We start from the raw sequence: 71,318 nt of genomic DNA on the forward strand, positions 1-71,318 counted from the left end.
CCATATACGGGAAAAATCTGGGAAATTCAGGGAAGTATATGGGGAAAAACCTGAAAATCTCAGGGAAATTTGTTTTCCAAAGTTTTATGAACCCTGCCTATTATGTCGGTTTTGTCTTTAGCCGGAACGGAAATAAGATAACTTTGAGACACTTATAGGGGTCACTGCCTGACTGGACCAATGTCCTATAAATTGATTGGGTGTGCAAAAATGTTCTGGTTGCTGAACCAGCTTGTTTTGTTTGAAAGTTATTCCGTAAAGGCCATCCCTGAGCATTGTTCCACCTTTAGAAAGTTCTTTTCGTGCATCGATCTTAAAATTGGATTTCTTAATATGACTTAAATTATTTTTTCTTTTTCTACTAACCTTTAATTAGTGAAATGAAGTCATAAAAGCTCCAACTCTCGCATGAACTAATTTCCTCATAAATAATTTAAAAAATGGTTTTCGATTTTCTAGTTCAAAGAAACGGCAATCTTCTATTTCCATTTGGTTGACTGCTTTAGTAAACTCTTCATTTAGAACAACTGCATTTTTCATATGAGAACAAATGAACTGAAACCCAGGAATAAATTTCAGTTTAAATTTCAGAACTAAATTAAATCTACACTGCCTACCTTAATGGCATTTGACCCGTAGGTTGTCATAGTTTCTTTGGATGAAACTTTGCTTAGTTCGCTTTCAAATTTCAAGAGGAAATTGTTCAGCTGTTTTCTTGGGAAATACATGCCACATTTATCTCTATCCTTTAATGCTTCTTCAAGTGTTTTCTTTTCTTCGCAATCCATAGTTTTTGATTTTATGAAATCAATAATTTCATTTTTAGCATCGCCATTTTTTTCTCATTATTCAATATTTGACCTAAACATCCTCCAGCTACTAAAATTAGCCTTAACTTTTGATCATCATCACTGAATCTGACAAATTCATGATAACTTGACATTAGCAAACAAATTAATAGCAAAGGTAGAGCCTATGAACTCTCTAAATCTTTATTATTGCTGGTCAGAGTGACGCAACTGGTGGATGTGGAGTCTCAAGGTTATTGACAGCTTTTTACATAATAGCACAAAACGTCGCATAGGCAATAGCCTGAAATACTGAAACCCAGTCTTGTTGTGAGGTCCCAAGAAGATTTTTAGAACTGTTGTCCAATATTTTTAAAAGAGCAGTTTCATTTTCATTTATGGGATCTCGCAAACAGTCACACTATTCCAACTGATGTAAACCAGCGCTTTTCCAATTTCATTTCTTTTTCACACCTTTAACATTTTGGTCATCTCCCACTACTTTGCAAAGATTGACATATAAGTTTTCAACTAGCTGACATTGCGGTTACCATTTGAGATTAGATTATTTTCCTTTTCAATGCATAATTCTTTAACGATTATTATCCTTCAATATCTGTCAGCAACTTATTATGTACAGTAGCATTCAGTTCCTGAACATCTAATTTCATTATTTTTTCTATTATTTCTACCAAATTTCTGGCTTCAGGGTTTTTTTAGAAGTTCTTTTATGGGATTGAGAATTAGAGATCGAGAGATCGGCCGAGGCTTAGGGCTTAGCTTACGTTTAGGCATTTCTGGAAACTTACTTCTTCAACCACCACTTCTAAAACTTAAAAATAATTGGTTTTATTTATTAATATGTAGCAAATATTTTTACAATACTTTAAAATAATCATATATTCGTGAAAGAACTCACCCACTTAAGCCAAAAAGACATATAGCCAACGTTTCCTATCCCAAAAAAGGTCCTCTGCTTTTGCCTAACATATGTTTTCTATTTCCGGCATGTGACTGATGTTCCTTTCGCTAAGCCCCGCCCAAACCTTAGCGAGAAGCTAGACAGCTTAACGCAGCTGTATATTTATAGTTATATAGATTCATGATAGCCTGTAAGTGAAACTTTATATATTTGTTTTTTTAAATGAGTAAAACTTTTTGGGCCGACTGAAAAGTGGGAATGGGTACCATCCGATTTTGGGACCCGATAGATGTAATCATTACTCTATGATTAAGATTTTAATCCATGTTTTAATCAGTCTATTTTCATTATCAAATCTATTGGAGTTTCAGACCATATGACGTAGCACCAATTTTAACTGTATATAAGCGAGCTCTTTATCGTAATACGAGACTTCTGATCGGGCAATGTAACAAACCACTTCTCTGGATTTTAACCGACGTACTACACGAGTAGGATGATAAATACCCTTATGTTAACTAGCTCTGAGTGATTATTAGTAACGAACATAATAGGTACCAACCGATTTTGGGAATGGGTACCAACCGATTTTGAGGTTAGCAACTACAAAACTTTATTATTTTTCCCGCCTGACTCCGAAACTTGCTGTTGGCCAATATGTGATTTTATAGTAGGTGTTAAAATCGTTCTGAGTAACAAGTTGGCATAACAGAGGTTTTACAGTTAATCCTCAAACCAACAACAAAAACCGTAGTTGGCCAGTTACTGGTTTCATAGAAAAAATGACTCTGATCCATCATTGAAATCAGCAGTTGGCCAAGTAAGACATTTCGACTAATCTTTGGGTGGTATGCCTACTGGGTTGACCGGAAGCAAAACCGCGGGAGTTGGGCCAGTGGAAATGTGCTACTAGGGGTGGGATCCCTTGGTTCCGGAAAATTCGTAATTGCTTGAACCTTTTCCTCGTCCGGGCTGATTCATTTTTGTCGATAACATGACCAACAAACTTGATACGATTTACGGAGAATTGGCATTTCTTGAAATTCAACGTGACGCCTGAGTTTTGCAGTCGTGCTAATAAAGCACGAAGGTTTGTGTCATGGTCTTCATGTCCTTTTTTCAAAAGGTAGAATGTCGTCCAAGAGATTTACATTCCCGTTTACTCCCTCAAGGGCGGTGGATATGAGGCGCTGGAAATGTTCCGACGCTGACGTTAAACTAAACGCCAGACGATTAAAATAGAAGCGTCCAAACTAGGTGATGAACGTTATGAATAATGCTGATTCTTTATGCAAATGGGCTTGCCAATATCAACAATTGAAGTCTAGTTTCGAGAAGATTGTTGCACCGGCCAATTGGCCAAGCAAATGTTTACGGCAGGCAGTTGAAACCTCTCACGTCGAATGAACTGATTTAATTTGGTAAAGTCGACGCATATTCGTTGATAGCGTTTTCTCTTTAACGTTGTCTCGTTGTTTTCATTACCTTGGTATTCGATCTTCTTTCTGATAATTACCATCGGGGCACACCAGTCGGTAGGCTCCTCTAATATTGAAATTACGCCTTTCTCGATCATGTACTCCTGTTCCGCCTTAGTGTCATCCAGTAGCGCAATTGGCACTCTTCTTGAGGAATTTAATGCAAATGGAACAGGACGTCACCAGGCGCGAGGGTGAAAACCCCGAACTCTATCCTAGAGTGCCACGCCGTGTCATAAAAGCTCGACCCTGGCTTCAGCAAAACAAGACTCGATATCCTGACCTTCCAGAGGAAGCCCTGCCCCACCAGATCACCAGCTGACGTTCCAGCCACTAGAGACTCTACCCCTTGGAGCTCCAAAGAAACCAGGACGCCCTAACCGGCCATTATGTACTAAGTGCGGGAGCGGTATTTTATGTTTAAACTTTAATAAATTGTCGTCGGTCATTTTCGACGCTCGTGCTCACGAGTCGCGCCTTCCGTTGTTCCTGCGGACGTGTTATGGACAATTAAAAACTCTTCATTCGTGTTCGTCAATTTCGGTGTACCCCACCTTGAACAATGGCCAAAACCGTAACGTTACCAAATTGAATGCATTTATATATTTATAACCAATTCGTATAGTGTATCTCGCTTAACGAGAAACAAGAGAATGGGTCATGACAATTTTTTTATAAATATGTTATTTTATAGTGCATGAATATTTTTGCCACATCATATGATGTACATCTACGATGTGGGTATTAGTTTGCCCCCCCCCCCGTTGGCGGCATTGGAGGCGGCGTTGTAGTGTACCACAGTAAATGCCTTTGGCAGTAGAAAAATTTTCGTTCGTCATTTGAAGGGATAGTGAATGGAAGAGAACTGTTACTGTGGTGAGGAGATATTTTTCGTTCGTCATTGAAGTGAGACTGAATAGGATATGATTAAGCATTGCATTTAATTGTACTAGTAAGGTTAAGCATTGTGAATTGTGTTTTACGTTTGCTTGATATATTTAAAGCGAGAGATTGCATTATTTATTACCTTAAATTAAAAGGGAGGTTTCCTATACTCCCTTTTAATTCTCTGTCACCCGTCAACAATTAGGATTTTACGCTTTCAATCACGCTGCCCATCCCCAATTTGAACATTCAAAGAAATCAAGGGAAATTTTAAAAGCAAAAGCAACTATGATGCTATTTTTAGAATGGTCATAAGGCACCGGGATATAACAATTATTGGTTGTTTTACCGAATTTTTTCTTTTTCAAACGCTTCTCGCCATAAGTTTATGTTAGAATTTTATAAGATGCAAAAAGTATGCGTCGGCATAAGTCTTTGTTGTAAACTGAAACTTTCTGTACGTGTATTAATCGAGCGTTAAGTACGTCATCAGTTTAGCACTGTTAAAGGTAACTCGATCATCGAGGGGGTAATCACTAATTTTTCTGTTCTGATATTAAGGGTTACTTGTGTGTAATCTTTTTAGCATTGTTGTTTTTAGAATTATCTTACGGGTAATCATTTTAGCAATGTTAAGGGTAGCGCATCGAGGGCTACTCACTCAAAATTTCTCTTTGTGTCGCGTTATTACAATTATAACATAAATAAAATTATGGAAGTAAAGATTACTTAGCACAATGAAAAGTATCGCATCGACGGGCTATTCACATGAATTTTATGTACGCCTGATAAGTACGGTACGATGTGGCTACTATTACGAGCCCTTGGGTCGTCTTGTTTCTTTTAAGGGGCAAGACCACTGAAGACGAAACAAAATGGCTAGTTTTAGTTCGAGTCCAGTGTTCAAATTACGGATAAACTTTTAGCCACTTATAGTTCAAGCCATCTCATAGCAATTAAAATATTTTTAATTATTTTTAAAGGTTACGTCGGCGCCGTTTATTACCGATCTGGAACGCTAGATGGCGCCAGGAGAAGACAGTGTTGTATAGGATTTCCAAAAAAGTCCATACCCCACGATTGGCTGAATTATATGACGTCATACAAAGACCCTATTCTGGACTGTCCAATACAATATCAATCATGGCTTGCTAGAACCCGCGCGTAGGGCGTCCGTTTAGGGTATATTGTCGCGTCTTTTTCTTTCAGGATTCGGTTTCATCCGGTTTTCGCAACGGTTTTCTAAGTTTGAAATTCATTCTAACTTTGCTGTCGTAGAGAGCTGTACTAGACTAGTTTGTTACGATTTGAATATAAAGTTGACACGAATTTGTTGCTGTTTTTATAATTTTTTGTTACATTTATTATAATTTTCATAACATAATTTAAGAATTAATAGTACTAGTAACTGAAATATTAGAAAATATTTTGTAGTTTAGGAAAATATCACAGTGAGTGAAACGTTTGTTTTGACCAAGGCTTAGGAAACTTTCAAATTTTGGCTTTGGAAATTCATTTATAAGTAAAAATACTATGGCGACTAAAGGTAAAAAATTTAACTAAACCAATTACTGTCTGACAAATTAGAAATCCATTATGTTTTGCAGAACCTATCCATAGAATTAAGCTTAGTAAAGCAGTTTTTGAAAGATGGACAACGGAGAAGAATCGGTGGGGTATGGGAATAGGATCACAAAATGATAAATTTGTGACATTCCTGCTTGACAAACTGCAGTAAGTTTTTGAGGCCCCCAACCCTCTTTTTCACAGTAATTATTATGCTGTTGGCTAATATATATTTATATGTTTATTGAAAACAAGCCAGGGGGAAATGTGTCATAAATGGACCCAAAGTGTGTTTGATACCACTGAGAAAATTACTCAAACTGACCCCATTACCACATTTGAGATGATGACATCTCCAGGGTTTCCTCCTCAAAGACATTATCGGCGTGTGACACCAAAAGGTAGATATTCAATGCTTTATTCACCTAACTAAGCCCGGGAGTTTATTTTTTCTTTTATTTGCAGATAAACCAGAGACTCCTACCTATAAGAGCCTAGGTTTGGCTATGGAGTCACCATTGGCTAATACGCCTGTTAAAAGAACTCCAACAAAACGGGCTAAACGTACCTTATTTGAAGTGGAAATGGAAGAGGAGGAAGAGCTTGAAAAGTAAACATGCCCTTTTCATTTGTGTTAAACTTAAAACAATCCTACAGTCTTGGTTCTTTCTAATTTGGGCAACCTTAATTCAGGGAGGAAGATGTAGATGAAATGGAAAGAGACGCTGATGAAGTAGAGCAGGAGGCATTGGGAGACGAACTTGAAAATCTAGAGTAATAATTTTTGGAATATTGTTTAATTAATTTGTTAGAAATTTCCCTAAATCTCCACAAACACTTATAGTAATGAAGGAGAATGTGATGATCTCAATTTTGAAAATGATTTTACGGAAGATGACGATAAAGATGCTGATTATGAAGAATTAATAATTGAGTACAATGAAGTAAGTTCTCCCACTTTAATTCTTCAATCTTCTTATAATTTCAAATTAATACTTATATGTTACTCTTTTTAGCCTGTGCCGCAAAAACCTAAACATCTAACGGCTGAAGAAATAATAAGGGAACCTATGTGTTTTGTGTTTACTGCTTTTCTGACATCTCTTGTTCAAAAAGCTTTTGGAACAAAGTGCCAATATTGCAAATCAGCCATCACCTACAAAGTTCATAGGCGAGCTACCGCCTTCATTTATACGTGGAATTGTTGCGAAGGATCAGGTGGAAAACATGCAAAGGTAATTAGTAGATTTCCATTGTTTTCTTTCAATCACAAATGCCTAAGGTATATCTCAACTCTTATAGGGCAAATGGGAAAGCCAACCGAATTTTCACGGCCTCTATGCTGGAAATTTATCACTTGCAAGTTCTATAGTTCTCTCTGGTAACCAGTACGGAAAAGTGGCGTTATTGATGCAACATTCCAATGTACATTTTTTTGGAAAAGACACCTTTTTCAGGTAATTCAGTCTTTTTCTTTATGGTGCTGGGACCCCATTCTGTAACGTCCATTCAGAGAAGCTACTCTGTTAGAACCCTATCCTATTATAAGGAGAGAAATACTCCATAGAGTACTTTCATTTTGCCTATATACAGAATTTTCAAATTAATATTTTTCATCATGCCTACAAACATATCCCTAGTAAAGATTCTGGCCAAAAACAATTCTTCCCTTTTTTTATTATGATCTACATCCTGTCACAGCCCTCCTCCTCTTTTGCTGTTTATAGTTTTGAAGAGAATTGCAAAATAAGCGTCCTTCCAAATAGAAATTTCAATTTTCTTTTATAGTTTTTCGTAAATTTTTAAAAACAATGGCTTACGCCCACGTTTCCGTTTTTCTAGTGGGTATCAATGTACCGCAGGGTTTGTACACGACCTGGAAAAGTGTGGGAAATTGAAAATAGGCCTAAAAAGTCAGGGGAAAATATTTTTGTATTAAAAGTCAGGTAATAGTCAGGGAAAAATATTTTTGAAGTAAAAGTCAGGTAATAGTGAGGGGAAATTGGAAGTAGTAATGGATAGGCGGGTACACTAGCCATACAGTAACCTCAAAATCGCTGTAGGCTGCAGGCAATTTCACACGTATTTGAAACTAAGGTCTAGAGTAGGCCTGTGCGGGTAGTGATTTTTGGGTTTCAGGTCGGGTACGGGTAGTTGAAAAAACTTCCAATCGGGTATCGGGTCAATTAGGCCTAGCTAAACTACCATTAGTCGGGTGCTTTTCGGGTAGCAAAAAATCATATCGGGTACTTATCGGGATGAAATACTTTTTTTTGTGAAAAAAATAAGTGTCATGAAAGACTTGGATACCATTATGGCGAAAAGTACAAAAATAAGACGCTAAAGGTGGAATTCATAAACGTCGGACGCAGCGCAATTTAGTACAGGCAAAAGCAGGGCGTCGTGCGCAAAAGGCGGAAGTTTGCGCACGACGCCCTGCCTTTGCCTGTACTAAATTGCGCTGCGTCCGACGTTTATGAATTCCACCTTTAAGCTATTAGCGAGGATTGAAATAATGAATAATACTGAGCATTGTGGAAAAGTTTACTCAAACTTAAGTTCTTCTAAGTTCAAGAAACTTTGCCAAACCAATACCCGATTGTCCTAAGCCTTGTCACGGGTAATGAGCGGGAAAATTTAAATATTCGAATAATTTCGGGTATTAAGAAATTAAGTTTTCGGGTATCGGGTCGGGTACCCGACCCGATACCCGACCGGGTAATTTTCGGGTACCGGGTACTCGCACAGGCCTAGTCTAGAGTTCCTGCACTGGAGCTAAAAAAACTGGGGGATATTTTCCTGAAGATCCTGAAGTTTTTAGTCTCTTGACAGCACGTACCAAGCTGCTACGTCACATAGAGACGTGGGTTTGCGCTTGCTGAGAACCCATGTTGTAACAGAGTATATACAAAATAAGCTGTCGTCCGAGATAGGGAGTTGCCTATCCTGTAGAGTGAAAAGAATTTCCTCACGCGCATTCTTTATCCATGGTAATAGTTTCAAAAAGAGGGCTAAAAAAATTGGGAATTGAATTTTTGTCAAAAGGAGCCTTTTTATATGAACTCCTTCGGTGGAAGGGTAAGAACACCCTTCGTCTCTACTCCCCCCCCCTGCAAAATATTCTTTTCGCGGGAGGGATGAACAACCTTCGGCCCTGCTTTCCTCCCCCAGCAACATAGGGATTTTATGTAAAGGCCAATTTCAAAAAAGGACAGGCAGACTAAGCCCCCCCCCCTCATCATTTTTTGACAGCCACGCTTTTGATGGAATCTGATGGGGTACAACTTCAATATTTTTGGTCTCAGGCTCTAAACCCAGTGACACACTGAGACATTTCGTGAATTTCAAGGTCGTCCGCCAAACACCAATGTATCTCTTGTGTGTAAAATTTATATGCTATTGGCTTGAAAGGCCAAATTTTCAGTCTGCAAGTGGCTTTACTAATTTATAGCGTATATTTATTTAGACTGTATTAACTTATATGATTAAAAAGGCCTAATTTAAATGAAATAGTATAATTTTAATTGCAACTAGCCTTTTTTAATCATATACATATTATAAAAAAACCGTTTCTACAATTGGAAAAAACCTGATATATACTACATCGTTGATTTTGGGTCGCCACTCACTGTTCTTGTCACGGCTTCTAAGGGACAGATATTATTTATTCTAACCGTTTCATATAACACCACCATTTATTAAAGCGGTAATATTACGTCATGACAATTAATTTCACATGTCACAGCTAAAAACTGTCGATTCTTATCAGGGGCGTCAACTTCATTATCTTAACACATTTTCTTTACTTTTTATTTCGGCTGACATTTTTACCATAACTTCGTTGTTATGGCAAAAATTATTTATTTTTAGCTTCAAAAAATGTCAGCCGAAATAAAAAAGTAAAGAAAATGTGTTAAGATAATGAAGTTGACGCCCCTGATAAGAATCGACAGTTTTTAGCTGTGACATGTGAAATTAATTGTCATGACGTAATATTACCGCTTTAATAAATGGTGGTGTTATATGAAACGGTTAGAATAAATAATATCTGTCCCTTAGAAGCCGTGACAAGAACAGTGAGTGGCGACCCAAAATCAACGATGTAGTATATATCAGGTTTTTTCCAATTGTAGAAACGGTTTTTTTATAATATGTATATGATTACAAGATGGCCCCGGCCAGATTACACTTTTTACCGCCCTCTAGTGACTAGAATTAGTATTACTATATTCATCATAAAATGACCCCGGCTAATTTATAATTTTCGGTTATCTTTTCACTGTTTATAAAATAGCATTCCTATTAGAATGAAACAAACTGTGCAAAATCTCGCAAATACAACACCTGTATCATTATTTTGCACATTAAACTTATTTATTTATTTAAAATCAATCTAGTAAGAATTTGCTTTACAGTTTAATTAAATAAGTAACTAACAAATTTCTGTCCTATGAGTGAAGTGGAACCTAATATTTGTAGGATAATATATATGACTGGGAGCCAAAATTATTCAATGATTGCACGCTTATTCCAATATACAACCATAGCGTAGAATTAGCCCCCAGTCATGTTGTCTTGAAATAGGGTACCATCCTAATAGAAAAACCTGTCTAATGATTAAGAAGTATGCATCAGCAGATTTCTTTAACAAAATTGTTAGATTAACTGCTTACTAATTCAAATTAAACTGGAATATCAGTAGTTTTCTTGTTTCGAAATGCTTCCCTCGTTGGGGGGCCTTGACTCCTCTATTTGTGCATGAACGCTTTAGAAATCCAGCGTTCATGATTTGTGAAAAAATCATTTGCAGTGTTGGCTATCTTACAACCTACTGTTGATCAGGTTGTTTAAACTTACTGTTTATGTTGTAGTTTAATCCGGAACGTTGTTATCTAGTAGTTCGATCAAGCGTTGATGTAGAAGCATATTAGCAGATCTCTTTTTCTAGGACCTGATGAAGCTTAAATGGTAGTCTTTCTCAAGGTTCCCAAGCCTTATATATGGGTGTCTTTCTCAAGGATCCCAAGCCTTATTTGGGTGTCTTTCTCAAGGATCCCAAGCCTTATTTGGGTGTCTTTCTCAAGGATCCCAAGCCTTATTTGGGTGTCTTTCTCAAAAATCCCAAGCCTTATATGGGTGTTTTTCTCAAGGATCCCAAGCCTTATATGGGTGTCTTTCTCAAGGATCCCAAGCCTTATATGGGTGTCTTTCTCAAGGATCCCAAGCCTTATATTGGTGTCTTTCTCAAAGATCCCAAGCCATATATATGGGTGTCTTTCTCAAGGATCCGAAGCCATATATATGGGTGTCTTTCTCAAGGATCCGAAGCCATATAAATGGGTGTCTTTCTCAAGGATCCGAAACCATATATATGGGCGTCTTTCTCAAAGATCTTAAGCCACATATATATGGGCGTCTTTCTCATAGATCCCAAGCCATATATATGGGTGTCTTTCTCAAGGATCCCAAGTTAACCATTTAACTTGTCGTTGCAGTTTCATCTGCATACGGCAGATCAAGTTGTTCAAACTTAACTACGGTTGATTTATTAGCATGTATGTGGACTTCTTTTAAAGAATCCCAAATCTATTATGGGTGTCTTTCTCAAGGATCCCAAGCCTTATATGGGTGTCTTTCTCAAGGATCCCAAGCCTTATATGGGTGTCTTTCTCAAGGATCCCAAGCCTTATATTGGTGTCTTTCTCAAAGATCCCAAGCCATATATATGGGGGTTTTTCTCAAAGATCCCAAGCCATATATATGGGTGTCTTTCTCAAGGATCCGAAGCCATATATATGGGCGTCTTTCTCAAAGATTTTAAGCCACATATATATGGGCGTCTTTCTCATAGATCTTAAGCCACATATATATGGGCGTCTTTCTCATAGATCCCAAGCCATATATATGGGTGTCTTTCTCAAGGATCCCAAGTTAACCATTTAACTTGTCGTTGCAGTTTCATCTGCATACGGCAGATCAAGTTGTTCAAACTTAACTACGGTTGATTTATTAGCATGTATGTGGACTTCTTTTAAAGAATCCCAAATCTATTATGGGTGTCTTTCTCAAGGATCCCAAGCCCACCATTGACTTTGTAGTTGTGAATTCATTTGGATAGCATAGATCTTGAAGTTTCTTCTAAAAAATGTGTTGGACTGTTAATCTTGTAGTTTGACCCATATCACTGATGATCATGTAGTTTCATCAAGATGACTATTGACCTTGTAGTTTCATCAAGATCACTGTTGACCTTATAGTTTCAACAAGATCAGTGTTGACTTTGTAGTTTCATCAAGATTACTGTTGAACTTGTAGTTTCATCAAGATTACTGTTGACCTTGTAGTTTCATCAGATCATATTCTTTCATGTCATAGCTTCTGGGTTATTTCAAATGTAAACATATTCCTTTATGATAAGAATAGTAACATTCTCGATAACTAGCGCTGAAAAGGGTGGAAAATTTTTCATCAGCAAATGCCAAATCAAGTTGAGTACCACCATCAGTTGATTGCTTCAAGCTGAGACCTTGTAAAAGTTGAAACCCATTATCAGAGAAGAAATCAACTAGTTTCTGAGATTCAAGAGACGATGTCTCAAGAAGGTTAATGTTGAAGTCGCCAACAATGACGCTGGGAATATCTTCATCATAATAGTCCGCCACACATTTTCCAATACCATATATTATGTCTCGAATGTTGCAATGTGGTGAACAGTAAAGTGCTAGGACAGAAAGGCATAAATCGCCTAACATTCCAGAAAACCACAAGCATTCAATATGACAGGTTCTTGACGGTTCGGCAGTGTACCGACGGATCCTGGTGTGAGTTACATTTTCTTTGATGTAAGCTGATACTCCATATGGTTTTCGTCGAGACTCAAGAGGAAGTCGAATACCATTTAGCTCAGAAAATCCAGGGATTTTAAAATTGTCAGCCTCTTTGGCCCAGGTTTCCACTAGAAATACCATATCTGATTCCATTATTTTGAGATCTGAGATGACATCCGGTAAATGGCAATTTAAAGACTGTACGTTATGTACATAAATAGATATTCTTTTATCCAAAATAGATAGAATCAATGGACAATCTTTTCGAAGTCGCTCCATCTCTAAGGCAACAGCGTCTTTACTTTTAACCACTGGTTTAGGCGCTGTGAACTTTCCCACGATGAACAAACCGTTTGAAGTTTTGGCTCTACTACAGGCAACGTATAATTGAGACCTTTTAATACTTCTCTTTTGACCGAGATGAACAACTACTTCGGAGTATGTGTCTCCTTGACTCTTGTGTACCGTAATAGCTTCGGCAATTACTAGAGGATACTGCTTTCTTGATACGTAGATGTTTTTCTGTCCTGATCGTCTGGTGAAACTTCTAACGATCTTCTCAATAGGCGTCCATAATTCGTTAATGTTATTGGCTGCCATTAATCCTTGAAACTGCGCTCTAGTCTCTTTTCCAGTCTTTTCATCATTAAATTCTATCCAAACTCGAACAGGGACCTGTTCACCTTTTCGATTTTGACTATACTGTATTTTTCGTAATCTTCCAGTTGCACCATTTACTAGGCCATCGGCAGTGTTCAAATTGTTGGTGATCATGTACCTGATACCAACCATTAGACTTAATTCTCTTGGTAAACCGCTGGTTTCTTGGGTTTTCAAGGTTTTTACTGCTTCAAGAATTCTTGTTTTGATTTCATTGCTAGCGTCACCCGTAGCCGAGTCAAATGCAACTGAGCATACCTTTTCAGCATTCTGTGAACATAGCTTTAATTCATTAAACGCATTTACTTCATCATTTGTTGCAAACAAATGAAGGGATTCCAGAGGCAGAGGTCTTGAAATAGATGTTTCCAGGCTTCGAAACAAATCGATGTCGGCGGGTGTCATCTCTCCCATGGACATTCGATTTAAAGCCATAGCGAATATTTTGTCATCTTTTTGTCTCATAATTTCGTCAAGCTCATACAGCTTAAATTCTTCCCACAGTGGACTTCCAATTAGCGCCGCATAGGGGTTATTCTTCTCCTTTAAGGGCATGAATGTGTAATTATCCCCAACAGGTGGTAATTGGTTGTAGTCTCCCACGAGAATAACTGAAATACCACCAAAATGCTTTGAAGATCCGAAGATTTGTTGGGCTCTTACATTAATATAATTGAAGATTTTGGCTCCACACATAGATATTTCATCTATTATCAGAAGTTTCAGGCCTAAAAGAGAACACCTTTTTCTGTTCAAAGTGTCATTGTCCAAAGGGTTCATCTTGCCGGAAAATTGATTAGTTGGCAAGTTAAAGGCAGAGTGAAGAGTGACACCATCAATATTAAAAGCCGCTTTACCGGTGAACGCTGTTCTTAAAACGGATAATCGTGATGGATCAGCACCAGGCCTGTTCTTTTCATGTCTGGATACGGCCTCAAAAATGGCTTGAATCAAGAGACTTTTTCCAACACCAGCACCCCCTGTAATGAGAATCCTCAAAGGTTCTTCTTGAGATGTTTTGAAATGATTAAGCACGTAGTAAAAAATCTCTCGCTGCTTCAAGTTAAGTTTTCGAAGCATGCTGTAATATTCTTCATGGTTCACCAGAGTAATTGTTGGAGTGAAATCGGCAGTGCTTGTCTGTTGAATATCAGAAGTTATGTCACAAACAGCTTCTTGAAGAGAGTTGACATAATATTGTGGATCATCCAAAGTGAAACTTCTGTCACGTTCGTTTTGATGTTCAATCATAGGTTGAATATTTTGAACTTCATTTGTATGTTGGTTTTCTCTTACTTCTTGAATCATTTGGTCCAGATCCAAATCATCAATTTCACTTATAAATTCCCTTCTAGCTTGAGATATTTCCAGCTTATGGGCTTCATAGATTTCTTCAACGTTAGCTTCTAGTAATTCGGTTTCCTCACAACGCCAAGGTAAAAATAACATCAGTTCCACTCGACAGTAATTTTTGAGATCTTTTACCATACTGTACTTTTTGAATCTGATTACTTTGGCCTGCATCCTTTTCCTGACGTATCCTGAAGAATCTTTCAGCTCAAGAGACGTTTCCACAGAAGTCGTTTCAATTTCTTGGTCTTCATCTTCGTTCAAATTTTGGGTTCTTCTATTGCGTTTGGTTCGGGAAAACTCATACCATGAGGCGAAAGCGGCTAGACTGAGATTTTCCAGTTCATCCGGTCTCGCAACGTAGTGCTCGATGATGCCATCAGAAAAAACGTCAGTACTATCATCGGGCAATAATTCCAATTCAGATGGCCTTTTCAGAATGTGCACCCTCTCTTCTGGTGGTGAAGTGTTTATGAAAACGTGAGCACGACTGCTCCGACAAATTGGTATGGAAAGAAGTATGTAGCAGCATTCTTGGGCGCTAATTTCTTCACAATGAATGAATTTATTAGCAATAACCTTTAATCTCTCTTTTATACCACTGCCTTTATTTTTTGCGTCTTTGATAGCTTCTCTGAGAAGCATTGACATACCCTTTTGGGCTTTACCAATGTAGGAAACGATATACATGAGACAGGCGTACGGGTCTAAGACGTATTGGAGATCCATATTAGCGTTCCATAACTCCAAAATCTTCTTGTTGTATGGATTGATTCTAATTTCTTTTGGTGATCTTTTAAGAAGTACAGTGCACCTTCTAATTGGATAAGTTACAGCTGCAATATATTCCTCTTCCGTCACGCTCAGAGTTTCCAAAAATTCTTCAAATGTTTCCGGTGCAGTTTCAACACACAATTTCTCGATAGCATTTCGCACCAATTTGCTTAAGGCTTCAACCTCTTCAACGTTTTCGATTTCATCACGTTTAGAAGGGTCGTAAATAATGGTTCTTCCCATTGGAGGAAAAGGTATTCCAAAACGACACGATGACTGTCCACTATCATTCTTCTTACGACAGGTTTTGGAATGCTTGTGGGTTTGCAGCTTGACCAAGTTGTTCCATTTTTCACTTCCATCCCCCTTCGAGCAAGTAATGTTGGAATCAATGAATATGATAACCTCTTCCAGATTGGAGTTATCGGTTCTCAATTGTGGAGCGTTTTTATTCCAGAGGAGAATATGAGCGTGTGGTGATCCCCTCATTTGGAACTCAATTCTAATATAGTAATCATCAATGGTACCAATCGGTGACTCCTTGCTTCGTAGAAACTTGAAAAATTCTCTCAGACGATAATCAAAATATCTGCTGCAGGTGACAGGGTCCTCGTTGATAAGCTTAGCTCTCTCCATAAATCCCAAGGTTTTGACATATTCTTTCGCAGTGTCTCGCGGGTGTCCGGCAATGACGCACAAGGACTCCAAAAGCTCTTCCCATTTCGACTCAGCCGCACTCAAAGTGAGGAACCACGTAGGATTACCAAGTTGACGAACCATAGCCAAAAGATCTTTCTCACGTTGTTGTAAATAGCCAGGGGAAGATCTGACGCTTTCTAAAACTTTGTAACCATCATCGTGTTTCACCAAGGAATCCAAACTTCCAGGTGCTGTTAATGCTCCCGCTGTGTATGGTTGGCCGGCTTTGGACTTTGTTTTTCTCATGCAAATATTAGTAGCGCTTCGTAGTTTTGACGATACTAATTTAACATAGGAATAACATATTTTCGGAATATTCGAAGCACAACGCCTGTCGCTGCATCTGAACTCCCATTTTATTTGTTGTGTGTATGTTGCCTTCGGTGGTAGCATCAAGGTTTGGCCAGCGTAAATTTGCGGGAAAGAAAGGTATTCAGAGTCTTCATCATAAAGAATAGATTGTGGTCTCTGCCCTTCTCCAGGCGCATAAGCAATACTTTCAATCTGAGGTGTAATTAGATCTTCAGAAGAAAGCAAAAGGGTATCTCTGTTGCCATTATTTAATGGAGTTTCTTCATCAATTTCGTCCCATTCCTCGTCGCTGTCAAGTACTTGTTGAGGTTCTGCTACAGCATTCTCTCGTAGATCTCTACCAATAGAGGGTGTGTTGCTTGCTACAATTGGCATGTCTTCTTCATTTGATACGAAATCTATGCTATTTGATTGGCTGAATTCCAAAGCCACGTCATCTGGAACTGTAACTTCATGTTTTAAATATAGCGGAGTTGTTATTAGGAACTTTAAGGCATCCATAATTTTTCTGGGACGAACGGTTTCAAACATATAGTGGTGTTGATATTCCTTCTTCCTCATGAGTTTAATTTGAACAACTTGAGTGTCACTGGGACTTCTGGGTAGAATTGAAACTGAAGAGTCGATTGAAACGGGCACATTTACGACATTACCGCGAATGCCTCTTTGCTGATCAACTCCTAGTTTTCTTATCTGCATAAATGGTAATCGAGGAGATATCATTCTATACTCCAGTTCCGTTAGATTTTTCAACTCTGAAGGTAATTCGGGAAAAATGTAGCCATTTTCTTTAGAGAGTGGTGGTACTTTCTTTCGAGAAATACAGCCGTGGCAAGAACTACACAACAAAATATGCGACGGTAGCACGTTTTGACGTATTCCTTCAACTGCTAAGTATTTAGCTGAGTCTATTCTTTTAACAGAAGTAAGGAAAAATAGTCCAGAACAGCATTCGCATACATGATCTGGACCATCCAATATATTTTGGAGATAGGTATTTTCATAATATTGTGGATCTTGTTTTCCAAAGGTTCTTCTTTCATGATCTCTTATAAGCTCCCTCTGGACAGAACCTTCACGTCTAATTTGCCTTCTAGAGTTGTCTCTCTGTAATTCAGATTCAGCGTAGAACGGATCTTGACGCCTAATTTGTCTTGTACGATTGTCTCTCTGGATTTCACTTTGTATATAATTGGAATCTAGACGTCTATTCTGTCTCGACAAATTATCTCTTTGATTTTCAGCTTGAGCATAGGCTTCATTTCCCCTTCTTAATTTTTTAGACCTTCTATCTCTCTCCAACTTAGACGGAATAGTACTATTTGTGGGGCCATGGCTAGTTGAAGGGCCATAAAAAATTGGGGGACCTTGGCTAGTTGAAGGGCCATAAAAAATTGGGGGCCCTTGGTTTGTTGAAGGGCCATGAAAAATTGGGGGCCCTTGGTTTGTTGAAGCGCCATGAAAAATTGGGGGCCCTTGGCTTGTTGAAGGGCCATAAAAAATTGGGGGCCCTTGACTTGTTGAAGGGCCATAAAAAATTGGGGGCCCTTGACTTGTTGAAGGGCCATAAAAAATTGGGGGCCCTTGACTTGTTGAAGGGCCATAAAAAATTGGGGGCCCTTGACTTGTTGAAGGGCCATAAAAAATTGGGGGCCCTTGACTTGTTGAAGGGCCATAAAAAATTGGGGGCCCTTGACTTGTTGAAGGGCCATCAAATATTGGGGGACCTTGGCTTGTTGAAGGGCCATCAAATATTGGGGGACCTTGGCTTGTTGCAGAGCCATCAAAAATTGGCGGACCTTGGCTTGTTGCAGAGCCATCAAAAATTGGCGGACCTTGGCTTGTTGCAGAGCCATCAAAAATTGGCGGACCTTGGCTTGTTGCAGAGCCATCAATTATTGGGGGACCTTGGCTAGTTGAAGAGCCATCAATTATTGGGGGACCTTGGCTAGTTGAAGAGCCATCAATTATTGGGGGACCTTGGCTAGTTGAAGAGCCATCAAATATTGGGGGACCTTGGAATGTTGAGCAGTCCTGGTGCTTTGAAAGGTTTGTTAAAGGACTATCGAATGTAGAGTTGTTATTTTTTTTCTTTTTTTCAGCATACATTTGTCGGCGACGTGCATTTTCTTTTTCTTTATATTCTGAATTCTGGCGTAATCTCCTCATTCTTTCTTTCGGTGATTCTTTGTCATTTGAAGCCATTTTATAACTCTGTTTAGTTCAACTTATCAAAATACACTATAATGTTTGAGGAATAACTTATTTCGTTAGTGTTATTATTATAAATGTACAGAAATAGATAGGATAGTTTAAAATAAAAATTTAGAAGATAGTGATCTTGCTTGGATCAAAAAATTATTTAAAGTGAATAGGCTTAACAATGTTGAATTGCGATAGTTTATAATAATTTACAACCTAGTAAAATAAAGTAAAGGGAAACTTAAAATTTAGAGAATGAAAAATTAAAAACGTTATAGTTTAGCAAGTGCTGCAAGCAGTTAGCAACTTTAACGCTGTACAGTACAAGGCTTAATAATATGAGAAGTTTGAGAACAACTGGGAACTGGCCCCGAGTTGTTTTACACTACAAGAGAATAATTAGATTAAAGATATAGCTAAAAAAACTACAATAAATGTGATCTTGCTTAGATCACCAAATAATACTTAGCTGCAATAATTATTATTTAAGTCTTCAAAGTAAATCATTCGGCAATATATGTTATGAAGTCAAGAAAGACTCAAGAGTCGATAACGTCACGTGACGTTCGCAGGTAAAAACCGCAGGCTGGGCAGAGAGAATTTAAAAGGGGAGTAGAAGGGGTGGTTTGGAATGTAGCGCAACGTCGTCTGCTAAACGTTATCTAGGCAGGTCGATTTCCGGTATGATGCGTTTGTAATAGATAGATTTTAGAACACGTGACCGGAAACTCGCCTACCCCAAAAAGCTCAACGCGACATCTTGTTTGGGCGTCATCACGTTTAATAGAGTCAAAGGGGGGGCCTTCCACTCCCCTTCTAAATTCTCTCTGGGCTGGGCCGGAAATAAGCACATTTTATTGGACCATGTCCAATGTCCTACTGGACATTGTCCAATAAAATTTTAAAATGCCCCATAATTTTATTAAAAACTTCCCGAAGTTTTGATAGCTTAACTATGAAAATGTGACACTATTTTTGCTCAATCCAGTGGACATAAAATTTATGTCATAAATTTTGAAGTCAAAGGGGACGTCACTGGATACATGTACCATAAATTTTTTTTCTTATTTCCGGCCCTGACCGCAGGTGCAGTGCACGAGTTTGAATTTCGGAAAAGCTAGACACTTATCTCACGAATCTTAGATCCTCCCCCAACAGAAAGCTCCCTATTTTGTAGATGGATACTGGTTCCAATTTCAAATATTTATTATTTTATTTTAAAATCAAAACATTTGTGGAAGGTTTCTTGATGTCGGATGTGTGGCGCACTCCTGTAAGCCAAGCTACTGGGCGACAAAGTTTGGGGGAATAAGGGACTTGTCGGCGATGCTCTCCTAAAGGTGACGACTACCCCGTGTCCGCAGGCGGTGACTTACCCCATTTCCATCATCCGTCACCACCTGTACAAACCATAACTCCTTCCCTGTTTAATCACATACGACCGCTTCACTCACGGCCCTTCAGAGTGGGCCGCGTTGGGTCTCCCGCTCTAAAATGCTCTAGTAGGCAGTGTGAAAAAAAGAAAAAAATATTTCTTGATGACGTAGTTTTAGTTCAAATGTTTTGAAAATTGATAACGAAAACGCATGGTCTTTGCCAAGTAGAGCAAACTCCAATTGATGCTAATAAAGATTTAAATCTCAATATTGAACAAATGATCATATAGGCGCATGTCAGTCAATTTACAACCATGTCCAGCTTTTATTTAAAAACAAAAATCATTCAGCTTGAATTGAGTCAACATGTACCAAATCTTAAAGTCATTTACATTTTAATAAAAACATGAATTAAGCATATTGAAAAATTGGGGGGATTTCATAACTATACAGAAAAATTGGGGGGGGGGATTTCATAACTATACAGAAAAATTAGGGGGATTTTCATAACTATATTGAAATATTGGGGGGTTTTCATAACTATATTGAAATATTGGGGGGTTTTCATAACTATATTGAAAAATTGGGAGATTTCTATTTTCATAACTATATGGAAAAATTGGGGATTTTCATAACTATATGGAAAAATTGGGGGAATTTTCATAACATTGGAAAATTGGGGGGATTTTCATAACATTGGAAAATTGGGGGGAATTTCATAACTATATTGAAAAATTGGGGGGATTTTCATAACTATATTGAAAAATTGGGGGGATTTTCATAACTATATTGAAATATTGAAAAATTGGGGGGATTTTCATAACTATATTGAAAAATTGGGGGGATTTTCATAACTATATTGAAAAATTGGGGGGATTTTCATAACTATATGGAAAAATTGGGGGGATTTTCATAACTATATGGAAAAATTGGGGGGATTTTCATAACTATATGGAAAAATTGGGGGGATTTTCATAACTATATGGAAAAATTGGGGGGATTTTCATAACTATATTAAAAATTGGGGGGATTTTCATAATTATACAGAAAAATTGGGGGATTTCTATTTTCATAACTATATGGAAAAATTGGGGGGATTTTCATAACTATATGGAAAAATTGGGGGGATTTTCATAACTATATTGAAAAATTGGGGGGATTTTCATAATTATACAGAAAAATTGGGGGATTTTCATAACTAAACAGAAAAATTGGGGGGTTTTCATAACATTGAAATATATGGGGGGTTTTCATAACTATATTGAAATATTGGGGGGGTTTTCATAACTATATTGAAAAATTGGGAGATTTTCATAACTATTTTGGAAAATGGGGAAAAATATCACTATTGGTAAATTTCCTAGAGATGGAAGAAATATTTGTTTAGATAAAATATTTTTCATTAAAATTGTGGGACGTCGCATTTCAGACTTAAAGTTCAGATAAAGTACGTCTATATCACTTAAAAAGACTAGGTATTTTCGGCGCATTTCAGATATAAAGTTCAAATAAAGTACCTCTATATCACTTAAAAAGATGAAGTATTTTTGGCGCATTTCAGATTTACAGTTCACATAAAAGAACCTCTATATCACTTAAAAAGACTAGGTATTTTCAAAACAAGGCTTAAAGTAAACCACTCTAATCACCTGGCAAAAAATTGATACACGTTTCACTAATTCTTTGTTCTCAATAGTCTCTTATCACAACGTCTGTAGATATTTTTAGTTCACAGCTTAAAATAGTTGATGTTAACTAATTTAAGGAAGTCTTAAACTGTCAAAATTTGTTTAAAAGTTCTTAAGCATTGAGCGTTGGATTATTGTTTAAGCCTATGAATTCTTTTTTATCTGTGGCATTAGGAATTTCAACCTCATTTCATTTGTTTACTCTAGATTCACACACTCAGATTTTGAAGGTGATACATTAATGGTTTCAGGTGTCATTTTCGTAGTTTTCTCGACTTCCACAGACTTTAATTCTAGAGCTGATTTTTTTGATTGAGCATCAAAAACTATATCACACGTTTCACTACTATTCTTTAAATTCGCTCCACAACTTTCAGGAACAATTTCCAGGCTTGAAGTAGTTGGAGAAACCAGTGGTTTAGGTACTTCAGAAATGGACTTTTCAGGAACAATTTCCAGGCTCGAATTAGTTGGAGAAACCAGTGATTTAGGTACTTCAGAAATGAACTTTTCAGGAACAATTTCCAGACTCGAAGTAGTTGGAGAAAGTGATGTTTCAGGTACTTGAGAAATGATTAAATCAATTTCATCTTCAGAGTAGCAAGGAAGAATTTTGGAGCACACTCGTTTCGGTGTTGTTGAAGATGTCATAGATTGACACTCTGAATGCTGACGTTTTACTGGTGAAGCACAAACAGGACTTTGATTGCTTGGCTGGCGCCACAATGAATTATTTGGAGATCTTGTTGGTGACAAATATATTGGTCTAGGCGCAGGTCCATACCCTTTACGACTAAAAATTATTATATAAAATAAACTGTTCTGCCATATAATATGTCAGATTGTTGACTTACTCTTCTAAGTTTAAATTAAGGTAACAGCCCCTTTTGATATTGTAAGCAGTATAAATCCGTCTGAGGTCCTTGCTCATGTTCCAAGAAAAATATATCGCGTGAATGGCAGACTTGTAATCAGCATATGCTGTGTTACCTCCAGTAGCGGCAATTACTCTCTCCAATACATACGGGTTCAACGAATTAATATACGCGAAAGCGCATATTTTCAAAATTTGGTCAGGAGACTCTGAATGTTTTGACCTAATCCATCTCCTTATGTCTTCTGGCCACAAACTCTTTTTCCCTATAACAGCCTCCATTTCTAATAGTGGGTTTTTAAATATTTTTGGGCTAGTTGAAGTTGAGTCAGATGACGCCATTGATACCAATAACTGATATAAAACCAAATATAATTCTCACGTTAACTATAATCATTCATTTGAAGTTGAATTTAACGTACCTTTTGGAAGACCAAGAATCAAACAATATGACTATCTGAGGTTAAATGACATCAAATTCCCTTCCAACAAACTCAATTTCAACATGGATAATTAATATACCCATGGATTAAATAACTCGACATTCAATAGTTTACAATTACGTTTCGGCTTAGATTCAATTTCTCGAGTTACCATTAATTCAGTTCTTTTTAAAATTAATTTCAATATCAAAATTAGTTAAATCCTCACGTTAGTCCTTATTACCGTTAATTTTTAGTTCTATTTAACATTAGTTTGACTATAAATATTAATTCTAACATACCGAGGCAACATTCATGATTAATCACAATTAAGTATCTCAAACCAATAACCACTTTGTCAACGTGACCAACCAAGGCTTAACTACGCCAATTTTTTTCAACAAGCTTGATAACCGAGGCTTAGGTACACTTGTATTTTAAGTAAACAGCACACTCACTAAACATTGCAGATCATTCGTAACTAATAATTACGTGGCCCCTTACATACCCTTCCAATTTCAGAAATTTATGTTTAACCCACTTTTTAAAAGAAACGAAACCTTGGGCACTGCCATTCCAAGTAACTGCCAACTAACACTTTTTGCGACTCTAGTTCCAGCAACAATGAAAAGGTTATTTTTTTCACAACAATTTCTTTCCACCCCCACCCCCATAAAAAAGGGTGAAGCGCCACCTAATAGAGATATGTTACTGATCTTTAAAAATTCACATATCATTAAACATATTTTCCAAAAATAATAACAATTAACATTATTTGTTAATTAGTTTCCGTTCTGAAAAAAATAACCAGCAGTTCAAAGGTTTGAAACTTGTTAATATTACTTATATTTTAAAATGAAATGTGAAAATTTTCAAATATAAGAATCTTCTGACACCTAGAACGTTCATGCTTCAAGTTGATATATAATTAGTATACTTTCGAACTTTTAAACTTTATCATTAGTTTTGGCTAAAATATACCCGTGTCTTTGACTTTGTGCTCCGCTTTTAGAAATATTCTTAGTAGTCTTTGTATCACAAGGTTGCTTTTAGAAATATTCTTATCATAAGGTTTTTAAATATTTTTAGGTTAATAGTTTCAAATATTTATAACTACACTAGTCTTAAATGGGTAAATTTTGTTTAAAAGTTCTTTCTTTAAGGGAGACTAAATTTGTCAGCCATTTTTTATCGATTTATATTGATAAAATAACCTCAAATCATTAACTTAACAAACGTTTGCGTTAATTATATATATATAGATGTTCAAAGTTTCAAAAGTTGAAATGCTGAGTTTAACTCTCATTTTTGGAAATAACTTTCTTCTACATTCTAGCTGCCTAAAATATTATTTCAACTTATGACCCATGGAGGGCAATGTTTCACTTGTTGCTATTCATGTAAAATTCAGCATTTGGGTAACTTATTCTAAAAACATTTTACCGTGAAAAACTGAGACATTTTAATAAAGGTTAGATAGACTTACCCCTGAGATATAGACGTCATTTTGATTTTTATTGAAGATTATTAAATAAATGTTGATCAACATTTCTTTTGAATCTTCATAAACACTCTTGGTAACAGAAATTTTTCCATACGGTAGTATATATCACAGTGTATTTAATTTGAGGGTTAATTAACACCGCACACTTTGTGTGATTAATGTAAAATTCAGCATTTAGGTAACTTAAAAGACTGATAACTGATAATTACGTGGCGCAATTATGGGTTCGACAACGTGACCAACCAACACGAATTTTCTCAACAACGACATAACCGAGACGAGTGTATTTAATTTGAGGGTTAATTAACACCGCACACTTTGTGTGATTGATGTAAAATTCAGCATTTAGGTAACTTAAAAGACTGATAACTGATAATTACGTGGCGCAATTATGGGTTCGACAACGTGACCAACCAACACGAATTTTCTCAACAACGACATAACCGAGACGATTTAGGTAACTTAAAAGACTGATAACTGATAATTACGTGGCGCAATTATGGGTTCGACAACGTGACCAACCAACACGAATTTTCTCAACAACGACATAACCGAGACGACTATTAAATAAATGTTCATTAATTCTCACGTTATCAATTCAACAATTAGTGTTAACAACTCCGACAATTTGAGGGTTAATTAACACCGCACACTTTGTGTGATTGATGTAAAATTCAGCATTTAGGTAACTTAAAAGACTGATAACTGATATTTACGTGGCGCAATTATGGGTTCGACAGTGTTAACAACTCCGACAACGTGACCAACCAAAGGCTTAAATACACCTATTTTTAAACAGCAGTTCAAACCGACCCTGTCCGTCAATCCGGTAACTGATAATGACGTGTCGCAATTAAACTATACTAACTTCCTCAATCGGTTAATTTTAATTTTAAACTTAGACTATATAATCATTTATAAAATTATCACTAATCTAGCTAAACTTGGGGTCTTGGACTGCTCGCTTAACTATCAGACGAGTTTGACTTTGACTCTTTATAAACACGTACCAGGGATGCCAGATTGAAAACCTTGAACCCGCCAAAATGAAATTGGAAACAAGCCCCAAAAAACCGCCAATCGGTATTTCGAAAAGAAGCCCAAAAAAACGGACTAAAATAGTATAATATTAATTAAATTAAAGTATAATATTAATTAAATTTAAAGTATAATATTAATTAAATTTAAAGTATAATATTAATTAAATTTAAAGTATAATATTAATTAAATTTAAAGTATAATATTAATTAAATTTAAAGTATAATATTAATTAAATTTAAAGTATAATATTAATTAAATTTAAAGTATAATATTAATTAAATTTAAAGTATAATATTAATTAAATTTAAAGTATAATATTAATTAAATTTAAAGTATAATATTAATTAAATTTAAAGTATAATATTAATTAAATTTAAAGTATAATATTAATTAAATTTAAAGTATAATATTAATTAAATTTAAAGTATAATATTAATTAAATTTAAAGTATAATATTAATTAAATTTAAAGTATAATATTAATTAAATTTAAAGTATAATATTAATTAAATTTAAAGTATAATATTAATTAAATTTAAAGTATAATATTAATTAAATTTAAAGTATAATATTAATTAAATTTAAAGTATAATATTAATTAAATTTAAAGTATAATATTAATTAAATTTAAAGTATAATATTAATTAAATTTAAAGTATAATATTAATTAAATTTAAAGTATAATATTAATTAAATTTAAAGTATAATATTAATTAAATTTAAAGTATAATATTAATTAAATTTAAAGTATAATATTAATTAAATTTAAAGTATAATATTGATAATATTAATTAAATTTAAAGTATAATATTGATAATATTAATTAAATTAAAGTATAATATTAATTAAATTAAAGTATAATATTAATTAAATTAAAGTATAATATTAATTAAATTAAAGTATAATATTAATTAAATTAAAGTATAATATTAATTAAATTAAAGTATAATATTAATTAAATTAAAGTATAATATTAATTAAATTAAAGTATAATATTAATTAAATTAAAGTATAATATTAATTAAATTAAAGTATAATATTAATTAAAGCATAATATTCTATTGTCAATTAATTACCTAAACTAGCATATAAATATGTGTATAAATATATAAAAAAATTTTGGAGCTGTAAGGCTGTTTTAGCCCTAGCTCGTCGCTGAAAAGGAACAAAAAAAAAAAAAAAAAAAAAACAAAAAAAAAAAAAATGGTAAACTTTGCCTGCTTATTCGTTTCTCTCTACATTCAAGACTGATAAGGTATTAGGAAAAGAACTCTAAGCTTCAGACGTGACTTTGAGGCCGACTTAACGTCATATTAACGTGGTAGTGGGCGATTATTTAATTTCTCTCCCTTAGCGCGAAACACGCCTAGACTCGAGATGGATTTCTATCCCAGCTCATATCTTATAAAAGCACTTGTACCTTACAAGAAACGGTGGCGCAGTTCTAGCGTGCCGGGTTTCCGAACCGTAGCGTTGACGTTGGAGCGTTCGAGTCCCGTTGGGGATTTGGAAATTTACGAAATAAAATAATACAGGGCTGATACTGAGTCACTTTTTTCACTAAAAGTTACTATTTTTGAAATTGGTTACTTAAAGTTACTTTTTTTGAATTTTGGTTACTAAAAGTTGATTAATTTAAAATTTGATAGGCCATCTCTTAAAAAAATATGTTTTCCTTATAATTTCCGAGTGAATGAAGGGTGAAAAAACTAAAAAGCAATTTTTTTAAACGATCAGACATTTATTCCCATCGAGGTAGCCGTATTATTTCCAGCCCCTTTAAAAATCTGCCTGTGTGATCGAATGGGCTATGCTGCAGCTGAAGGACCAGCGCGCCCGCCAGTGCGTTACCGTAGCCAGGGGGCCGCGGCCGTTTAGTACGTTTTTCGGCTTTCGCGCAGTCTGCTATTTTTTCAAGAGCGGTTCTAGTTACAGAATGGTTACAAGTCAGGGTACAATTTCGGTATGAGTGAATAAGATCAAAAATCATTTTAGAGCAAAATCAAGCACACCATTCGATAGAGCGTAAAATTTAGATCTAAAATGGCCGCCGCTTTTTTCAAATTTCCAAAAAAAAAAAAAAAAGTCATCCCTCATAAGAATTGCCACCTTTTCCAAAATATTGATGTTTAATGTTAGGCCGACTAGAGTAGTGGCACTCCATGTTAACTACCCATAGAGCTTAATACAGTCAAAGGCAAGTAGGTGCCATTACTCTATAGGTTAGGTTAGGTTAGGTTAGGCTACCCTAAAGTATTAAACACCTGTGTGTACAATTTTAAACTGAGTTTTTCTTCAATTGTGCATGTTAAATATTTAAATTAAGTTACTATTAAGTTACTATTTAGTTACTTTTTTCAAAGTAGTTGGTTACTATTTCAACTAAAATTCAGGCGAGCTCTGAGTATCAGCCCTGATAATATGAAGCTTAGCTACCCTAGGTCCATCTGTTAGCGTTTTAGAGCATTATTTATGAATTATGAATAAATTTGAATAAATTAACGCGAAAATGGGCAGGGTTAAGACGCCCAACCAGCCGTAACATAGGTAATAATGGGGGAAAAAAGGGGGTAATATAGGGGGGAAAGGCACTAAAAAAAGGGGTAAATGGGGGTAAAAGAGGGGGAAAGGGGGAAAAAGTGGGGGTAGTAAATCATCGGTATAAATGCATTACTTTTTAACGCCATCTATGGCGGTAAAAAGTAAAAAAAGGCTAGTTGCAATTAAAATTATACTATTTCATTTAAATTAGGCCTTTTTAATCATATAAGTTAATACAGTCTAAATAAATATACGCTATAAATTAGTAAAGCCACTTGCAGACTGAAAATTTGGCCTTTCAAGCCAATAGCATATAAATTTTACACACAAGAGATACATTGGTGTTTGGCGGACGACCTTGAAATTCACGAAATGTCTCAGTGTGTCACTGGGTTTAGAGCCTGAGACCAAAAATATTGAAGTTGTACCCCATCAGATTCCATCAAAAGCGTGGCTGTCAAAAAATGATGAGGGGGGGGGCTTAGTCTGCCTGTCCTTTTTTGAAATTGGCCTTTACATAAAATCCCTATGTTGCTGGGGGAGGAAAGCAGGGCCGAAGGTTGTTCATCCCTCCCGCGAAAAGAATATTTTGCAGGGGGGGGGGAGTAGAGACGAAGGGTGTTCTTACCCTTCCACCGAAGGAGTTCATATAAAAAGGCTCCTTTTGACAAAAATTCAATTCCCAATTTTTTTAGCCCTCTTTTTGAAACTATTACCATGGATAAAGAATGCGCGTGAGGAAATTCTTTTCACTCTACAGGATAGGCAACTCCCTATCTCGGACGACCGCTTATTCTGTATATACTCTGTTACAACATGGGTTCTCAGCACGCGCAAACCCACGTCTCTATGTGACGTAGCAGCTTGGTACGTGCTGTCAAGAGACTTCAGGATCTTCAGGAAAATATCCCCCAGTTTTTTTAGCTCCAGTGCAGGACCTCTAGGTAGACCTTATTTTCAAATACGTGTGAAATTGCCTACAGCCTATTACACGTATTTGAAACTAAGGCCTAGAGGCCCGTGCACCCGAGCTAAAAAAACTGGCGGATATTTTAAATCCTGAAGAACCTCAAGTTTTTTGTCTATTGTCAGCACGCATAAACCTAGGTTGCATAGAGACCTAGGTTTGCGCGTGCTGACAACCGATGCTGTAACAGAGTATATACAGAATAAGCTGCCGTCCGAGATAAGGTGTTGCCTATCCTATAGCGTGAAAACAAATTTCCTCAAGCGCATGCTATTACTACCGTGAATTGATAGAAGGCCGGAGACCAAGGAGACTGTATAATAGGCGATTTAAAAAATGATGTTTCACATGGGGCGCGCGCAGAAACGCGGGAGGGAAAAATGCCATCCATCTCCGCTTTCCTCCCCCATTACATCGTTTGTACAGGGAACTTTTTAAAAAGGCCTATTATATATCCTCCTTGCTGAAAGCTCTCTCTCCCAATAAACGTGTTTTTCCCCTACCAACCTCCCTCCCTCCCTACCCCTCTCCCCCCCTCCCCAAAGACCCTTCGCTCGGGAGAGAGGAAAGGGGAAGTAGTTTCTATCAATTCACTATGCCTCTGCATTCAAAAAGCCCGCGAAATTTAAACTACATTTCTTTCCTCTCTCTCTCCTCTCCGGGCGAGACGCCCGTCTCCCTCCTCCCCCTCTCACTATATACCAGGCACGGCAGGCAGGCAGTTCTCTCTCTACGTCGCGCTTTCAATTCGTTTCTCGGAGAGACCCCCTTTTCAAAAACGTTACCAGTGCCAGTGGCTCTCTAAGAGCGTGGCGCACATGCGCAATCGGCGCAACCGAGAGAGAAAAAAGTCAGAGAAGTTTGTTTACATTATTACGCGGCCGAGGCTTGAGTTTTACGGTGTCGGTATCTCGGCGATACTCCGATACTCGAGCCGCTTCGCGAATCGTGCGTGCCTACAGCAGGGAGCACAAATCCAAAGGAGAGTCAAAGTTAGAAGGGGGAAGGTACTTTATAACGGCCGGGCACCATGGTTCTCACGCGCACCTACCTCGCGCACACGTGATCCTTTGAGAGGGAAATTCAAAAAGGGTATACCCGAAAATACGTTTAGAGAGAAAGAGAGAGGGGGAATTAGCACGCACGCGGCGTATCGCCGAAAAACTTAAGCCTCGGCCGTAATAATGTAAACAAACTTCTCTGATTTTTTTCTCTCTCGCTTGCGCTGATTGCGCATGAGCGCCACGCTACTAGAGAGCCAGTGGCTCTGGTAACGTTTTTGAAAGGGGGGCTGACGGAGAATTTGGTCTCTCCGGCTCTCCTCTATTTTTGTGCTCACTGCCTACAGTGCTTCGGCGACGGGTTTCTCTCCGAGCTTCTCTCTCTCCGTATCGTGTACGCGTCTGGTAAAATAAAAAAAATCAGGGGTTGGGGGGGGGGGTCTTGTGGCGTGGGCGTCGGGTTTTAAAAAATTCCGAAAAATTATAAAAGAAAATGAAATTTGTATTTGGAAGGACGCTTATATTGTAATTCTCTTCAAAACTATAAAAACGGTACAACTTTATGAATTCCGAACTACCCAGCAGCGGTTCCCACGGATGGGCCATGCCATTACAAAAGATGGGGGAGGGCTGCGACAGGATATAGGTAAAAAAAGGGGGGGCAGCTTTCGTGCACCTAAAAATTTGAATCTTTGCCCGGGATTTGTTAGTAAGCATGGTGAATGATGTTAATTTAAAAATTTCGTAATGGCAGTTCTAAGTATGCAAACGTCACACCGTTCTATCTCTTAGCTCAGTGTAATCCCACCTTGAAGGAGAGAGTAATGGAGTGGAAACCCCCATACCTTAAGCGTTGCCTTTGTACCCCCACCTACGGCACCATAGTCCTCCCATCATCCCCAGCGGTTAGGTAGGGTCGTGCCGGACGAAATTGCAAAGGACGCTCCCTCTATCTCAAAAATAGAAGCTAGTTCTCATTCAAATAAAATGGCGGTACGCGGCAGCACTTAGCAATCGCCTACGGAAGGGTAGGGGCGTGCGCGAGGTACACTGGGAGAGATATGGTGCCGCAGGTCGCCCATCATCATTTCCAATCCATCTGACTCCCTTATCCCTGATCCCACTACCAGGCGCGTAAGTATCCACTCTCATAAATGCGCGCCCAGAGGAAGGGATACATAGTTTACACCCCCTCTCTACCGCCACTAGTCTATAGGCAAAAATGTTATTTATATAAGTGAATTGCAACAAATTTACAAAACCTGTATGAATTTAAATAAAGGTTTACTAAGAAATCATTGAAATTATAAACATATTTACAAAACATAAAAACTTCAAACATATTTACAAAACATAAAAACTTCAAACATATTTACAAAACATAAAAAGTATAAACATATTTACAAAACATAAAGAGTATAAACATATTTACAAAACATAAAAATTATAAACATATTTACAAAACATAAAAATTATAAACATATTTACAAAACAGAAAAATTATAAACATATTTACAAAACATAAAAACTTCAAACATATTTACAAAACATAAAAACTTTAAACATATTTACAAAACATAAAAAGTATAAACATATTTACAAAACATAAAGAGTATAAACATATTTACAAAACATAAAAATTATAAACATATTTACAAAACATAAAAATTATAAACATATTTACAAAACATAAAAATTATAAACATATTTACATAAATCTCCCTCTTTAACCTCCCCCCCCCCTCAGGCAACTCTTTCAATTACCCCGGAAATCTTCCCGGTTGGAACCCTCGGTATTCCCCATCGGGGCTTGGAAATGATTCACGAATACGCCTTACACAACAGGCTGGCAAAACCATCCTGTTGCCAAGGCCGAGGAACCCAAAGAGGGATAGACATAGATTCGCGTAAGCTTGAAATCTCAAGTTTGCGTTATCTATGTCTAAATTCCTCTCAAGGATTAACTCGCCCCTGAGGCGCATCGTCAATATGAGTACCATTGGTTCCAAACAAAATAATTGAAATTGTGGCCTGAGGGTTTCGCATTGAATGGTGCCCTGGATGGTACGACAGCACACATTCTCAAGCGCTGTTGGCATAGGCATACAGATTCCGCATAGGCAGAACTGTTGCCCCTGCGCGGGGGGTGAGGAAGGAGGGGGACATTCCCTCAATCTATCGCTAGTTTGTGTTTGTGGTGCGTCTCCGAGGCCAGGGTCGTCGTTTTCACGTAAAACTATTTCATTAAAACATTGAATATTATCAACCATTCATATTTTAGGCTTTGCAACTAAAATTGCATGAAAGAAACATGGAAGTTTGAAACTGATTTTAGTAGAAGTGTGTGCGTGTTAGTTAGGGTTGGTCAAAGAGCGTTTACCCTAGGTTCGGGAACCTTATTCAAACCAAGGAGGGTATAATGAAGAGGTGTAGAAGGCTGAGGTTGAGAGTTCTCGCTTTGTGCATTTTGCAGCATGCTGGCGTATCTTTCACTGCCCTCACATTGGTTGAAATACAGTAATCGGGGAATTTTAAACTTCCCCCTCTAACTTCTGTTCATTCAGCGCGCCATCGCTTTCGCCTCTCTCTTTCTCTCCAAATCGGCCACTGTCTTCCCCTCTTAAATTTACCTTTAGCTTCTCTCTCTCCAAATCGTGCGCGCGTCCAGGAAAGGCCAGACGCTTGAACCCTCTCTTAAATTTTACCGTAATTATAATTCCATAATTCCGTGTAAAATTAAAAACGAAAAGCGAGAACTCTAAAAATGCCTTGTCAAAGCCGTTAGCTTCTATTTCTCTTCTTTCTATCCTCTTCGTTTAAAGTATAGGGTCCTCGCCTGTGACGTCATTTCATTCCCCCTTTCCTGTCCCCTTGCTGTTTCCAGGAGTATGTCCTTTCAACGCCATATTCACTTACCCGTAAACCGGCTTTAGACCCCTACTTCTTATCCCATTTTTTTCACGCAAAGACCGTATACATAGTCGTGTTCAGTCAGAATGTTATATAGCATAGAAAGTAGGACTACTGAAGTCCAACTGAACACAGCTATAAATGTCTATGGAAAGAGACTTGGAAAGTCTCTGTTATTAGACAGTTAGAAAATGTCTTACTTTCTCCTAAAATGGCTTCCGTTTCCGGAATCAACCTGGCCAATCTTCGGAGAAGTCTATCTTTAGTGGTGATATCTAGACCGTCGATAACATCCTACAAAAAATGTCGTTTACCTTTGAATGTAATTAAATATATATATATATATATATATATATATATATATATATATATATATATATATATATATATATATATATATATATATACGTACATCAACGGCTCTAGATATATTTTCACTAATAGACGGCCCTGCCTCGGCAGGCACTACCAAAACCGAAAATGCCCCCCTCATCGCCGGGTCTTGCGCTTGTCGCACCCTTTTTAGAGCCGGTTGCCGTCTTGCCTGGGCACCGCGACTCCTACGTTTTTTAGGAGCAGGGGTGGGCTATAAAATTTATATTTTGTCCTTTACATCATATGAAAACTAAAAAAATGGGGCTGTCATTCAAATCATGCGTGCATGCAATATTTATCCTCGGATGCTTTATAAACTTATGTTAAAATGGTCTTTAAAGAAATCTGGCCAATGAACAAAGAATGACTTAGGCTAATTTCACGCTATGCCACGCTTGATGCGGCGGTCGCAACACTAAATGTCCCGGACCGTCAAACTGGCCTTATTTTATATTAATTTTAAAAAGTCAAAACCTAACCTCCAGCTCGGGAAGTATCTTCCTTGGGATCCTCATCTTGAGAATTCGAATCCTCGCTTCCTCTTTCCAATTCTTCGATGAGGTCCCGAGTTGGCTCCCCTGCTCTTCCCACAATTATTTGAGGGTCTGGGGCGCGGGAGGTGCTAGGTCTTTGCTGGTTTGTGCAAACTAGCACCTTTTTGCCCACAAACCCGCAGCTACATCGATCGGTGCACTCTACACCATTTGCCCTACATGGGCACCCTAGGCGCCCATGGGCTCGAGCACACACGGACCGACACGAACAACAATTAGAAAAGGGGTCGGCTGAACCCGATTTCATTGCAATTGGGAAGTCTTCCATATTTTTGAACCTTTGTAACGTTGCCCGGATATGTACGTTACAGGTCTCTCTACGAGCGCGATTTTAAGTAGCGAATGTAGGAGATGTTAAAAAGTGACTCTTCGTTTTGAGGGTAGAAATAGAACTGATATTTTATTATTCGGAACAACAGTCAACCTGTCATAAAACCATTCGGAGAGACTTTCTTAACATCTCTCCGCCAAGTCATCAAGCCATAAATTTAGGTAGATTATCGGAAACTCCAATTAGTGCCTAATGGCATCCTAGTCCGGGAGTCAGGGTCACGAGGACCACCCCAGCTAAGATGACAATAGGACACCCTAAAGGCATAGAGGGTTGGAGAGTATGGAGACGCGCGGCTTTTAGCGACTATACGGCGAGTGAAGTAGCCGGCCGTTACACCTTCTACTCTCAAGAACACAAGTTTTAAAATGAAATGAAATGGTAGAGTGTTGGTTATGCCTGATTTGGCTGTGGGAAAAAGTGAAGCGAGCAATTTTAGCATGTTGGCGTTAAAATCAAAGGGGGTGATCACTTTTGGTTTCGTGCCTAATAACCAATGGATAAGGAAAAAGTAATCGTTGTAGACGCTGTACCTTTTACTACAATATAAGGATTATGCTTAACCTTTAAAGGGAGGGTGAAGTAGAAAATGAAGTGATTTTTTATCGATTCTTCTACCAATTAAAAAACCAGTCTGTATGGTGTAACATTCGGAAAATATTCCCGAGTGATTTTAAAATTAAAATTAGGTTCAGATTTTAATAATAATTTTAATTAAGGACGTCCGACCAATCGCGTAACGCCCTGCCTTTTTGTTAACCAAATTCTCGTGTCACGCGCCATGTCTCGCGCCACGATTGTCACGTCGCGCGCAAATTTTATCAAATCTCGTGATAAATTTCATTCAACACGGAACGTGTCACGAGAATTTTGTTAACAGAAAGGCACGGCGTTACGCGATTGGTCGGACGTCCTTATTTAAAATTATCCTTAAAACCTGAGCCTAATTTTAATTTTAAAATTTTTCTGATGTATTTCCTAAATGTTTCACTATGAAGACTGGACTTATAATTTGGACAAGAATCAATAAAAAAATCACTTCATTTTCTACTTCACCCTCCCTTTTTAAGTGGCGTGCGCTTGATAGCGCTAACATGCTTACATATAATACCTTTGAACACGAAATCTGATAGTGATTATCCCCTCGATATAATTATAGTCAGGCTTATCAGCTCCTCTTGTTGGTTGCCCCCAACGGGTGCTCGCTCGCCTGAGATAAATTTTCGATTTCTAGAGTCTGTTCCAACCCCCCCTTACGTGACGTCAGCCTTAGACCTCAAGCGCGCGCGGTTTTGATTCTGTACGGTAGACTATATGAGAATTGCCATGAAATTTATTTTTAAAACGCTAATTATAGGGCATAATTTTTATATATTTTTTAAATTAAATAATTAGAAAGGGTTTGGCATAGATAATTGTGCACATTTTAATAAATAGTAAGGCAGAAACCGAAACTTTATGCTTCTATCAAACTTCATAGTTCAGTACCTATTATGATTTTCTTTAAATTCAAGAGGAAAATGATTACAATTACTTAATAACGGTGATAAGTAATCAATGCATTAGACCAAAAAAATTTAAACCAAGTATAATTCCAATGAAATGAATTTTATTTCTATTGATGAGTTTTGAGATCTTAATTTGAAAACTCCAGCCAATTATAACAATTATAGGAACTTTAGTTTACAATTTTCTTAAATTTTTTACCTAATTTTCTCCCACAATCTGTCTTGCTGGGCTTGATTGAATTGTGATATTTCATTCTAATGAAAATTCTTAATTTGACAAATGAATGGATTAAATCCAAAGGATAAGTTTCATGTTCTTGGTGAATTGAATTGGATATGTTTTTAACAATATTTATTTCGTTGGAGAGGACTTTGTTTGGAAGGAAATTACGAAAAATGGTTTCAAATGAATTCATTGCTTTTAAGAAAGTAGAGCTAGGAACAATTAAACCGCCATAAGATAATATTGTAGCCCAAGATGGTAATTGATAACAATGATCACTCTGACTTGAGTCTCTTAAATCCAGATTGGCATATTTTTTATAGAATTTTTTGGCTATAAAACCAGACATGTATTCTAGCCCATTTTCTTCAAGCTTTGAGAATTAGTTGCTTCATTCGTGAGATTATCAATTGCAGAAGGACTAGATTTCTTTATTAAATTGTTAACGATGACTCGCTCCTCTCTTCGTTGCACTCTGGATTTTCTCTCTGTAGATTTACAGTTTTGACTTCCTTTCAGTCCCAAATTTTCAGTTGGAATAGCGTCTTCCAATAATTCCTTTTTATTAGGAATCCCCAGCAACTCAGACCTAAGATCCCTTTTGTAGGCATGTTCGTTAAAGTGCTGCGAGCAAACATGACTAGTCATGGGATTGAATTTATCCTCTCTGCGGCATTTAAATGCCCAAACCTTTCTCCTATGAATGTCATTTGGAAATTTGTGATACACAATATGTTTTGTACTATCATTCTTTTTGGTTAAAACTAGGCTATTATTGCACGTCGCGACCGCGCACCTTGTTCCAGGCATGGCTCATAAATTTTTATTATGTATGAATCTAAAAATATACAATTTATTCACATTAGTATTTTGGTTTTGCACCCAAATAAGTTATAACAACCCGAACCGAGTCCCTAGTCTTATCCCTTAAGTCTTAATACAAATAAACTAAAGAAGTAAGTTCCAAATATCTCTAAAAGCTTCCTAATTTAGCATTAATATTTCATACAAAAAAGTTATCAGAATAAAGTAATTAATTTACCTTTGAGGATGCCAATACAGCACAAGCTGCACAACTCGCGCATCGAAAGACTATACATAAGCAGACGATGCTTCACTAAGGTCTACGGGAGACGTCATATTCGGCAGCCAATAAAAGTCGCGAATTTTCGAAGGTAAAAGATGGGCGCGTGAGCAAACCTATATTAGCGAAGCGGCAACTCTATAGACCTTGGGTTGCCCCAAGTTTTTATTGTTGTGCTAAAAGCATTCACTTGGTTATTTTGTATACGAGAAGCTATGGGAAACCTTTTACTTTTAGAAGGACAGGATGGTTGCAATTTAGGGGGGGGGGGTACAGAGTCAGGACCAAAAAACTTAATGACTCATGGGACAGACAAGGAGATTGGTTAAAGAATTTTTAGCTTTCCGATGCTTTTGAAATGAAAGCAATGTCTTTTTACTGTTTTTCTACTACAAATTTGTCATAGCGTTGGTGTTGGGTAAAAAACTGAAGAAGTACAGTCAAAACAAAACTGGAGACTTCAGTTACGGTTTTAATATCCATTAAAAGCACTCAAAACGGTGTATCCCTCCCTCTAGGCGCCTGGCAGGGGGATGACACTGAGCTAAGAGCAAAGTAGTCCATACAAGAGCGCGACCAGAGGGAGGGATACACCGTCTACACCCCCTCTACCGCTAGTCCCGTTACTAGTCTATAGCCTTAGATCGTTGTTGGGTGATGTACAACCTTAGCACATTGGAAAGCACACGGACTAATGCAAAATGATTATTGCCTTGTTTGAGAATGATAAAATAAAGGGGCTAGATAAAATTCATCCCCTCTCACCTTAAGAGAAAACGATGTATAGACATGGAGACCGGGGAGTTCTCGCTAGCGAGCATATATCATTATTATTAAATTGGGCATGAAATTGTTTTTCACCATCAGCTATCAGCTTCATTTTTTGAAGCCAGCTGTTGATGTTTTCTGGGAGAGGACGCAAAAAGAAACTTTCGAAGAATTGTCGGGAAAAGAACTTGTAGTAGCTGGAGATGGAAGGATGGACAGTCCAGGGCATTCCGCCATGTTTTGCACGTACACTTTGGCAGATACTGAATCAAAGAAAATCATAGCTATATCCAACAAAGACGTTCGACACGCTGAAGGGAAAAGCCCGAACATGGAGCTCCTGGCTTTCAAAGGTGCTTCCAAAGAGGTTCTGGAGCTTGGCGCCCAACACAATGTCAAAGTGCTGGAAGTCGTCACAGATGCTCATTCAGCAATTTCAGCTGAGCTAAGTTAGTTTGAAGCACGACGTTAACGTTTGGCGATTTTAGAATGCATGGTATATTTATGAAAAAAAATTTATTTGCGACTATTCGTAGGGAAGGAGGATTCTTGTTTGCCAGGTGTAAAACACTCGTGGGACACGTGGCATGGTGGCAAAATAATATTAAAGAGATTGAACGAAGTAAATATGTTTCCATTTTTAAATCTCTTGTCACACTCTTTATCAAGTGAATGAAACAGAACGTGTTTCATGTAGATTGGACTGAAATCTAAAGAACATAGAGATTTATGTCACTGGGCTCCTCTACTACGTAATCATTTCTGGTGGTGCTCCAAAAATTGTCAAGGACAGGTCTTCACTATGAAGGTATTGTGCTATGATTACCTTGAATGAATCTTGAAGAACAGGTGGTCATTTGAAATCCAATTATTTATAGAGTTTGTGGTTGACTTGTCTCCACCATGTTATCAACGAGCATGAGTGGCACTTGGAGATAGGCATGTTCAATCATTGCGACCATGAACCTTTAACTGAAGAGCAGCTGGAAAAACACCCCTGGTTACAAGCCAACTCTCCCACTTTCTTAAAATTAAGAAGCGAAGTTATGAGGAAATACCTCTTGAAAAATATGGGATACTTCACAAACTTTAGGTATGCGTGAGTACATAGAGAGATGAACTGTACCACCATTCATCACGCGCAAATCTTGTTTGTTACAGGCACACAGGCTTTCTCGAAAGTTACCACAGTCTAATTCTAATGTATGCCCCAAAAAGAATCGCTTTTGGGTATGTCTAACTTTGTTTCCATCGTAATCACATAGTAATTTTTGTCTGTGATGTAGCTACTGGGGCTACCAAATAAGGATTAAATTAGCCGCCATAGACCACAACAAGCACTGTGGAAGGCCTCGGGCTTGTAGACAAGATGGACAGCCAAAGTAAAATCTCATTAATATACTTATTATAGCCTATGTGTTTGTGAAATAAGCATAACGGTCATAAATGTGTGGATTCCAGAGATACACGTGCCTACAGTAAACGAACGAAGGCGTGGTACATTGTGCCAATATATGAGAAGAAAAAATATTCTTATATTCCGGAATTAATGCGGATCATTTTTGAACAGAGGGAAAACTTCAAGGTAAAAATAAAATCTGTTCTTTTTCAGCTATAAATTTATTATGATTTCTAGGGGTCATTGAAACAAAAAGTACCACTGGATGCTGATCACCCGTTAAGGATTGCCAAAACCAGAGGAATGGTAGAAGCCCCTTCAAAGGAGGAATTAAGAGAGAAACAGATATCTCGATTTTAAATAATAAGTAATAACTAAATTTCTTGGGAAATGACCGCAAAGCGACCCCCCACCACCCTAATAACTCGTAAGTCATAGGAAGGGAAATTTGCGGTCATCGTGCACTGTCAGTCCTTGAAGGGAAATGAAATCAGCAATATACGAAATAAGAGGTTTCGACAGTTGGAATGCTGAGGAATCAACGCTTATTAGGCTTGGGATCCTAGACATAAGAGACCCAACAAAGGCTTGGGATCCTAGACATAAGAGACCCAACAAAGGCTTGGGATCCTAGACATAAGACACCTGAAAAATCCATCACCACCCTCTTCTTTGGACCAACGTTTCTCGTCCTCATCACCAACGGGTAGGTAAGATGGTGCCTGCATGACACAATCACTGCTATTTAGTATCAGCTCTGGCTTGATATTGATAGCCTGAAACTGACGAAACAGTTTGTTGATGGTCCTTGCAGGTCTTGAGCTAGGGACCTTGTAATGGATGCAGCGAGATGGCGTCATTTGGCATTAGTGACGTTTCATCCCGCATATACCCGCTTAGTCGGTATTAGTTAGGGGCGGCATGGTTTGGGCTGACTTGGCGGTATACCGGTGTCTCCTTGGTCACTTAGATGGACAACACATCCCCATACGATAAAGGACTTCAACCGTTGAAATAAAAGAGAACCAAAGCACGTAACGTATTATTACTTTTAACGTTACTCTAAACTTGGCCTTAATACATCAGTTCATATTTCTTGTTTTATAACCCTCATACTTTATGACATCGGAGGAGAGGTTCCTCAGTATCACCACCATGAAGGGGCCGGATACCTTCCCGCAATTGGAAGCGCCTGAGGAGTTACCCACATCGGAGGCATCAGCGCGGAAGGACCTGCATACCAATGTACCGTTACCATATCTAGATGAGGAATGTACCGAACGCCCTGGAAGCGGAGTCAACGAAGGAAACATGATGCGCCAGTGTCGAACGAGAAGCCTAAATTCCTGTGCCACAAGCAACCAAGAAAGTCGTTTTGTATCTCAAGCGATACAGGCTCGAGAAGAGACGCTGTAAAGGAGTTTTCCTCCGCGGTCTAACCCGGTTTCTCCTTTCCATTAGTTAGTATGCTGTGGCATAGGGGCTAGCCACCACCCCTCTATGCAATGTAAAGGGACCCACCTGTAAACTAGCCACAGGCTTAGTGTAGAAATCCCTTCATAGACAAAGCCTAGTTATTATTATTAGTCCATCTATATCTATATAAATCAAAGTCCTGACAGACTGATAATCAACGCCCAGCCCAAACCGCTTGCCCTAGAAAGCTGAAACTTTGCAGGAACGTTACTTAAAAGTAGTAGGCGCGTACTAAGAAAGATTTTTCCAATTCGCCGCCATCTTAAAAAATGGCGCCCACAAATGTAAAAACTTCTCCATGCAACAAAGCCCGCGCGTTTCAACCGATTTCACAAATATTTAGTACACAGGCAACCTATAGACGGGCTGAATGGTTTTTCGGGTTCGATTTGTTGCCATCTTTTTAAATGGCGGCCAAAAACTTAAAAACCCTTCTTTATGGAATAATGACCGCGTGAACAGTAATAAAAAATGTCCCTAGGGGCTGACGGGCAACGCTGAGTGCCTTTGCTCCTACGGTGCTACAAAAATATTATTTATCTGTTAAATCTAACCATTCTTTGTATCATTTTGATGGAAGTTCTTATTACACGCGAGCGACGCCACCAGTAACAGCTAGTCAGAACATATATATCAACCAATTTTTAAATTTAAATTAAATACAAAATTTTACTTCCTAATTTTTACCTACTACTATTTTGTTTAATAATTATATATTTGTTATGCCTAATAGGATTATCGATTGTAACATTTTATATTTCTGTATAATTATCATATTTGAATGTGTTTGGGGAACAAGTAACGGACGCCGCCACGAGGCGTCGTTTTCCGTTTGTGACCTTTGATCCCGAATATACGCGCTTAGTTACTTTTCAATTAGGTGCGGAATGATTTGGGCTTGTTGGCGGTATACGGGTGTCTCTCACTTAGATGGAAAACTGTTGGAATAAAAGAACTAAATGACGTAACGTATTATTTATTAATTAATTAATGGACTCTATAGTAGTAAGATGTTTTCTCTGGCCCGCTAACTAGCTTTAATGTACGGATTGTACGATTTGGTCTGTTACAGCCTTACTGGGCTCAGCAGATGGGATATTAGGCTTAATAGACACCTGCATTTGATAGACGTTGATACTGATTCTTTCTCTCCTCTTTGCTGCAGCTACAGTGAGGGTGCACAATATGCATTTGGCATCAGTGGTGGGACGTGACCCCTCCCACAATAATAATGACTATAATTAAAGGGTTCCACATCCACAAGTCGCTTGGTACGGATGAAATGACACTACCTAGCTTAAACTGCACTAGGTGAAAGTAGCGCCATTGTCGCGGAGCAAGATTTTTCCAGTGGAAAGTATATGAAAAGGAATTGCTGACCGACTTCAAAATATATTTCCATTGCATATTTTGAGTTTCTATTTTAGAATCAGATACCGCGGTGAACTTCTTGCAAGGTTTTACAATAATAATAATAATATTGGCTTTTTATTGGAACAAGCATTAAGGTGGAGTCCTAATTTACAATGATGTCCAGAGTTAATTTAATAAATAAAAGTAATGGATAATAACTTAGATTAAAAGTATAGAGCCTGTTTACAGATAATCCCAGCCTCATTGCCTTAATTTCTGTGCCACGTGATTGCTCATGGCATCTTTAAAAAGCATTATTGATGTTATTATTTTGTGGTGATTTTCTAGTTCATTCCAACATTTTATGCCTTGAAATTTTACATTCTTGTCTCTAACGCGCGAGTTACAACTTTCAGGGTAGAAGTTATATTTGTCTCCACGTGTTCTTATATTATTATTTCCCTTTGGGAACCAGTTTATTACATATTCTGGGAAGAGACCATTTCTCACTTTAAACATGAAAATTAACAGGTCAAAGTAGTAGTTGTAGTCCGTGGTATTTATATTTGCGACTTCCGTCGCGGAGGAGTATTTTCGAGTATTGGATATAAATGTATGTATATTTTTGAAAGTAATTGGTTTATTTGTTCACTTTGTTTATATATTGGAAACAGTAAGTTGTCCCTTTGATTACGTGTGGCAGAATTGGGCTCAAACATGTTTATTTGCTATTACAATTATGAAACTAAATTAGTCAAACGCAAAGGTGAATCTATTTCTTTTCAATGTCAATAAAGGATCAATGTATTGTATTTGTGGTTTATCATTATAATAAGCACACAGTAAGACCAAGTGTAAGTCACTGAACTAAATTAAATACTTACTAAAATAGGACGAATGCATTTCAATATCGTGGCTATGTAGGATCACATCCGCAAACCAAAATTTTGGAATAAAAAGAGTATAAAACAAGCGTTCAATATAAAACTATTTTATTTTTTTCCCGAGTGACCGAACATTCTCAAATATAATAAGTAAATCTTACACCTTCATTTCAGTTTAGACCATCTAAATAATCAAAAACAAACCACCCTTTCACAGCATGAAGTTAGAATAATAAACAGCCCGCGCCTTCAAACCGCCGTCTGCTCTAAGTCTAAACTGTTAAATGGCAACTTATGTCCAGCACTGGTAGAAAAAAAGGGTCTGATCATAAACCAACCTTAAAAATTAAAGGTGGCAGCACATTCTTGGATTTTTTTGAAGCTGTGCGGACAAGTACAACTCTAGGGGCGAATCGTGAGCAGATTTCCGCTTTAAGTCAGAGTATTTTTTCCCGCGGGCGAAGTTTTGGATGAAGTTATTGGAGATCAGCTCTTACAATTTAATACTTTATTTTTTGCCCAATATGCCATTCGAAAGACAATTTTGAGCTGTATCAATTGAAATAATTTTCAATTAAATCCGTCCATAAATGAAAAACAGTCCACTAGAAAAACTTAAAATCTAGACACCTTCAATACTTAATTCCTAGAGGGCACCCTATCTGGGTATAGGTTTAACTCTGAACTTATTTTACCATGTAAAAATTTTCCTTCTATGGTGGTATTAAGACTGGCGGAACGAAGGGCAAAGGTAAAACTGGTCGGTTGGCTCCCGCAGCGAAATTTTGGAGTTGTTTTGATGTACAGAGCTACCGAGGAAAGGGGTATATACTATACCCCTTTCCTCGGTAGCTCTGTACTTATATACCGTATATACGGAAGACTATATAAGTTTTAAAGAGGCTTCATTCGCTTCGTCAAAGAATTGTGATGCTCTAAAATTAGCAAAGTTAGTCAAGTACCGAGTGAAACTGAACTGCAAGCCTTCCTCTCTGCATTTTGTTTGGCTACAAAACGACCTGGCGTCGAAAAGAGACGTGGTCGTAGTCTGAGACTTGGTATTGGCGAAATATTTCTTCCCATAATTTCGATGACTCCCTTTACGACTAAGAACTTTACTTCGGGGTCTTTTTTTCTGTCGATTAAATTGTTTTTTTTTCCTAGTAGTGATAAAGGTCTACTTAACTCTGTTGCTATATCCATTTTAATTTCGAAGTTAGATAGCGATACGCTTGTAGGTCAAAATAGCGAAATCCAAAATGTAGAAGGCACAATATCGACAGTCAAAATAGCAAAAACAACAACAGCGAAATGCAACAATAGCGAAATATCTTTATAGCGATAGCAAAGTTAGCGAATTACAGTTACCTCAAAATCTTTAAACGCTAAGTACATTTTTAGCGAAATTAATAACAGATAATACCAGAGGTGGATTAGGGGAAGTTACGAAAGTGGCCGAATTTCTGGATGGGCAAATGCTTTGTAAAAGCGATGGGGGAACATAGAGCTACTCTTTATTTTTTAGCCCCCCTCCCAAAATGAGAGAGAATTCGCGAGGATAGCAGGGTAACGATATCGCCACCTAACGGATTGAAAATAGCGTCTGCTTAGTTTAGTGTATGATGTACAAGGCTTACTCAGTCAAGAGTCGTTTTGGAACAATCGTCGGGAGGCGCGGACTTTCCCTTAAGAAGTTAATAGAACAATTAAAAAATGATCTCAGCTATTTTGTGATTTCCTCTGAAACTAGAGTAGCGTTGGTGGCCCATATTTTAAGTTCCAAAGCAGGGTAAATACCTTTCCGTTTAGGTTTAACATCCGATTTCTTTGGTGGTATTGTGACGGGGTTTATTAAAGTCAAGCACTGGGTTGAAACTGATTTAAAGCGCGGCAAAGGCTTAGCTATCTTTTCCGATTTTTCGCTACTTTTTGTCGGTTTTTTATCTATGTTACAACCTACAGACTTATTTCTCATATTTTGTTTGACCATTAAATAAAAATTACATTGAGTTGATACTTCTTCATAACTTTTAGAGCTGTTAATACTCATAATAGGTCGCGAAGAGTTTTCAAGCTTAACTTCGGAGGCCATTTTCTCAATTTCCCGTGTTACTTCTCTTAACATCCACCAGGTAGAGACCTTAATTTTACTCCGTTGATAGAGGGGAGGAATTTTAACCCACCCAGCCGTTCCTCTTCCTCTCTCTCGTAAATAAAATGCCCCCACAGTGAGCCCTATGGCTCGTTCATAACTTCCCCTAATCCACCTCTGATAATACCTTTACAACGAAAGTAGTAAAGATTCGAAAACTACCAAATTGAATGCACATGTGATGAAGAAAGCATCGTTATTACAACATAATCAAAGCATTGGTCGAGTAATCCTGAAACTATAATACAGCCCGCCATTAAAGGTCTAGACTGTTTCGAGAACCTTTTGAAATCATAGCTTAAATACTGTCGAGAGCCTCTTCAGAGCTAAATCCCCCATCAGAGAAAAATAGACATAATCAAATGGACATAATCCCCTCTCGTAGGCGACAAATTCCCCCCAGCCCCAGGACAAATTCCCACCAAACTGTGAATGATAGGGAAGAAAATATCTATTATATTAAGTCAAAAGTCCATTATGGGCTTTTGATTAAGTATATAAAATAAAGAACAATATTATGCAAAAAGAGTAATGTTATATCGGAAGTAAATATAAAATGTAATTTTTTGAAAAGGGCATGTTATTTTGGGAAGTCAATGAAGATATACAACAATATTTTGGAAAAGGCATATTATTTTGGAAAGTCAATGAAGATAACCACATTATTTTGTGACCTTGATAAAAAATCCCTTAGTATTCTATATAACGCTTTGTTCCAACCAATGTTTGACTACTTAGACATATTATATGGCACTGCCTCTAAAACTAACTTTAAGTGGCTTCAAGTATTACAAAACCGTTGAGCGAAGCGTATTTTACGAAAAGACAAAAGATTCTCGGCTACGGAAGCAAGGTCTGAACTTGGGTGGTTGGATTTGTCCAAAAGATAGGAGTTACATATTTTGAAATTAATGTTTAATATCATTAACGGTGAAGCACCAAATTATATAATTGATATATTTCATAATGCCCTCAATGGCCCTAAAAAACATATAACCAGAGGTAGTGAACATAATCTTTATGTTGAAAATTCCGAAAATAAATTTACACAGAAAAGTATTAAAAGTAGAGGTGTAAAGTTATGGAACTCTTTGCCAGAAGTAACTAAAAAATCAGACACAAGGGCAATTTTTATAAATAAAATATTAGCCTTCTTGAAAAATGATACATAATGATTCGAAATTTAATTTTTAATTTTTTATGTGGATTATAATTTAACTTGTCGGGACTCTCGTGTAAACCAGATTTATCTGAATGTGAATATCCCTGTTAAAGCTTATTATTATTATTTTTATTATTTTGGAAAAGGCATTTTATTTTGGTTAGTCAATGAAGATAAACCACATTATTTTGGAAAAGGCATATTATTTTGGGAAGTCAATGAAGATAAACCACATTATTTTGGAAAAGGCATATTATTTTGGGAAGTTAATGAAGATAAACAACAATATTTTGGAAAAGGCGTATTATTTTGGGAACTCAATGAAGATAAACAATATTTTGGAAAAGTCATATTATTTTGGGAAGTACCTAACCTAACCCAATCCAATCGAACCTAAACGAACCTAACCTAACCCAACCCGAATAAAATTAAAATATTGACAAACTGAACGTAAATATTGCATGTCATTGACACCACCAATTAACCAATCCAAAGCAAAAATTGTTTCGTATTTGCGAATTTTCACCATAGTTACGCTATTAACTTTTACGTAAACCTATTTTTGCCCTAGAACTGAATGAAAGTCACAAATTAATTAGAAATAAGTCAAATTTAATTTTAATAATATTTATTTACCTTCGGGGAATCGAACAAACCAACCTTCACTCCGCTGTTCAACGCCTTATCCACTATGCCACCAGATCCTGACGCTTCTAGTGTGTTAGACAATTTTGATATTGTATTTTTTTACGACCTTTTTATTATACACTTTCGTGGGATTATGACCGGAGGATTTTGTCTAGAGCGTGGGGGGATTTTGTACTCTTTCCTCGGATGGGGGAAAATGACCGGGGGATTTTATAGGTTTTCAAAAATGGGGGATTTATGACCGGGGGTCTTTTGTCTTGAGGGTATTTAGTCCGTATACCCTAGGTTTTTTTCATTCCCTGTTACGGGGGATTATGGTCGGTGTTTTATTTTTTAGTATGTAGTGCGTATGCATTGTTTAAAATATTTTAAGGTACCGTAAGAAATTCGCTATTGTTGTTCTCTCTAATATTTCATTTCGTTGTTGTTGTTCTCACTTGCACTTCACTAACCTGGCTATCTCTATTATTGCATTTCACTAACCTGGCTATCTCTATTATTGCATTTCACTGTTGTTCTCGCTATTATTGCATTATTGTTTGTTTTGATGAAATTAACACGCTATTTTAGCAATCGACATTTTGTTTACGATATTGTGACCTGATACCATTTTTAACATCACCTCAAACTATCTTCTAGTTGGTTTTGTTTCGAAACCTTTCGTGCTATAAGGGTCATGAAGACTGCGTTCAACTACCTGCAACAGGAAAAATACGGTCACTCTCCGTTTGCGGTTATTTTGGCAACGCTACGTCATGAGTGTCTAAGCGAAATGTTTTAGCGTTGTAGATAGGATCTCTTCAAAATGGCGTCTGCTGCTAAAAATTAATTACAAAAGCGTACTTTCAAGCAGCTCACGAAGAACCAATTTTAAATTTGAAAACGATTTAGTTTATTTTTAAAATTATTCTCGAAACTAATGTTTTTGTGGCTCTCGTACAAATCATTAGTCGCCATTACGAAACGAATGTACTAAAAAATAACCTACTCCCTTGCCATTTGGTTCGTTGACGGTCCGATTAAAAACGTCACGTGAAAACCGGAAGTGAAAACATCATAGAACCAAAAACATTGGACTCGGTTGCGAGTAGTTGAAAGCAGCCGACGCCAGACTTAAAATGTTTTTCGTATACTTGTAGGCGATCAGTACCGGTCGTTTGGGTCATTTGGGCGACGGAGTCAGACGAGACCCGATCAGTGCCGGGGCGACATCGGTGCCTTTCGGTGTCATGAAGGCTTTGCACGAAAAGTATGCCTTCGGTTGGGGCCGAGAGCACATGCAAGGGTTAGTCGCTCGGTTGGGAGAACATAATTTTCACTATCTATGTGACCAACACTGTAAGAAATTACCGTAAAATTTACAGTCAAATTACCGGCAGCTTGCTGCCAGTAGTTTGACCGTGAAAAATAATGTCAACTTTACATTGGAAAACAATGCAAAAGGATAGCCAAAAACGCAACTTGTAGGAATGTAAATTTACAGCTTTATCATACTTAAGTCTGTGATTAATTAAAATTAATTTTCAATGAATAATTTCCATTAAATTAACGGTATGTTGCATATAAAATTAACAGTTACATCTTCGCCAAAATGAACGGTTGCCATGCACTTGATTTTAAGTTTTATATATATTGAATTTAAGTGGGCCCAGTAAATATGAATGTACCCGAAACGTGAACTTCGCATTTACGCAACATTTTGTATTCCATGACACCGTAAATTGAAACTTTATTCTCCCGTAATATCCTGGTAATATTCACATCCGGGTAACATTTGGTTTTCGATGATCCCATAATATTTTTAACCAGTAAAATTCGCTTGGTTTTCGATAACGCCGTAAACTAAAATGATGTTACATCAATAAAATGCCATTCATGAATCATTAGGTTTTGTCTAATTAGCCCAGAACTAGCTTCAAACAGTGAGAATATGCACAAGTGAAGGGATGATAGAGCTTGATCGAACCTCAGCACTACGTCTATAAAGTTACGGTCATGACTCTTAATTCGATACCGTGAACTTATACGTTATTTAAACGTGTAACTAACTTTCGGCTCGTTCTGAACCGTTAGGGCTTTTCAGAGAGTTCTAAAGAGGACACGTAACAGCATTAATTTTCACCGTATACCTCATAGCTCGAGCCTCGGGATGGGTGTCAAGGGGTGTCGTAACCTTTCCGAGCCACTAGGACATCGAAGGAAATTATAACATCAAGAATTACTTTCCTTTGTATCTAGTATTGTAAAGATCTGCATTTAGAATATATATAAATGTAGTAAAGCTAAATTTAATTGATAACACCTCATTTTAAATATGAATATTAGAAGGTGTTCTTGGCATGTGTAAATGAAGCGGAGCTTTATATCTGCGCGACTACTAAAGGCAACGCTATGCCGAAAAATATTTCTCATCTCTTCCTTTTATCGTGATAAAGACCATATTAATATCTCTAAGGTTACGTAACATCTTAGCACAAAGAATAACTAGCTAGGAGTATGAACCAAGGAGTAAAAGCTGCAGTCTTATTATGAAATATGAAATCTTTACGCTAATTTCTTTCATATAAATTCGTTAAATAGTTGTGTTCCACTATAGTCTTCATCTATTTGATTTTTTATGAGAAATCTGCTTTATTAACTAAAGATATCCTTACTAAAATACTAACTTTGGACAAAGTTTATATGATTTGTAATGCGTTTAAGCAACGTCTGTATTATTAAATACTAACTTTGAAATGAAATTAGTGTGTCGAGTTCATAGAAAATCTTCATTACTCCTTCTGTATAAACTTTGAGGATTAACAGATGTTTTACATAATTAATTTAAGATATCTAATTTATGTTAATTATTTTCTTCTTTAGTTACATATACTAACTGTGAATCAATTGCCTTTTATACCCTAAATTTACAAATATTATGAAAAAGGGGTACGCTAGAAGTGAAACGCTAACAAAAACTATGTTTAAAATTATTTTAGGAATACCGTTTCTTAAAACGACTAAACTCGTTCTATTATACGGCCTATTTGTAGAACTTATCATTCAGGGAAAATCCTCCACTCATTTTAGGAATATTTTATTCGGATTTTATATTGAATTATACATTAACTACAGTAGAAAAAACTGTTAGGTTTAATTGACATTGACAGTCGTACTGTGCGGTCGCATTGAATTTTGCTCCGTGTTTGTGTGTTTGCCGAGGCCCGTAGTTCTTAAAATGAAGGTTTCGTATCTGCCTGGTCTCGTAGGTATAGTTTACTCTTTATTATTTCTGACATTTACTTCGAGACTATTTGCGTTCGGGTGCTATGTCGATTTATGTGCTTCAAATGTATCTGATTATTCGTATATCGTATATCGAATTTGCGAGACAATACTCGTCTTACTCGTTCGATGTGTTTTCACCGTCTAAACAGTTTGCTTTTATTAAGCATAAACCTAACGCTAGATTGCCTAAGTCGCGTAATTTTAGCCTTTGGTGTGTTTGCACCGTAATTCTTCTCGCCGGTGATATAAATTTAAATCCCGGTCCAGCCAGAAAAATTCCGTGTAAGATTTGCTTAAAAGTCGCCCGTCGTAGCAAAAAAAGTATTCGTTGTCATGAGTGTGAAATCGATTTTCACTCAGCTTGTGTCTATTTTAACAATTTAAAAAATTTCACATTATCGTGCGATTCAAAATTTATTTGTTTTGACTGCGGGATTCCGAAAATCGATGATTCGCTTTTTGTTAATTCAAGTATGTTTCTCGATGAAAATTCTCTTAATGGGATTAACATTCCTAAAATGCAGGGTGTCAAAAAAACTAAAATTAAGCGACGAAAAAAACTGGAAACCATATCCTTCTATTTGTCTAACGTTCATAGTATTAGACAAAAATTGCGTGATCTCGACGTGGTAGCTCGCATTATGAATCCGGATATTTTTTTGTTAACTGAAACCTGGCTTGGTCCTGATATTTGCTATACTGAACTCTTCGAAAGTAATTACATAGTGTTTCGACGTGATCGTGCTACTAGGGGTGGTGGAGTCTTGCTAGCCATAAACCTAAGTTTATCTCCGGTTTTGCTGGATATTCACCCTGCAGTTCGTGTCTCTCCTGGTGGCATTGAAATTGAAGCTGTGTTTGCTTCTGCTAAGGCGGATGAAAGGTCAATCTTGATTGGTTGTCTTTATGTCCCTCCGCCGTGTATCCATGATTATGTAATAGGGGTTTGTGCCTTACTTAATAGTATCATTGATGAGATTAACAACCATGATATTTTCATCTTAATCGGAGACTTTAATATGGCTAATCTTGGTCTTCCGAAACCAACCCCCAATTGCCTCTCATCACTTGACATGTTCGAATGTGTCTCAAATCTTGGTTTGCATCAAGTTGTCTCTGACAAGATGAGGAATAATAATACTCTTGACCTTGTGTATATTAATGAGAAAAGATTTATTAAGAATGTAGTCTCTGTGGATAATTTACCTGGTTGTGATCATAATGCTGTGACTGGTGAATTAATTTGTAAAGTATCTCAGAATAAGGTGGTGTAGCGCTTAAGTTTTGATTTTCGCAATGCTGATATTGTCTCGCTAAATGGACTTATAAGTCACGCTCCTTGGGACATGGTTTTAAACTTAGAAAATGACGTTGACGAGGCCTGGGACAATTGGTTATCAATGTTTCCTGCTTGTCTTGATGATAGTATTCCTAAGATTACTTCTCGCCCTAAGCGAAAATTTAATCCTTGTATAACGGGTCCGATAATTCATTTAGCCAATGTCAAAAAAACACTATTTAAAAATCTCAAATCCAATTTCACCGAGTTTAATAGAGCTAGATTCAGTCGTCTGACAAATAAGATCAAGGACTTATCTCGTATTTCTTATGCGAATCATGTTAGGCAACTCTCAAATAATTTACGCTCTGAGCCTAAAAAGTTTTGGAAATTTGTCGCCCTCAAATCGAAACTCCCAATTCCAAACTTTATGAAGAACAATGGGGATAGCATTAGTGATTGTGCTATCATTGCTACTAAATTCAATGAGTACTTTTGTTCTTGTTTCTGTAAATCTGGCCCAATTCCTAACCCAGCTGACATTTTGTATAATCTTCCGCTACCAGTCGATGATGAGCTAAACTTATTGTTTACTCCATCTTTGGTTATCACCGCTATCAATAACCTGAAATGTAACTCTTCCCCTGGTCCAGATGGTGTAACCCGAGAAATGTTACAGCTTTCTCGTGATAATGTGTCGTATCCTCTGTCGGACATTTTAAATTACTTGTTGAAGGTAGGCAGACTTCCGGCTGCTTGGAAAAAGGTTAATGTTGTTCCTCTATATAAGGGTTCTTCCTTAGACAGATCTGATATGGCGTCCTACCGTCCCATATCCTTATCCTTTGTGTTCTGTAAAATTATGGAATCAATTGTATCTGATTTCATTAATTCTAAATGTATTAAGCCCGGCGTGCTCCCTGAAAAGCAGTTTGGTTTTAGAAAGGACTTCAGTTGCGTAACGCAGTTAGTCCAGGCTTTCCATTCCTGGGCTTCTTTGTTAGACTTACGTGTACCATCCAATGTACATGTCATAATTTTTGACTGGAAAAAAGCCTTTGACTCTGTTCCTCATGATCGCCTCATTTTTAAGCTTTATGGTGTTGGTATTCGCGGTCCTATTCTAGCTTGGGTTGCTGATTTCTTAAGGAATCGTGAACAGAGAGTTGTCTTTCAAGGTGAATTTTCGGGTTATCAACCTGTTACCACTGGCGTACCTCAGGGATAAATATTGGGTCCCTTACTGTTCATTCTGTACGCCCATGATCTTCACCTTGGTATTTCCCCTGATACTAATCTTTGGCAATACGCTGATGATTCCTTTCTCTCTCGAGCTGTGCGCTCTATGTCGGACACTGTGTTACTTCAGAGAGATATAAATATAATCGTTGACTGGGGAATTAGAAATCTTTTGTCTCTAAATGTATCGAAATGTTCATATATCATTTTAACTAGACGTCGCAATGTATTTAATGTTGATTATTGTGTCTCTAATCAAATCTTGCCTCGGGTCTTTAAATGTAAGTTACTTGGGATTTTTATTTCAAGTGATTTAAAATGGGCTGATCATGTCTTATACATTACCTCTAAAGCCAGGCGCTTGACTGGTTTAATTAATAGAACTTTTGATCGTTCAAAAGCAGCTGTTATAGCGTTTAAGTCTCTGGTAATTCCTGTTTTGGAATATGGGTCTGTGGTATGGTCTCCTCATTTTCGAAAGGATATTGACAGTGTTGAACGGGTCTTGAGACATTTTACTTTTTATCAATTGAACCAGTCATGGTTCAATAATGTGCAAAATTGCAATAGAATACAATATGGTGATCGTTTAAAAACTCTGAATTTTTTACCTATGTATGCACTCAGACAGTTTTCTAGTCTCGTCTTTTTATACCGGGTAATCTACGGTCATTATACCTTTCCTTTACTAGATTATGTCATTATTAATGAAAGGCACGAAGTTTTGACATTTGCCATTGGTAAAGATAGATGTGATGCACTTTTTCATTCATTTTTTTCGTGTCGTTAGGGATTGGAATTCTCTCCCAATTGACATAAGGTGTAGTGATACGCTAGCCTGTTTTAAATTCAAATTGTATCAAAAATTTTTAAATGACGATTGCATATTATAATTATTTTTAATGCCTCATCGATTTTATCTATATAACTATGGTTTAATATGACTATTGGTTTTTATAATTTTCTTTGTTTTAATTTAATTTATGTATTTTTTTTCTTTTTTGTATTTGTCTGGGTCAACAAGCTTTGTACTGGGAGTTACACCTTTTCTTGTTGGCCTCCAATTTATATATTGGAAAATAAACATTATTACTTTAATTAGTACCCAAAAAGTTATAAGTGCAATATGACCTTCAATTTTTCATATATTTACGTACAAAATATAAAAACATTAATTGGCTAAAACATTTTTTTAAGAAGAGGCTTTTTAGACCAAATTACTGCAATAATTTACCGCCAAATTCGATTGTATACCATTGGGTCGAATCCCATTGGATAGAATGTCTCGTTCGACCGAATCCCATTAGACCGAATACCGCAATTTGGGCGGTTTTCCAATCATGAATTTTCCTTTCAATCCTATTTTTCTATTGATTTTCCTATGAAAATAACTTCTTGTTATTGCAGAAAATACTAAACCAAACGTAACCTAATATAACAGTAATGTTTTGGAAAAGGCATATTTTTGGAGAAGTCAATGAAGCTAAATTTCAATATTTTGGAAAAGGCGTAACATTGTTAAATGATTTATAAATTATTACTAACCTAATTTAACCAAACCTAACCTAACATAGAAGTAATGTTTTGGAAAAGGCATATTATTTGAGAAGTCAATGAAGCTAAACATCAATATTTTGGAAAAGGCGTAACATTGTTAAATGAATTATAAAATATTACTAACCTAACCTAACCCAACCAAACCAAACCAAACCTAACCTAACATAACAGTAATGTTTTGGAAAAGGCATATTATTTGAGAAGTCAATGAAGCTAAATTTCAATATTTTGGAAAAGGCGTAACATTGTTAAATGATTTATAAAATATTACTAACCTAACCTAACCTAACCTAACCAAACCAAACCAAACCTAACCTAACCTAACCTAAACTAACCTAACCTAACCTAACCTGACCAAACCTAACCTGACCTGACCAAACCTAACCTGACCTGACCTAACCTAACCAAACCTAACCAAACCTAACCCTAAACTAACCTAACCTAACCTAACCTAACCTAACCTGACCAAACCTAACCTGACCTAACCTAACCTAACCTAACCAAACCTAACCAAACCAAACCTAACCTAACCAAACCTAACCAAACCTAACCCTAAACTAACCTAACCTAACCTAACCTAACCTAAAAATAAAATTGATTTTCTTATTAAACTTCTTGATACTGCAGCAAATAATATGTGTTCACCAATAACATTCTTCAATAAATTTCAGAAAATAACTTCCATTTTTGGAAATTGTCTAACCCTAACGTAATCTAACCTTACCATTAAGAGATCTCCCTCCCAAGTACTGACGGCGCTCGATGCTGCTTAACTTCTTCGATCATCCAAATCACTTTATCCATTGCGCTACTGGAGCCCGGCAACTCAAGGAAAACGCTATGATTTTATATGTGTAAACCCATCCCATTCAGTCGAAAGCTCTTCCATTTAAATATTCCCATTCAGTAGAAAATCGCTCTTTGGGCTATAAATTGTTTTAAATTTGGCTACAATTTTAGAAATTTGGGCTATAAATTGTTTTAAATTTGGCTACAATTTTAGAAATTTGAATTCGATCCAACGGGATTCTATCCAATAGGATATTACCCCAAATTCGGCTACATTTCGGTCGAAGGGGTTTCGGTCGAATGGGCCAGGAGCATATTTAATTGGTCAAAGAGCTTAAATTTAGTGATATTTAATTTTTGAAATTTCTTGATTTAAATTTAGTGATATTTAATTTTTGAAATTTCTTGATTTAAATTTAGTGATATTTAATTTTTTAAATTTCTGGATTTAAATTTAGTTATATTTAATTTTTGAAAACTCTTGACCTAATTTTAGTGATATTGAATTTTTGAGAACTCTAGATTTAAACTTAGTGATATATATTAATTTGGAGAAATATGTTATCTTAATTTTAGTGGTATTAAATTGACCAAAGTTTCGAACGTTGGGAAAATACAGCTTACTAATTTCAAACATTTAACACTAGTGGATGTTAAGTTTTTGTAAATCATAAGAGTTTTTATATTGAACGCATCATTTGAGAAGTATAAAATTCAGGTGGTGTGCGGGTACCCGATACCCGAAAATGACTTTTTCAACTATTCGAAACTACTCGGGTAGTAAAAAATACTCAAACCCCCCCCCCATTACCCGTGTCAAGCTGAAACCGGTTTTCGGGTTAATAGCGGGTAGAAAAAATAGGAACCAGAGGTGTAAGGGGGCCACCCACTGTTCAGTTTGGAAAGACTCGGAATTTTTTAGAATGACGAAATGTGGTGAAACGCTTTTTCATGGCACGGCCAACTTAGATCCTCGCTTAGGTGGAAGTCTAAGCTAGCCGTGTCCATTGTGAAGTTTAGTTGACAAGAGGTACGCGTTCTGTAGAAGTTTCTCTCTGAGACAGACTAGAATCAGCACGCATCGCGACACTCTTCTTCACCTATATCATCCCATTACGAGTACTATGCGTTGAAATAAGACTAAGGAGAAAACGAAACTGGAAGTTAAAGTTAGTGAAAGAAATTGAAAAGAGCTTAGGCAGTAGCGTTTGAGGATTGTAATAATAGTGTTCTAAATTAACCAACGGAGAACATAAAATAATGAGTAAAAGAAAAGTAGTTCAGAACGAAGATCTCTCATCTTCAAATGGTGAAGAACATGCTTCTAGTGAATCAGAATCTGAGGCTAGCTCTACCCAGAAAAATCTGTATAACACTATTAAAAGACTCAAAACAAGTAAAATTTGGAACTATTTTCTTGAATCTGGGGAGGAGTCAATTTGCAAGACATGTCATACAAAATTAAAATATAAAAGTGGGAATCCTACAAGCATGAGAAACTGTTCAAAGTACTAAATGAAAATAAAAAAAGCCTAAAACCACACAGCCAACCTTAATGGAGACCTAAAACAGAGTCGGCAAGTTTTCAAGCTCCCACCCAAAAGCTATTGAAATAACAAAGTCAATTGGAACAAGTTGGGAAAACCAAAATTTTACCTCTCCGAGACAAGAGGAGAACTACTTTAAAACTAATTTACCCAGATATGGAAATGTTTCTTTTTTTATGAACAAATATTGAAGTTAAAATTTATGAAATATTAAAGCAGTATACAAAGCATAGCGAATAAACTGTCAATCAGACGACATTTAACATCCAATAAGGATATACTTGTACACATTAAAATCATCCGATGGGGAAAAACGGGAAATGAAGAGATAAAACTTTGGAGGGATATTACCTTTACGTGTTTGTAAAGGCCCAATTTGCTACTCTTCAACTGTATACCTTCTATGTTCAAAGACATATTCACAACAGGGTTGCCATGTAAACACTATCCTCTCGTTTCACCTCAACGATTTTCTTAGTTTGTCAACATGGCTGTTAACGTTACAAAACACCAAAGCTTATTTGTGGCTACACACACTGAAAGTAAATGCGCAACATTAAAAGCATGAAAACACGAAGCTATAATCCGATTACGATCAGACCTTTCACTGATCTGGGCTGCGTTCAGCAGAGCTCACCAATAAAGACAGCGGATTTTGGAAAACGTTTACCGGTGAGCTCTGTCGTAATAGCTTTTTTCCGGTCATCGGTGTTTTAAAAATGATGCTAGCTCTATAAAGCGTGCAAGGTACGAAGGCTTAACAAAAATTGTATGATAACATATTTGTAGAGATAGATAAGAACAACTTTTATAATTAAAATTAGAAACTAACATGTCTCTTAAAGTTTTCGCGTGATCAACTGGTTTCACGCCAATCAAAGAGAGTATAGGGGAGGGGTGGAAGGAATGCCTCAACTTCTTGCTCCTTTTTCCCGGTACAGGGCGACTTCCGCTAAGCAAAATCAAACGGGCCGGAAGCTCTCATGTACCAATTTAGGAGCAACATCATTATTTGCGTTTGTGGAGCGGGGGAGTTTCCACTCCCCCCTTTACTCTCTTTGCGCCAATTAAATTATATCGTATTAGTTCCTCCATGTTTTTCTCGCCAAGCTGAGAACTACGCCTTTATCGACGCGTTATCCAAAAACCCGACTATTTTCTTTCAGCGCCAAGCACCGTGACGTCAAAATTCAAAACCAAAACCCCGTTCTGTAGGACACTGCTAACAGCGCTGAGCTCTGCTGAACGCGGCCCAGATTTCCACCATGATGCTTTCTTCTATTATAAAATCTAAGCCTGATTATATAAAAGTGTATTTAACTTTCAGCCCACTCTGAACCGTTAATGTCTTTGCATTACAGAAACGAAAACCAAGCGTTTACTTTTTGGTTCACTAGCCTATTGACAAATAAAAGTTCATTTGACCAACACCGTAGCGTTCTTCTTGTAACCTTTATAGAAAGGATTAAGCTATAAGCAGATGTAGTATACCTTAAGTAATATATAAACATCCATTTCAAATAATAATAATAAAAAATATTCTTGGGATATCAAAATAAAACTGAGCTTTATAGCTACAAAACTACTAAAGGCATCGAAATTACGAAAAATATTTCCATATATTAATTTTACATTATGAGAAAACCAAATATTAAGGTTTTGTAGGATTTCTTTCCGCAAAACACAAGGCAAACTGCTAACGCGGTGCACTAGTGTAACACCGGACGGACACACACAGACTAAAACATAGGCTGCTTTTTAACTCTTTCCGTTTTATTTTGAGTTGAGAAACAAGATTATCTTAAATATGAAAATAAATATAATTAATATTAAATATTTTCTTCGTTAGTTGTTCGCCTTATTGAGCGTTACATCGTGTTGATAAAGAACAATTAAACATTCGTGAGAGACTTGACTAATATTGGCGTTTGAAATGAAGCATACGCTGGTTGCCTCGCCTTACTCAAATAGGTAGTATATAAGGGTTTCGAATCGCAGCTATGGATAAGAACAGCGCAATTGCGTGAACCTTTGGTGGAAGCCCCGCCATTGGGAGGCCGGACGTTTCTCGTAACCCTGGCCGATCGCCGCGTATGTCTTAACCTTAAGGATGATGTTGGAGTAGAAGCCAGTTGTGCAGACTGGTGTCCATGTGGGATGGAGAAAAACAAAGACCAGAAGATGGTGGTGTAGAAGCCAGGTGTACAGACTGGTGTCTATGTGGGATAGACAAAAACAACGCCCAGAAGATGGTGGTGTTAGAAGCCAATTAATACAGATTGGTGTTCATGTGGAATGGACAATTGTCTAGTCAGATAAAGTAGTAGTGGCCAGTTGAATTGTGGATAGCCTCAAGATTTGAATTTTCCGATAACTGTGAATGCGGTCCGGAAATAGCGAACATATTTGCTTCGATTCGGAAACTGCGAACGCGGTCCCCTGGGGTGTAAGTCAATAACAACAGCCTGACACACATACACACACACCCAGTCAAGCACAGACTTCTTTTTAACTCTTTTTGTATAAGTTTTGAGATGAGAAACAAGATTATCTTAATAAATATAATTAATAGTATATACTTTCTTTAATATTATATATACGCCACTTGCAGAGGATAAAAGGCTCTGTCTAGTACATGAAAGAATAAAACTATGATATGACAGCAGATAAAACTATAACAAGAAATAAATTAAGATTGTTAGATTGGCTGCTATGAGAAATAAATGTATATACTGCAAAGGTTCTATGTACTAAATTACGACTAATTACGTAACGTATTCAATAGCCTCTCCCCACCCCATGTATAATTTAGAAACACATACATAAACCCCTCTCCCCGGGATCCGCGTTACGTAATTTGTGAACAGACCCCTCTAAATGCTTAAAATTCTCCTTAAAAGCTTCGAATGCAACCATTACTTTTAAAAATCCTCCTCTAAGATCAAAAATTGAACCAAATTCTCGATATCGCCAGCCAACGTTTTACGCTTTTTGAACATATTATTGACCAATAAATGGTTCTGATTTTATTTCCAAAACTTATCAATAATGATGAAATCCAACCTGATAAATTACAACGTTAAGATTATCGTTGCTCATATTTCACAGAATTGAAATTGTGGTGTGTTGAATGAATTGTTTAATTTTATTTGCAAAATACGAAAAATCGATATAGATCGTTTTTCGCTTATTGAACTTCCAATGTCTACAAACGTTTCGGCAGCTGGACTGTTGTCAATTTACCTTTAAGAAACAGACGACTTAGTTTATGTATTTGTTATTTTCCATAGTTTCTCAAAGATCATTCACAAAAAACATTTTAAAATTCATAAAAGGTATAAAATAATATTTTTCAGAAATGGCTGTTCCTTGAATCAGCATTTCCCTGTAAAGCACTTCCTGAAATAGCAATCGCGATTGCAAAAAAGCGGCTTTGCTCAGAACTGTTATTTTAGAAATAGCGAATGGAGTTTTGGGAAATAGCAGTTTAACTTGAGTCTTGAAAAATTCTTAACACTTTAGTTTACATTACCTAACAACTCGATCATCATACGCTAACCTTACCTAGCCTAACCTGTTCTAATATTATTGCAGTTCAAACAAAAAAAACCTAATATAATTTTATACTATTGTGGTTCAAATAACAATAGCTAACCTGACCTAATACTATTGGGGTTCAAGTGACCAAACCTAACATAAGCTGACGATTAGTATTGGGGGTTCAAGCAACAACAAATAAGCAGACCTAATACTACTGGGGCTCAAATAACCAAACCTAACCTAACCAAGTGTGACAATTAGGCCTACTCTTGGCGCTCTATGTAAAGCCTAACCGGACCTTATACTATGGGGTTCAAATAACAAAACCTAACCTGTCCTAATACTATTGCGGTTCAAATAGCAAAACCTTTAACAACTTAGGTATAAATAGCGAACTTTTTCCTGACCTGATTAACCTCACCTGACCTAGTACTATTTGAGTTAAAATGACAGCCTACACCATCATAAACGACTACCGTTTTACACATACCGTTTGTACAACTTTCTGTACATTTTCATTTGGCTACCATTTTTTCCTTTTAGAACTAGATTAACAAAATAGGACTTCTTAGATAGTATGACTTCACAAAATTATTCTAAATTTAAAAAGGACACGATTTCGCTTACCATAACGGAAATAGAAAAACCCCCGGTGAGGACGTCACAAAATATTACCTCAAATAGGTCGACAATGCTCTCATTACACGCATCATGTTACGAGAGTTTCGGGACCTGTTCTTCTCTGGTTTCGGAACTTCCTGTCCAACCGCTTTCAACGCGTGATTAATCGAGGAGAGTTCAGTTCCTACCGCCATGTTCTATCTGGAGTTCCACAAGGCTCGGTTCTCGCACCATTGCTTTTCAACGTGTTTGTGGCCGACCTACCATCCGTTTTATCTGAACGATGTTCCATCTGTCAATATGCGGATGACAGTTACATTTCTCAGGACATACGCGAGGCATCCGACCGGTCTGATTTGCAGGAAAATATCGATCGAGTTTATCAATGGGGTGTTGCCAACAACATTTCGCTTACTATCCGGAAATGTAATTTCAGGGTTCTGACAAGAAGAAAATATCTAGATGACGTTTCCTATCGGATCAAGGACACTCCAATGACGCGTGTTGTCTTCATGCGGCTACTTGGAGTCAGGGTCAGCTGCGACCTAGGCTGGGCTTCTCATGACGCCTTTTCTGCTAACCGTGCCAAACGTTTGTGTGGATTAATTCGTAGAACGACTGACTACTCCAGGGCGTCCCTAACCGTCTATCGCTCGATGTGTCTACCTGTTTTGCAGTTTGCATCCCCGGTTTGGAATCCTTACCTGAAGAAAGATATTTCTACCTTAGAAGGTGTTCAACGGCGTTTCACAAGCTTCATTCTGAAGTCTCCCAAACCGCATAAAATCAATCATATACCATATTTAGACAGACTGCGCACCTTACATCTTTTGCCACTGTCCGTTCGTCGTGATGTTTGCGATACGGTTACACTAGTCCGCCTTGCCACTTCACCTACCTTCCATCTACATGTTCGGCGGGATGTAGTACAGCGTCGCGTCTAGTGTGATCGGGCTGCGCCTTTCCTTAAATTTCTACTGTGATTCAATGGGTTTCTATATGTACGATATATTTTTCTTCTAACTAAGGGTCCTAACTGTCTAACGGTAACAAAAAACTGACTTTGGCCTGCGATGTTAAGATTTATTTTAGGATTTTTAAATTACTAACCAAGGCTTAGCTGAGTAGTTGTCTTAGGGTGGAAGAGCGTCTCTGTGGGAACCCGGAGATTAAGGCGCCACCTTTTGACAACAGGCGGTATTTACCACTGGCGGAAATTTCAATTATTTTGTCAGACCATGGCCAGGGGGAAGTCACAACTAAATGCTAAGCTAAACAACTCTACTTTGAGTCAAGATAAGAAGCACCTGAATAATTCTGCCAAGACCACTATGACTTCCAAATCGTCGCCTACTAAGGGTCCTGAGACCAAGCCTAACACTTCAGGTCAGAACAAACGAACAGAGTCTGGAGCCACGGCAATTTCTGCCTGCCACATAGCTACCCCACTTTTTGATCAGGACGCCCTTCTTGCCTCGCTGGGTAAGATGATAAAAACAGAACTGGGATCCGTGGTAGAGGAAAAGGTCTCTGCTATTAAAGATGACATAGAACTGTGTATTAGTACCAAATTCTCAATGCTTCAACTTGAATTGGAAAAACACTGTGAGAAATTGATTACCACGAAAGTTCAAGAAAAACTAAGTGACTTCCAGGCCACTTTCGACGTAATAGCCGCTGATTTCCAATCTACCCAATCTCAAATAGTACAATTACCAGATGAGTTGGCTAAACCCCAGGCAGAGATGCAAACCCGATTGGAGGAACTTCAGACGCAGATTTCGGAAATAAAGAAACTCACAGTAGACTTGACGACACCGGCGGTCAATGGCTTAAAATATTCTCTAGTTACAAAAGTTATAAAAGAAGCCCAAGAAGTCCAAGATAAGGCGCTAAATGTCATGATATTTGGTGCTGCCTCTGTTGCCCTGGATGATCCACTTCTTGCAACGGTTTGGCTGAATGAAGCACTGGACTTGACAGACGAGCCGATTAAAGTACTACATTGCACTCGGTTGAAAGGGTCTGGTATCCCTCCTGTAAAATTGAGTCTCGAGAACCGAAATCAACGTAATTTGGTACTCCGGAAGGCCAAATCCTTGAAAGATAAGGAAGGCTATCGCACAATTTACATCCAGGCTGATCTGACCCGCAGAGCCCAGTGGGAACGTAAAAAATACCGCGAGCGCCAAAAGGCGAGTCGGGGTGTAACACCAGCAGCTGACTAATGGTCCTTAAGTCAACGGAAGACTAAGAGGCGCGCATTCTTGGACCCGGACTTTGAATGCTCACCTAACTGGACTGGATGGCAGAGTAGATGGTAATGGCTCCTTATTACGGGACTGGTCGGATAAACATGATCTCACGATAATGAATTTGCTGAAACATAAACGGATTGGAAAGACCACTTGGTCGGCGAGGGGTTTGTCTTCTTGTATAGACTATACTGTCTGGAATGCAGCGTTCTTGCAATTGACCGAATGCCTAACTATCCACGAGGATGGTCACCTGGGGCTGAGGAGTGACCACAACGCCCTCACGATTGGGAGGCAAGCAAACTTCCTCGCAAACCCCTCCCCTCCCCAGTGCCAAGAAAAGTGGCGCCTGACGGATAATGATGCCCAACGCCGTTGTGGACAAAATGTAAACTTGTTATTGGTACAGAGTCCAGGTCACACATATGAGGATTTTTCCCAAGCCATTCTACACTCTGCCACAGAGACCCTACGTTCTGTCTTCTCTATTTTGGAGAATTTCTCAACCTGTCAATATTTAATTGACTGATTGTTTAAGTTTTTGTAAGCTTATAAAGGAAGACCATAATATAAAGTAGAAAATTATTATTGACAAATTTTTTCTAATCGTAATAAAACTAATTACGATTAACATACTCAAAAAATGTCTGCAGACAAAACCCCAATTAATGAAAATACAAAAATTAAAAACTATACAAAAACATTTCTGGTATAAAATCATACAATTTTACAAATTAATAATTATTTATGATATCCGTATAGGGCTGTGGTATAGTCGGGGAAAACACGAACTTTATCTACGACGACCTGATATGTTTTTGTTTGATCTATCTCCTGACATAGTTTTCTTTGTCCTCCTCGGTGATGCAATCGTCAGGAAAACCGCTAGCCAGAATTTATATTCAAGAAAGGCGTTTTCATAGTCTTTAAAAAGACCGCCTTGTTTAGTCTCGGTGTTGTACTGTGTTATTTTGTACGACCAGGCCTCGTGCATGAGTGTGTTTTTGTACCCTCGCTCTACGGCTTATCTTAATTCGACGGTAACTCAGGTACCCCAGAGTTCTCTCTGATCAGGTGTGTGTGCAGTCACCTTGAAATTGGGTTTTGCAACAGGTGTATAATAGAGGGAAGGTGAGCTTACAATTTATCCTAGCAGGTAAAACCGGATGTATTGGATTTTGAGCCGGAAGTGCGTCGCATTTGAGAAGAAGATATGTGGGAAATTGTCTAAAATAATTTGAGGATAGCCAATAGGAATTTTCCAGTTTTGTTGACGTATGGGTAAAAACTCGTGAAAAACGCATTTCTGTCCCTGTTGTTTTACGGTACAGCTTCTTAGAGGAATAACGACCTATGAAAAAAGCATCTCGGGGGTTCAATCTTTTGGATGTTTTAATACGAACATCGCTGCGTTTTAAAAAGCCGTTTGTTTCGGTGTTATTTGCTTTGTCTTGTTGCCATACATATTAAACTGTTCTTAGTGTTTCTCGCTTAGTTCTAAAATCTCGTAATATGGGACGTCCTCAATAGGTGAAGGGGCACAGCCACCACCCCAAATGATCGTACATATCGGCGTCAAACATGGCCTTGGCTTCTAATGAACTGTTTCGAAAAGTAATTTTATTTTTAATTCAATCAAACAAGGCGAATTTATCGTTAGGTGCTCACGACTCCCACGCTTTTCGTGAACGGCCAAAAGTGTTGAAATTTTGTTGTATGAAAATTTGGAAAACCCATATAAAACAAAATATATTCTGCTCTAAAACTTCTCGATTCTGCTGACGTAAATTTGAATTACAGACAAAACTTTCATTAAAAATCCATTTATAGCTCAACAATTTACTGGAACTTGTTTATTTACCCTTTTTGAAATAATAAATTATCTTTTTAACATCATTTTACAATAATAACAAAGGATATGTTATGGATTATGGCTTTTGTCACCTTTTCCTTATATTTATATAAGCCATCAAATCGTTTGAAAATGAATCTCCTATCGGAGAAAAGCTAGCAATAAACACTTGCGTTAAGTGCAGTGTTCTGAGGCTATTTATCGCTTTTCGAAAGCCGCTAAAGGTGCGGGAATTCGGTTGAATGGAACCTCCAATGGTTTCGGTCTGTTTCAATTTTGGACCCATAAAAAATACTTTTAAATGCTTTAAAAACACTCCAGTTTTTGAGCGTGTTCAATTAAAAGTGTACAGTACATTGCACTTTTTTTAAAAGTAGCACAGTGTGGTAAAGGTGCCAAACTGTAATATAAATACACTATATCAAAAAACCCTTACTACAATATTTCACGCCTATTCTGCACTATTTCCCACTTCAGTAGCTCAAATTCATGCCATTTGAAGAGTATTGGAATAACATACAAACACTTTAAGAACAGCTTTTAAATTTAATGTTTTTAAAAGGTGTAAGGAAAAGCGAAATGAGGTGTAATAAATGTGTCAACGGGACATATTTTTCAGAGGTGTTGTTTTTTAACCCGTCAAAATTTAACAAAAGGTGCTAAATGCCACCTTTCGCTTTAAGAGTGTAATATTCCTTTTCTGCACTATTTCATAGATCAAGCCAAAATTCACGCCATTAGATGAAATTTAGAAGAACCCCTTTAAAAAATATGATTCTTAAAAGGTGTAAGATAAAGCTCATGAAGGTGTTACAAATGTGCCGGTGGAAAATATTTTTCAGATGCGAAGTTTTGAAAATGGGCCATTTAAAGCTTTCAGAGGTGTTCTTTATCCATATTAATGGTGCTGTTTTTGGACTCGTCAAAATTAGGAGAAAAGGTGCTAAATCATAACTTTTATAACAATCATTTCAAATTCTTCATCACCTCCACAGTAACATTATGTGATTTTCTTGTGTTTTTTGGAGGATTATTACTTGGGATTATTGAAAGTGGGGTTATGAGAGCAGTAGAAGTTGAAGGCTGAGTAATCAGATTTCTTATTCCGATTTTAGCTTTGCCATGATTAATTCGTTTTTATGTTTCAACACCTGCATTCTTAAAATTAATAACAAAATTATTGATAATATCAATTAAAACTAAAAAAATGTTTTATCACTAAGAACTGCATTTTTCTTTTTCTTGGATACAAGTTTGGGTAGAATAGCCCGGTTGAAAAATTTACGGCCTTTTTTAGGGATTTTATAAAGAAATTGTGGTTAGGCTCGAATCATTGTATGTGATGATCTTTAGTTGTCCACACGCAAAAATCGCAATAAGAGGATATAGTGACAAAAGTTTGAAACTGAATTTGGTAATAGTATGTGTGAGAATGATCTAACTTTAGTCCTGCAGCGTTTTCTTTTAAAAAAGAATTTTTATGGGGAGAGTGAACGGATAGATTTCTCATAGAGTATGGGCATTTTATTTTTAAAGTTCCACCTCCACAACAGGAACAATTTGTTATGCCATCAGGTGATGCCCCGATAAGGAATCAATCTTTGTTGAGACAAAATCCTGATTTTATAACGGAGAAGCTAACATTTTTTTTGAGATGCTAACAGCATTCATCTAATCCAACATCACAGATACAGTGGCCGCCCCAAATATTGCCACATTCATCGTCAATAATACAACAATGTAAGGGATCATCCCTTAAAGATTGTCAATGCAAAACCTATAATGGGCATTATCATGATTGTGGGGCTTTGTTTATAAACTTAACTCAAAATAACTTACTGTGCCGTTCACGAGAAAATTTTGGCTTATATTTTTTTGCTAGAACGTTACGTATGAAACTATTTTCAAATTGGTTGTAAGCCATTAAACTCTTGTAGTTTCTTAATTGCTCTTCATTATATGGCGATATACCCTTAATTAAATATAATTTAACTTGTCTAAATTCTGTCGGAGGCAAGTTTTGAAACTCCTCTTCCCCTCTAACTTCTTTAACATAATTCGGTTGTAGTGCATACGGGTATAAATTGTCAAATATTCTCATTTTCTCAAAATACCTCTTTTTGTATGACTAGGAAGTTCATTAAAATAATTATCAGGAAGCTCTCTTCCTAGGCCTACCCATACCGGCGGTTAAAAATATACCAACCAAGATGGCTGACGAATTTTTCAATGACCTTTAGCTTGATGTTAGCCTCCTATTTCTTAAGATATAAAGGAAATGTTTGGAAACCGCTATGATAGTAAAAGTAAGTTCAATTTTAATTCTAATTAAGGCTGATTTTGTTTTCTAATGCATCTAACTATTATACAGAAATGTTTGTCTCGAAATCTCCAAAGTTTATATTTATTGGCCTTTAATCAATGTTATTTCGCTAAGTTTTTTACTCAGAGCTTTCCTCTTAATTTTTTCATTAAAGTTTCGAGGAATTTTCCTTATCCTTAGGTTTGTGTAAATGTAGGAAATTTTGGAGATGAGAAAGTTCAAATGGTGATTCCAACATATCTCTTGGTCACACATGCGGTCATTTAAGTCCAGGAAGAGATTCTAATGGTCCAAGCACCTTCTAACGAGGGACTCAATATTTAAGGTTAGTGACTTGTTAAGGGTTCCAGGCTTCTCAAGATTTATGCTTCGAATTCATTTTTCCGCAATTTGGAGCAGCGTGACAAGACTTCTTGAAAAATTAATCCTCCATGATCACGTAAATGTATTAATTCTTTTGCTGATAAGCAATAATCATGGAAGTTGGTGCTCCCACTGCTTTCTTCTAGGCTAGACTTGCATTGTTGCATGTATCACATTTCAGAATTCTTCGGAGTTTTATCACAACGAAACCACCTACATACTGAGCCATCAATGTAAAAGTCTAGCTCAGTAAGATCGTCAGACACTTAATTATCTGACGACTCCGTGGTTGTTGTTGCACTTAGAAAGGCTGTTGACATTTCACAGATACCTGGAATAGCGGTGACATCGAGAGCTAGCACATTAGGTCATCCAGATGCTTCAAGTTTTGTTAAAGAAAGAGCTCTTGTATACTGATCTTAATTGCGCAACGGTTGTTTTATTAGTCCAACCACCCTTTGTTCGTATTATGGAGAAGAATATATTGGGAGTTCTCTATGTTTTACAGGTAATATTTGATTAATTAGTTATACCCAAGGGTAGAGTAAAAACTTGACGTATCTGATACACACACTTCCACCAAATGCAGAATGCTGCTAATGGAAATGGCAAATCCAAGTGGTCCAGTTTTACATGTGGACTCACAAATCCGATTGCCGTCTGTGTCTGTTATTCACAGCATAAATTCGTTAGCTTTTTTCAGACTTGCTAATTTAACATTAATATTTGAGTTATTTATTAGTAATTAGGGTTCCGTGAGTTGAGGATATAAAATTCACTGAGTTATATAAAACCATTACAGCCAACATTCAATAACTTTAGTATGTTTTAGCCACCTGTCAGCTGTCTCCATAAAATTAAGAGTACCCTCACAGATTTGAAACTCTTTCTCTTTAATTTGTTTCAGGATTTTCAGAGCTCTGGCCACTGAAGCACTCAAAGTTTGGACTGCTAGTTCTACTTTCATTTTTTGAATCTGAAATTTTACTTGAAATCGGCTCAGTTTAGTGGCAATGCTAAGACCTTCTTCCTCTTGCACCAATTCAAGATCTACGATTAATTCCCAAAATGCATCCTAAAACATAAAACTTCCAATATAAATTTATGACTAAGAAGTACAAGTTTGTATATACTTTACCACTATGCTGATCCACACGCATATTGTGATGTTAACACAAGTTTCTGACAATTTTCAACATGTGGCAAACGTCTAAAACAAAGACAATGTTGTCTGTTAGATTTGCTGTTCAAGAAAGGAATAAAACGTTTTAAATTATTCATAAATATTAGTTGTGTGAAATTACCTTTTTGACGAGGGTTTGGAAAAACGGATTTGATTTCCTTCGTATTCATGACAACTTCGAGTATGTGTGCCTTAGAAATGTTTATTTAACACCAGTTAAATTCAGTTGATAAAAAGCTATTCTAACGAGAGTATCAAAAAGCCAGACTAGTATGTAATGAACAAAAAATATCCAATAGGTAGCTTCCAACTACTATTTATGGCAACAACGATAAACACAAGCACAAAGGTAGCAACTTCATCATTATCAGTCTTTGACTTAATGCTAGTGCCTTAATTTATGTATCCATGAAATGACTTCCATTCCAACTTATCTATTTCCTGATGGACATTTCATCTGACATTTTATAGAGACCAAAACTGGGAATTTAGATTTATCCACTTCTTTCTTTAGGAACTGAAAATTCTGGGTCATAAATCCAGGTTCTCCATCTATTTTGGAAGCCCAATTTTGGAGTGTATTTAGATGAGGCAAACAAAAAACCCGGCGAAGATATTCATACGCTTTAGGGCTGTAGAAATGCATAGTTATAGCAAATTCTCGGAGAATGCTACTATAAGCTTTGTAACGTGTAATTTCAGGATTATTCAAAATTCAAACTATTCACATCCATTTATTAACTTCTACCAAGCAAAACCTAAAAATTCCTCGTTACACTAAATTTTAAATTCTTAAACCTCACCCTTGACCTCCTTTGTGGAGACACGAAAACATTCACTCTATAGTATTGTCCGTGCGTTCATAGAGCTGTGCAGGTGTTGACCGTGGGTACCGCTAAGCTTACATTGTTAACCAGTTTAAAAATGAAAAGTTACCGTCCATTCCCCTCACGAAATATTCAACCCTTTCGGAGGAAAACCAATAAGGCGAGGATTTGAACGTTGCCATGTTTTTGAAAAATAAGTCTTTTGTTATGTACTTTTGTAAATATCCCTGAACTTTTATAAACCTTGTAAACTAAAAAGCTATATACGAGTGCAACTTGTGAATACGATTGGTACGCGAGAGGAGATCTGGGTGATTTTGATTGGCAGTGACCAATTGTGGTTTCAAGTGCATTAAAATCTATAAATAGGACCGACCAGGTCCTAGAAAGACAGAGACGTGTCAGATTCCATATAGAACGGGACAACTCTTTTTCCGAAAAGTAGCGCGAGAAGGCGAATTATAGACCAAGGATGCCCGTCTAACCCATAACCAGCAGCCGCGCTAATTGGGAACCCCCCACGTCTATGGACAAATCGGCCACGTTTACGAGGCCCCAGGTCGCCGCTCCAATGTACGAGCTGGCCTTTCTGGACCTAGAAGTGTCCCGCGTACGCGTTAACGCTTCCCGACCAATATAAAAGTATCTTATCACGGATTCGCGAGTACGCCATAAACCACCATCCACAAGCTGATCCGGAACGATTCTCTCCGCCATACCCATCTCGATGTTCTCGTCCACAGCAGAGTGAACCGTACCACATTGTGCCGCGTCACCGGAACGAACTTATACACCGTGCTCTAACAACGGACCTCGATGAAACCCAACCACTTAAGTACCATTCAAAACTCTATTTTAATTACGACGGCCTAAGATGGTACATTGTTCTGTTTACCTTATTTCAAAATCTGTTAGTCTTAAGTTTAATTGTTAGTATATTTCTTTTTAGTATTTCCGTACGTAAGTAGTGTTAGCTAGTGTTTATCAATATGTATTTGCTTAATTGATAGAATAAATATTTTAAATTCTGATATGGCAATATTCAATTTCCTACTCGTTATCGTTAATTATACTTAAATCTAAATAAGCTCCTAGACAACGATCTCTATATTTACCGCAGGCCCAAATAGTGCCAGCTTAGTGGACGCCAGGACCACCATTATACTCCAAATGAATCATTTGTAGCGTAGCAGGAAAAGAGCTTTACAGCTTCCTTGTATTTGGTTTTTGGCCCCGCTTCCTTTAAATGTTCGAGAAGTGCTTTTAAGGTAGGAGAAAATATATCGTCCAATTGTACAATATTTTCTTCTAACATTAAGTTTTCTTTTCGCAAAGTCGCGATTATTTCTTTGAAATTTTGAAGCTTTTTATCTTTACAAATGAGTCTTCGCTTTGTTAAATTGAATTTCTTTTGCATCAGGTTTTTTCCTTTTATTTGATTTGCCAGCTGATTTTTCAGCCTCACAATTTCTCTATCCTAAAAGGGCAATGTTATTGTTAAGGTTGGAATATCAGCAATTAAGCATGTCTATACAGGGTGATTCAGAGGTGTATGCGTTCTTTGTAACAGTAGATTCCTTGCAAAATTTGGAGTCGAAATTTCCTCAGCGGTTTTGGTCTAAACCGAACCGTTACCGAGTTACAAGCCCTTAAACTCCGGGCCCATTTGGGCCCTAATACCCCCTTCAGACGGTGTGTAAAATCTTGGTCTAATAAGGCATAGCTTGTTTAGTACTATTGTTACTTTTGAAAAAAACAATACAAAAACAAACGGATCTTAAAACGATTTTGGTTAAACGAAATTCAAGTTTTCAGAAGAAACACGCGATGTCTAACAATGCCTTTCACTGCCTTTCTCAAGCAAGCAGTGGTTTTAACGCGTCGTCTGAAGAGGGTATTAACCAAGAGGTAAAGAGTAGTTTAAAATGAGCTATCATCGGTGATTGCCAAATTAAGAAGTTCTTACAAATTCA

At 37.1% G+C, this 71,318-nt stretch overlaps 6 protein-coding genes across 11 annotated transcripts; 2 read left to right on the forward strand and 4 right to left on the reverse strand.

The window, feature by feature from the left end:
• The first annotated feature begins 5,055 nt into the window (after window positions 1-5,055).
• Window positions 5,056-7,251, forward strand: LOC149683494 (uncharacterized). The gene is made up of 8 exons (XM_089871247.1): window positions 5,056-5,619; window positions 5,681-5,807; window positions 5,895-6,040; window positions 6,105-6,249; window positions 6,333-6,413; window positions 6,484-6,583; window positions 6,656-6,874; window positions 6,942-7,251. The coding sequence occupies exons 1-8, from the start codon at window positions 5,607-5,609 to the stop codon at window positions 7,098-7,100; spliced, it is 990 nt and encodes a 329-aa protein (XP_089727373.1). The 5' UTR covers window positions 5,056-5,606; the 3' UTR covers window positions 7,101-7,251.
• A 5,814-nt stretch (window positions 7,252-13,065) lies between these two features.
• On the reverse strand, window positions 13,066-18,153 carry LOC149683495 (uncharacterized). The gene is made up of 3 exons (XM_089871296.1): window positions 17,629-18,153; window positions 13,170-17,563; window positions 13,066-13,102 (listed from the first exon to the last, which is right to left on the reverse strand). Exons 1-3 carry the CDS (start codon window positions 18,151-18,153, stop codon window positions 13,066-13,068), a joined length of 4,956 nt encoding a protein of 1,651 aa, XP_089727422.1.
• A 2,813-nt stretch (window positions 18,154-20,966) lies between these two features.
• LOC149683496 (uncharacterized) lies at window positions 20,967-22,615 on the reverse strand. Its single transcript, XM_089871248.1, has 2 exons — window positions 22,382-22,615; window positions 20,967-22,320 (listed from the first exon to the last, which is right to left on the reverse strand). Exons 1-2 carry the CDS (start codon window positions 22,456-22,458, stop codon window positions 21,726-21,728), a joined length of 672 nt encoding a protein of 223 aa, XP_089727374.1. The 5' UTR covers window positions 22,459-22,615; the 3' UTR covers window positions 20,967-21,725.
• A 7,782-nt stretch (window positions 22,616-30,397) lies between these two features.
• Window positions 30,398-42,669, forward strand: LOC149683497 (uncharacterized). Of its 5 annotated transcripts, XM_089871250.1 has the most exons (12): window positions 34,427-34,557; window positions 37,729-38,078; window positions 38,166-38,251; window positions 38,327-38,437; window positions 38,508-38,722; window positions 38,791-38,859; window positions 38,916-39,011; window positions 39,091-39,214; window positions 39,266-39,395; window positions 39,523-39,734; window positions 39,843-41,468; window positions 41,670-42,669. In XM_089871250.1, the coding sequence occupies exons 1-9, from the start codon at window positions 34,442-34,444 to the stop codon at window positions 39,386-39,388; spliced, it is 1,290 nt and encodes a 429-aa protein (XP_089727376.1). In that variant the 5' UTR covers window positions 34,427-34,441; the 3' UTR covers window positions 39,389-39,395; window positions 39,523-39,734; window positions 39,843-41,468; window positions 41,670-42,669. The 5 variants fall into 5 exon arrangements, with proteins under 5 accessions (XP_089727379.1, XP_089727376.1, XP_089727378.1 ...); XM_089871253.1 differs by lacking the exon at window positions 34,427-34,557 and adding an exon at window positions 30,398-30,522 and having other exon boundaries at window positions 39,843-42,669; XM_089871252.1 differs by having other exon boundaries at window positions 39,266-39,455; window positions 39,843-42,669.
• On the reverse strand, window positions 31,605-42,990 carry LOC149683498 (P2X purinoceptor 7-like). Its single transcript, XM_089871254.1, has 4 exons — window positions 42,742-42,990; window positions 33,199-33,372; window positions 32,987-33,080; window positions 31,605-32,112 (listed from the first exon to the last, which is right to left on the reverse strand). Exons 2-4 carry the CDS (start codon window positions 33,277-33,279, stop codon window positions 31,637-31,639), a joined length of 651 nt encoding a protein of 216 aa, XP_089727380.1. The 5' UTR covers window positions 33,280-33,372; window positions 42,742-42,990; the 3' UTR covers window positions 31,605-31,636.
• LOC149683499 (uncharacterized) lies at window positions 35,634-37,008 on the reverse strand. Of its 2 annotated transcripts, XM_089871256.1 has the most exons (3): window positions 36,820-37,008; window positions 36,468-36,615; window positions 35,634-36,401 (listed from the first exon to the last, which is right to left on the reverse strand). In XM_089871256.1, the coding sequence occupies exons 2-3, from the start codon at window positions 36,585-36,587 to the stop codon at window positions 36,132-36,134; spliced, it is 390 nt and encodes a 129-aa protein (XP_089727382.1). In that variant the 5' UTR covers window positions 36,588-36,615; window positions 36,820-37,008; the 3' UTR covers window positions 35,634-36,131. The 2 variants fall into 2 exon arrangements, with proteins under 2 accessions (XP_089727382.1, XP_089727381.1); XM_089871255.1 differs by having other exon boundaries at window positions 35,634-36,615; window positions 36,820-37,000.
• Window positions 42,991-71,318: the final 28,328 nt, after the last annotated feature.

Source organism: Phalangium opilio, unplaced genomic scaffold, assembly GCF_054372755.1.
Source record: "Phalangium opilio isolate 3A_F unplaced genomic scaffold, DU_Popi_V2 ptg000037l_1, whole genome shotgun sequence".
Taxonomy (NCBI): Eukaryota; Metazoa; Arthropoda; class Arachnida; order Opiliones; family Phalangiidae; genus Phalangium; species Phalangium opilio.

Bases quoted from the DNA above. Each gene is read 5' to 3' on its own strand.
- LOC149683494 (XM_089871247.1), top strand. The intron at 6,250-6,332 runs GTAAACATGCCC...ACCTTAATTCAG, and splicing joins GAGGAGGAAGAGCTTGAAAA to GGAGGAAGATGTAGATGAAA. The intron at 6,584-6,655 runs GTAAGTTCTCCC...TACTCTTTTTAG, and splicing joins TAATAATTGAGTACAATGAA to CCTGTGCCGCAAAAACCTAA.
- LOC149683495 (XM_089871296.1), bottom strand. From the start codon at position 18,153: ATGGCTCTGCAACAAGCCAAGGTCCGCCAATTTTTGATGGCTCTGCAA. The intron at 17,564-17,628 runs GTCCCCCAATTT...ATTCCGTCTAAG, and splicing joins TGGCCCTTCAACTAGCCAAG to TTGGAGAGAGATAGAAGGTC. The intron at 13,103-13,169 runs GTATAGTCAAAA...AATGATGAAAAG, and splicing joins GGAAGATTACGAAAAATACA to ACTGGAAAAGAGACTAGAGC.
- LOC149683496 (XM_089871248.1), bottom strand. From the start codon at position 22,458: ATGAGCAAGGACCTCAGACGGATTTATACTGCTTACAATATCAAAAGG. The intron at 22,321-22,381 runs GTAAGTCAACAA...AATAATTTTTAG, and splicing joins CTTAATTTAAACTTAGAAGA to TCGTAAAGGGTATGGACCTG.
- LOC149683498 (XM_089871254.1), bottom strand. From the start codon at position 33,279: ATGAGGGGGGCATTTTCGGTTTTGGTAGTGCCTGCCGAGGCAGGGCCG. The intron at 33,081-33,198 runs GTACGTATATAT...CATTTTTTGTAG, and splicing joins ATATATCTAGAGCCGTTGAT to GATGTTATCGACGGTCTAGA. The intron at 32,113-32,986 runs GTAAGACATTTT...TTAATGAAATAG, and splicing joins GGAAGCCATTTTAGGAGAAA to TTTTACGTGAAAACGACGAC.
- LOC149683497 (XM_089871252.1), top strand. From the start codon at position 34,442: ATGCCTGATTTGGCTGTGGGAAAAAGTGAAGCGAGCAATTTTAGCATG. The intron at 38,252-38,326 runs GTAAATATGTTT...TGTTTCATGTAG, and splicing joins TATTAAAGAGATTGAACGAA to ATTGGACTGAAATCTAAAGA. The intron at 38,860-38,915 runs GTATGTCTAACT...TCTGTGATGTAG, and splicing joins CCAAAAAGAATCGCTTTTGG to CTACTGGGGCTACCAAATAA.
- LOC149683499 (XM_089871255.1), bottom strand. From the start codon at position 36,587: ATGCCTGGAACAAGGTGCGCGGTCGCGACGTGCAATAATAGCCTAGTT.